Source organism: Acartia tonsa, chromosome 10 (assembly GCF_053477335.1).
Source record: "Acartia tonsa isolate MP-2025a chromosome 10, ASM5347733v1, whole genome shotgun sequence".
NCBI lineage: Eukaryota > Metazoa > Arthropoda > Copepoda > Calanoida > Acartiidae > Acartia > Acartia tonsa.
Genome location: NC_137269.1, coordinates 32318374 through 32390462, shown reverse-complemented (window position 1 = coordinate 32390462; position 72089 = coordinate 32318374). Strand labels below are relative to the sequence as shown.

General features: G+C 32.7%; 4 protein-coding genes across 12 annotated transcripts in view; 1 reads left to right on the top strand and 3 right to left on the bottom strand.

Moving 5' to 3' along the window:
• Positions 1 to 13350, bottom strand: part of LOC145329918 (eukaryotic translation initiation factor 4B-like) — a 15311-nt gene extending 1961 nt beyond the window's left edge. The window contains exons 1-19 of one of the 9 annotated variants that reach the window (XM_080174381.1): positions 13283 to 13350; positions 12593 to 12687; positions 12038 to 12100; positions 11476 to 11625; positions 11019 to 11064; positions 10758 to 10837; positions 10307 to 10371; positions 9936 to 10064; positions 9214 to 9311; positions 8817 to 8923; positions 8103 to 8152; positions 7024 to 7083; positions 6548 to 6655; positions 6021 to 6110; positions 5510 to 5578; positions 5161 to 5253; positions 4564 to 4704; positions 4047 to 4187; positions 3708 to 3768 (exon numbers count right to left, since the gene is read on the bottom strand). In XM_080174381.1, the coding sequence (XP_080030507.1) occupies positions 3708 to 3768; positions 4047 to 4187; positions 4564 to 4704; positions 5161 to 5253; positions 5510 to 5578; positions 6021 to 6110; positions 6548 to 6655; positions 7024 to 7083; positions 8103 to 8152; positions 8817 to 8923; positions 9214 to 9311; positions 9936 to 10064; positions 10307 to 10371; positions 10758 to 10837; positions 11019 to 11064; positions 11476 to 11625; positions 12038 to 12100; positions 12593 to 12687; positions 13283 to 13295 (1659 nt within the window). In that variant the 5' untranslated portion in view covers positions 13296 to 13350. Of the gene's footprint in view, positions 1 to 3707; positions 3769 to 4046; positions 4188 to 4563; positions 4705 to 5160; positions 5254 to 5509; positions 5579 to 6020; positions 6111 to 6547; positions 6656 to 7023; positions 7084 to 8102; positions 8153 to 8816; positions 8924 to 9213; positions 9312 to 9935; positions 10065 to 10306; positions 10375 to 10757; positions 10838 to 11018; positions 11065 to 11475; positions 11626 to 12037; positions 12101 to 12592; positions 12688 to 13282 lie in introns of all 9 variants that reach the window. The other 8 variants (XM_080174380.1, XM_080174384.1, XM_080174383.1 and 5 more) reach the window with 8 other exon arrangements.
• Positions 13351 to 17330: 3980 nt separating this feature from the next.
• On the top strand, positions 17331 to 32211 carry LOC145330702 (galactosylgalactosylxylosylprotein 3-beta-glucuronosyltransferase S-like). Its single transcript, XM_080175367.1, has 14 exons — positions 17331 to 17400; positions 17898 to 17930; positions 18865 to 18932; positions 19232 to 19304; positions 19749 to 19856; positions 22407 to 22452; positions 24558 to 24626; positions 25486 to 25529; positions 26504 to 26597; positions 26950 to 27013; positions 28757 to 28830; positions 29316 to 29383; positions 31122 to 31182; positions 32041 to 32211. The coding sequence occupies exons 1-14, from the start codon at positions 17333 to 17335 to the stop codon at positions 32140 to 32142; spliced, it is 972 nt and encodes a 323-aa protein (XP_080031493.1). The 5' UTR covers positions 17331 to 17332; the 3' UTR covers positions 32143 to 32211.
• A 4823-nt stretch (positions 32212 to 37034) lies between these two features.
• LOC145330700 (solute carrier family 25 member 45-like) lies at positions 37035 to 48819 on the bottom strand. Its single transcript, XM_080175366.1, has 10 exons — positions 48666 to 48819; positions 47144 to 47205; positions 45924 to 46035; positions 45502 to 45641; positions 44753 to 44876; positions 43042 to 43102; positions 42375 to 42435; positions 38385 to 38441; positions 37773 to 37813; positions 37035 to 37205 (listed from the first exon to the last, which is right to left on the bottom strand). The coding sequence occupies exons 1-10, from the start codon at positions 48744 to 48746 to the stop codon at positions 37093 to 37095; spliced, it is 852 nt and encodes a 283-aa protein (XP_080031492.1). The 5' UTR covers positions 48747 to 48819; the 3' UTR covers positions 37035 to 37092.
• A 4050-nt stretch (positions 48820 to 52869) lies between these two features.
• Positions 52870 to 68065, bottom strand: LOC145330699 (tropomyosin-1-like). The gene is made up of 10 exons (XM_080175365.1): positions 67913 to 68065; positions 65477 to 65581; positions 64098 to 64149; positions 62447 to 62542; positions 59528 to 59590; positions 58892 to 59017; positions 58020 to 58096; positions 55641 to 55677; positions 54276 to 54353; positions 52870 to 53734 (listed from the first exon to the last, which is right to left on the bottom strand). The coding sequence occupies exons 1-10, from the start codon at positions 68041 to 68043 to the stop codon at positions 53639 to 53641; spliced, it is 861 nt and encodes a 286-aa protein (XP_080031491.1). The 5' UTR covers positions 68044 to 68065; the 3' UTR covers positions 52870 to 53638.
• Positions 68066 to 72089: the final 4024 nt, after the last annotated feature.

The following is a 72089-nucleotide window of genomic DNA, read 5'->3' as shown; positions in this document are numbered from 1 at the left end:
TTTACAGGAGTGTATATTCAGAGTGACCACTCAAAATTTACAAATATATAGTACATTTATAGTACATAAAAATTTTCATATAGTACCATATAGTACACAAAATTTAAAATAATATAGTACCATATAGTACCAAAATTTTAACTAATTATGTAGTAATACCACATAGTACCAAATATTAAAAAATAGTACCTATATATCTTATTAAATAAAGTAGTAAGGGTTTTATGTCTGAAGCTTAAGATCTCATTAACTACTGAACAATTGGGTTAGCAATTTTAGGTAAGCTTCACTGAGGTCGTATGTAGGTTTTGGGCTATTTAATTTTCAGAATTATGTCCTGGGATGTCCTAGAATCTAGGTACTTAGCTGCTAGTCTATAATACAAAGAAGCTTGATGTCTGTCCGTCTAACGATTAAGAATTTGGTAACTGCTGAACTGAATGGGCACTACTCTCCAGGGAATATACATACTGGCCATATAGTGGTTTTAAGCAATTTTTGTGGGGTTGGTAAATCCTAACCCCCTCAAAAAAAAAAAAAATGATATCCCCCACTAAATTTTTTCTTGTAAGTAAAAAGTAATTGCTGAACCAATTGGGCTCTACTCTTCAGAGAATATTTGTACTGTTCATGTGGTGGTTTTAAGCACAGTGTGGGGCGAAGCCGCAGAGAAAAAAAAAACAAATAACAACCCCCCCCCCAAAAAAAAAAAGAAATTTCACCCAAAAAATGGGATATTCCTAGTAATTTTAAACAAAAATAGTTTTCCTTAAAACTGAGGACTTTTTAAAATGAAATAATAAGGTTTTTGTGAAATGATGAGAGAGCATTAAACATTTTTTTTAATTGGTGGAAGAACCGAACACTAGAAGACTTTTTTCAAATAAGTCCTAAAAATGGACATTTATTGCGTAATTAAAGGGACTGTGAACGAGAAAATTTCTCATCAGATTATCAAAGTATGTCCAAGATTGGGGAAAAATTTCTGGACTATATAAATGTGCGGTTACTTATCTTTTTTTCCTTCTATAGCTAACACTAAACTTTTGACATAGTTCTCTATTTTTCACAACAGTTAAGCTGCCTTTAATACAATCCTTGCTTTAAACCAATGTATAGTTACTTAGAAATTGATAAAATAAGCAATAATTTTTATTGAATACCAAATACAATAACAAAGCTAGAAACAGGTTTTTTTTATTAGTATCCAAGTTTCAACCCTTTGTAGACAGTGAGTGTTAATAGGACGTTTTTGGTTGATCAGTGTAGTGAAATGTGCTTAGAAAATGTTAAGATTTGATAATCAGATGAGAAATTTTTATGTCTACACTCCCTTTAAAGATGTCGCACATAAAGGTATTACTTAAAATTTACAGTGAGGATCTAAAACTATACATTTCACCGACTCAGAATTACCAATTTTTTTTATAATTCAATGGGCGTGCTGTTCCAACCAGTTCCTTTCATGATATAATGACTATTGATACTCAAAAAAGTGTTCTGGTTGCTTTTGTTCAGCAATATGTCAGTTTTGATTTTCATAAAAAAGGGAAGGGTTCCCTCTGGAGGAGAAATTTTTTTCTTCTTTTAAAGTATGGCTTTATTTACCTTCCTGAAGAGTAGATTAAGAATCAAAAAATGGTTTATAAAAATATTGACCCTTGAAAAGTTATCCTTAAATAACTCAAAATCTGCTGATTTTGCTAAAACAAACAAAATTGTCAGTCTTTTGAGGATAGCCCTTTCTATGATCAAAATCTTTAAAAATCGTTTTTTTTAAATTCTTTAATATACTCTTCGAATCTACTGCAGTTCACGGTAAAATATTGCTGGTAAGCATTATTTCCAAAAATCTATAAATTTTAAAGGCTGCTAGCTGCCAAACGGCTCAACGTACAGATCATGCCCGCACACTGTTATAAGCGGCATAAGAAGGCCTACAAACAATCTGGAATAGCCATAAATCAATAATGCATAATTATCTTGCAGTGCTGAGAAATGCGCGAAAAGACCTATTTTACGCGTTTTTTCTTCAGTGAAGCATTCCCTGTGCATAATTGGATCTTGGCTATTCCAGATTATTTGTAGGCCGCTTAAAATTCATAGATTTTTGGAAATATTGCTTACCAGCAATATTTTACCGTGAACTGCAGTAGATCCTACTCTTAAAAGCAAATTCAGGAAGGTGTATAAAGCCATAAAAAAAATTCTTTTTTTTTATGAAAATCAAATTGACATATTGCTGAAAAAAGCTACCAGAACACTTGTTTTGGTGTCAATTTTCATTATATCATAAAAGAAATGGGTTAAAATAGTGCGCCAATTTTTTTTGCATTTTGAGTCGGTCTACTATACATACATACACCTCCAAGGTCCTACCCTAACCCAGCAGGGCATTCTTTACTTAACCTAACTTGGTCATCTAGCAATATACAGGAAAAGCACTCATTAAATATTTAGCATATGTATTTAGCCGCTTCAGCAATCATAAAAATATGAAGAACAAAAAGAGTTTTATATCTTATAAGAAATAATAAAAATCATTGAAGCAAAAAAATATATGATCAAGGTGATTTTAAGAGTCATTGCATATTTCAAAGCTTATAATTTTACTTTACATACCCAAATCACTACTCTCTATATTAGTATGTATTAGAGCTGAAAGTACATTGTAATATTACAAACAATATTATAATACTTTGGTTGGTAATAAGTTTTAAAATAATATTAAAAAAATTTCATATAGTACCAAAATTTTAACTCATATAGTACATATAGTACCTAGTTTGTCATATAGTACCATATAGTACAAAATTTTGACTATATAGTACATAAAGTACATATAGTACACAGTGGTCACCCTGTATATTCTGCACAAGATTTATTTTTTTCCCCGGCGACAAATATTTTTATTCCCCCCCCCCCCCCCTAGTTTTTTCTCACCAAGTAGGGGGAAAATGAAAAAATATTTAAAGAACTCTATTTTATTTATTTTTTTCCTCCTACCACACATTTTTATAGTTTTTTTTCACCAAGGAGGGGGGGAAATGGAAAAAATGTTTTCAGTTTTCTTAATTTTTACATTTTTTTTCCCTCCAACCACTTTTTTTTATCCCCCCCCCCCCTGAGCTGGGGATCCCATGTAGAATACACACCCCTGTATATTTAGTAAAATAACCAATTCTTCCATGTTATCTCATTCGTTGGCTTAAAAACTATCGGCACTTCCATTGAATTTTGATTAGTTAGTTCCAAACAAGTACAGGGTGGCCACAAGGTTTTTAAAAAAAATCCGTACATTTCCGTGCATGCTAAAAAAAAAATCCGTACATTTTTCCGTACATTTCCGTACATTTTTCTACTATGTAGTAAATATATATTATTTAGTAAAATTGGTTTCATACTAGGTACTGATCAAGATCAATTTTTCTATTAAAGTTAGAACAAAACTTATTTAACAAAAGTTGATACTTTATGGATGGTATTAACTAATCTTCTAACACTTTTTAGCACTTTTTAAAAAATCCGTACATTTCCGTACATCCGTACATTGTGGCCACCCTGCAAGTAGTAAAAAATTTTCATCTAATATTTATTTACAGAAGGGGAAATCTTATTTATTATTTTAATCTCTTGTCCATTTACTTATCTCATAAGATCCCTGCCATTTTCTTTTTAAAAAATTCAATAGTATATCTTATGCTTACCGGGGCTTTTGGCTCTTCGAATTTCTTCATTGGCTTTCTAGGACCTCTCTCCTCCCTGAAACTATAAAAATTAAAACGTTTAACGGCGTCCAATCTAGGGTTTATTGGAGAGGAGAAATAAAGGAACTAAAAACAATGTTTTACATACACTTTCTAGCTATTTTACAGATGGATATTCAAATTAAATAAATAGTTAGGTTAAACAAGTACTTTAATGAAAAGTTTTTTATCGATAGGATAATTATATCTTTCTATTACTAAAGATCAGAGCTGTTAGCTACAGACAGGCTGACCCTAAATGTAGAAAGGTTGCTTTTATCACTTAAAGCATATACTAACCCGCTATCCTTATCTCTTTCCTCGCTGCCCCGACCGTTTTCCCGGTCAGCGCTACGTCGGTCATCCTTGCGGTCGGGGTCCCGGTCATCCCTACGGTCAGAATCCCGGTCATCTCTGCTACGATCAACATCTCTATCATCCCTGAAAAAAAAAACATTTATATTGTTTATATTAAATCCATAGAATTTAACATTGAAATGTTCTGTACAATGGCCATTTTGGAACGGGGCGGAACCACAATATTTATTCCTGAGCCAAATTCCAGGGGTGTAGCCAGAGAAAAAATTAATCTTGTGCAGAAAATACACCCCTGATAGAAACTAATCAAAGCAGCTGTTTTAGCTTTCTAATCCTGTTTAAATCTTAAAATACATAACTCTGCGGGATCTATATATTTTCAAATCTTTTCATTCTCCTATTAAAAAAAAAATCGGTAAAATAAAATCTTTCCAGTTTTACATTTGTCTTCTGTAGACAAAATTATTTTAAAAATAACTTTGAAAACTTGCCACCATACCTATACCTTCGGTCATAGTCCCTGTTGTCTCTGCGGTCATAATCCCGGTCATCTCTTCTTCGGTCAGAGTCCCGGTCACTCCTGTTGCGGTCATAACCACCTCGATCATCACGACGGTCATAGCCTCCACGATCATCCCTGGAGTTTTTAAAATATCATTCACTACATAATTTCAATCTTCTTAGAGAATTAAAAGTAGAGAAAAGAAAATAAGGAACAAAGATGACAACATCCATAAGTACCTAAAAAAAATATGACTAAGACTGACGAACAAAGTGTCTTACAAAACTAAAAATTATAAAATGGTTAACACTGCTAAATAAGGGTTAGTTTTAAAAAGGTACCTACTATCTTTCCAGGAATAAGGTATAAACCAAATAAATCTAAATAATATTTGGAGGGGAGAAAAAGGTCGTCAATGTACTGGTGCTACCCCCCCCCCCCCCCCGACGAAAGCTAAAAATAATGTATAGGTTCCGTGATTTTTTCCCGAATTAATTTCGTTGTTGGTGTAAGCTGGGTTAGCACTAATGAATATGGGGTTATTTTAAAAAGGTACTATATTTATACAATCAATCTACAAATGATTTTTTCCTGTATCCACCACCGCCTCCACGACGGTCATAATCTCTATCATCCCGCCGGTCATAGCCTCGGTCATCACGACGGTCATAGCCCCTGTCGTCCCGCCTTTGCCATAAAAATAATAAGTATGGATACATGGAAATATTATGACAGCGTATTTTGAAAGGGGACTTTCTATGGGTGGATCCCTTAGAAAGGTCAAAGAATGGTTCTAAATGTTCCATTTCATAGAAGTATTCTTTTTCAACACACATTATCTAACAACTCGCAAACCAAACGAATCCTACGTTCTCTAAAATAAAGATATGTGGGACAGCTGCCATTGATGTATATAAATATCCATAAATATTATGGTAAATGCCTGTCATAATCTCTACGATCCTCTCGTCTGTGGTACCGGTCATCCCTTCTATCATATCTGTCATCTCTGACAATGAACATAGAAAATAAATATAGAATACATAGAATTACATCAGGTATTACTTTTAATTCTTATGTCAACTGAAACAAATATTAACAAATGCTAGAATGACACTACACGATTCTATAATCAGTGAAAATCTTACTAATGGTTCTGTGAAGGTTTAAGGCTATATTCATTGCTAAAGCGATGTAGGTTTCCTTTTTTTTATTATTGATATGGATTTATATGATGATGGGTTTCTCAAATAACAATAATAAATAGCAGTATTTTTAACACTTATCCATTTTACCAGTGGATGTTTAGAGTGCTAAATTCAAAGAGGATTTGACATACCCTATCTAACCAAAATACACAAAGATTTTCCAAAGGGACAACCAATGCTAAAAGTGAATAGAAATAAGCACATTCTGATATAGTGCTGTTCTATACAAGATTTTCTTATTCCCTGTCATACCGGTTGTCTCGCCTGTCTCTGTCATCTCGCCGCCCGCCTCCAAAACGGTCTCCACCGCCACTTGATCCCCATTTGTCATCTTTCCTAAAAAGGAACAAGACATTAACAAAAACAATCTAGCAAACAAAAGTGATCATGTCTGACAGTGTAGAGCAGATAGTAGTACTTAAGTATATTTTCCATAATTCCCCCCCCCCCCCCCCAACATCCCGGACCACTACTCTATAAAAAATAATTTAAGGGTGCCCTAATGGCTTATCTAGGTATGAATATATGATTAAAAATAGAAGTGGTATTGTGGACTACTTTCACAGAGAGACCAAAAAAGTATTTTTTTCAAAAAAAAATATTTAAGATCTTGAATTTTTTTCATTTACGCCTACCTTTCATTACAAAAAGGCAATATTGATCAATTTAAACACACACACATCACCCTACTACCCTTCCCACAATAAAAAAAAACTTAAGTCAATATACAACAAGATGGAATTATCTCATCTCTTAACAACAATTCAAGATACCTGTCATCACTCCTCTCTCCCCTGGCTCCCGGAGGCCTGTAGACTCCAGGTTTCTCTGGTTCATCCTTCACCTCCATCTTACCCATCTTCTCTTCTATTTCCTTTTCCCTAAAAAACGAAATGATGTACTTTTGCCAAACAAAATAGAAGAAAAAGGATGATCAAGGGAAGGTTGATCATTGTAGAAATCTTATAGATCGAAATAAAAATTTAATTTTGTTAGATTTTAAGTTTGGTAATAAAAAGAAAAAAACATTATTAAAAATAATAACAAATGTAGAGGCTTTAAATAATCAAAAATTATTGTTTCTCGAAGTTTGACAGGCGTCTATTTAATCCCTCATAATAGTGATGTTCTAAAAATTTTCCCGGTAATGGTAATCAATCCCAACCCATTATACAACTGAAAAAAAACGAAATGGGACAAAATAGAATCAAACTAACTTATTATCCTTGAAATATTAAATAAAACTTACTTAGCTGTAGTGTCAACTGGCTTGGCTGATCCAAAAATGCTTGCTCTTGGTTGTTCACTGCTTAAAAAGATATGAGCTATAATCAAAATGCACATTGAAACCATGACGAACGATTTTATCATTTTGTCATATAATATACCACATAGACAAGTTAAAAGGGGGGAGGCGGATGTGCCACTTTTTTAAACCAAAAGTAAAACGTGCATGATCTCAGCCCATAAAAGAGTTATAACTCTAAAATTCGGCACAACAGTTGCTTTAGAGGAGAACAATATGGAACTGTGAAGAAACGGCGGCGAAACCGCCGCTCCCGCCGAAAACCACTGTTTCCCGCCGAAATTTTTTTGCTTTTTTTTTGCCTATTTAGACAGTTCTCAATCATCTGAGATACACTTTTTTCTCATAAAAATTTCCCTTATATTTTTACGTAACAATTGTAATATTTCAAACATGTAAATATTAAAAAAATTGCAAGTGTAAAATCTTACAAGTGTCAAGTGAAAATATAAGCAAAATTTTTATGAAAAAAAAGTTTATCTCAGATGATTGAAAATTGTCTATTATGGCGAGAAAAGGCAAAAAAAAATCGGCTGTTTTCGGCGGGAGCGGCGGTTCCGCCGCCGTTTCTTCACAGTTCCATATTGTTCACAACAATCGAAAAACTCCCCCCCCCCCCCCAATCTCTTCTAATTTGCAATTTATTTCTTAATAAAGAAATTGTTCTTTTCGCTCGAAAAATCGCTTTGGAAGAATTCAGGGTTGTATATTCTACTCAAGATTCATTTTTTCGCCTGCTGCATCTTTTTAAAAAAATTTTTCCCCTCCTGGTTTTTTCCAGCAAAAGGGGAAAAATGAAAAAAATATTTTCAGAATTCTTTACTTTATTCATATTATCCCCACTTCCACACATTATTTAGTTTTTTTTCTCCCCATGTTGTCATTTCTCTTCATTTTTAATTTCTTTATTTTCTTACCCCCCCCCCCCCCCGGGCCCCCCCTTCCATTTGGCGAGGCCAATTTTTCAGAATATACAACCCTGGAAGAATTACAAAAAAAAAAAATAGTACAAGTTGTTCTACCTCTTTTCTACGGGAGGTGGTGCGGGTGCAGAACTTTCCTCTCCTTCCTCCTGCAAACAAAGACTTATAATGTAAACCAGTGTCACAGACCTTTGCCTGGGTGGCAAAAGCTTTAAGAGGGTAATAAAGTCCATCTATATTCTATATATCAATTTCAAAAACTGGGGGGATGTTGATATCCACAGCGTACAACCCTTTGGTGATATATGATTTGAATTTTGATACAACCTTTAATAGTTATTTCTCGCATCGTATTATAAACGGCTTTCCGCGGATAGGGAATGTACAATCATAGATTAGCACCGGCTAAAAAAACTGGTTTTAATCTTATGATTGTACATTTTTATATTTGTAGAAAGCTGGATATAATACGATGCTAGACATAGTTATTTCGTATGGATGAGAACCGGTTCCTATCCACCGGATTCGAATGAATACGAGAAATAATTTTACTAAAATATTATTGCATTTATGTTTAAGAAAAAGGAGGGCGGGGTTTACATAACCACCGCTTTCATTGGAATAATATAGAACTTCCCCTATAGTTGTGGAATCATAAGTCCTAAGAGATCATAGCCGACAAACAAACAATCATTCTAATACTTGTAAATAAGATTTCCTATTATATCTTGTACTTGTCCTGATTTTTCTTTTAACAACAATTGTCTGACAAATCAGCATTATAAACTTTATTTTAGAATTAAATACACTTACCTTCTTGGGAACCCTTGGTTGAAGTACAATCCTGGGTCTTTCTTTTACAGGTTCAGGGCTCCGCCTTCTATAGCTGTCAAATCCACCTCCACCACGCCTATCTCCATCTAAACAAAGGGGTGTAACTTTAAAAAGCCTTGGTATTCAACTAAAGCAGCGCACAACAGACAACCAACCCTTCGTTTGCATATTCTTTAAAACATGAATTATACCTACATTTTCTTAATTTAAACTTTATATAATCTCTTTTGATTCCTCCCCACCCCTCTCCTAAAAACGCATTGTATCTGACTGACTAAAAACTTTTCTGAAGCAATCATTCCAGTAATTTCCGAGATCATATATGACCTACAGCTGAAATACTGGAATGGAGGAAATATTTGAATCTTACACTTACCTCTATCCCCCCTGTCCCTGAAACCACCATATCCACGGTCCCCACGATCACCACGGTCTCCTCTGTCAGAATCATAACGGTCAAATCCACCACGACTCCTGAGAAACACAAGAATTATATTCATAACGTATATAAAACTAAAGCTAAACAAATCAAACATCGTGGCTAATTGCCATAAGAATCACTATTTTTAAAAATTATTGCAATAGGACTAATTAGATTTACATATTACGTAGGTAGAATTTTATATCCTAATATTTTTTAATAGACTTGCTATAGGTATTAAATTTTGCACACAACTGTTTGTTTATGGAACCATGATGTGAAGTTTAAATAGTTATTTCTCGCATCGTAAGACAGCTTTCCGCGCATATAAAATGTACAATTGTTAAGATTAAAACCACTTTTTTTAGCCCCGAGATGCCGAAGACACGGGGTAAAAAACTGGTTTTAATCTTATAAATGTACATTTTAATATTCGTAGAAAACTATACGATGCTAGAAATAATTTTTCAGTATGGCCAAGACCCAGTTATAATCCACCGGATATTAATCGGTTTCGAAGCGATAAGGGAAAAATAATTCTAACATAAATATAGTACCTAAAGCTTTACTTTTTAAAATAGAATAAGATCAAGCAAGAATTGCAATCAGAATTAAATTTTTGTAGGTCTTAAAATTGTTTAGACTCGACAATAGAATAAGATTGCACTTTTAAATACCTGTTGTCCTCTTTCATGGGTGGGGGTGGGGCACTCCTCCAGTCTCCCGCATCTGATCTGCCCGCATCCGGGTCTCTATCACCACCGCGTTCGCCGCCTCTATCGCCAAAATTGCCGCGACGTCCATCCCTGAAGTACAAAAAATAATTGAAGAATATGATATTTCGAAGAGAAGTTTGTTCTTCCTGATAAATAACATTGATCAATACGCTCCTTCATGGTCAGTCAGGAGAGAGAATGAGGTAGCTTCATAGTGGGGGGAAGGGTAACATTATATTAGCCACCCAGGATAAACATTTATCAGGGTATGCGAGAATATCTCAGAATATCCAAGTTTTCTATATCCATTTCTGTTCTATTAACTTCTATACCTGTCTCCAAAGCCACCGCCTCCACGGTCCTTGCCGGCTCCAGTTGCCAGGTCTATCCGCACTTTTCTACACCACAATTTTCATTTTAACACAATATTCTTTCTAGCTAAATAAAAAGTCAAAGACATGGGGGGGGGGGGGGATCTAGTAATACAATTATCTAGGACACTTGAAAAACATTCTAAATAGCTTTCAGAATATGAATTAAAAATCCCATGTAAATCAAATATAATCCAATATAAGTTGCTTATTATTTCTCCCCATAAGGCAAGGAAGGAAAGTGATTATAGACAACATCCCATAAACACCTATATGCTAAATCTAAATTAAATGAAAGCCATCGACAAGGAGCAGAGAAAATCATACAAATATTATCTTGTTTCAATTTATAGATTTTACTACATTATTGTTCCAATGTCAATATTCAACATTTTGTTAAAATGATCATGTCCCTGTTGTTCATTGTGATCTCTTGCATTTGGAGGGCATCAACCAAGGACTCGCGTTCAATAAAGTCGATATAGCCATAACCTACAAATACAAAAATCATTGAAAATATTCTACATAAAGGGATAGCTCCACGAAAGTAATCTAAAGTACAATTCAAGATTGAAAGAACATTAACCAAGAAAAATATTATTATTTATAAGAGGAACTTTTGAGATATTTGTAAGGAAAAAATTAAATAAATAGTTCTTGGCCAAAAATCTACCTTTTAACCGGCCACCTTCATCTTTCATCAGTCTAACAGTTTGGACCTGTAAAAAAGATACCTTTAGTGTTAAAATTTAGAAAAACGGACAAGACTTTAAAGAAGATTAACTTTGATTTAAAGTCTAATACAATCGATTTTTACACTATCTTTAAAAAAAATCGACGAAACAAAATAGCAGTAAGGTCAAATATTTGAAGTATTTAATTTTGAAACCTCGCTCAAAATAGGATACCATTAAAATTTAATTTTTGTCATTGAATCAGGAAAGAAGGGACATCGAACTAAATCATACTAGCACCTGAAGTTTTAAAACATGCTCACAATCTTTCAAATAAATAGATTGAGTCTATGGAAAGGATAATTTTGTTTATCACTCATCATTGGGGGGGGGGGGGGAGGGGGGGAGTGCATATCTATTTATCGAACCTGCATAATAAACACTTTTTTTTGTTACCTTCAGCCTTGCACGTTCAAAGCACTCCTTGACTTGCTGTTCATCAGTATCATAGGACAGGTTGGCAATGCGGGCTGTGAAGGGTGGAGTGTAGGGCACATGGTCATCATTAAATTCCATGGCTGCACGGGGGGCAGTGGGCAGGAAAATCTAAAAGATCAGTTGGTAACCTATTGCAAACTTTAGGAAATAGAAATCTATATTTTTTATATCCTTTATTTACTTCTTGAAGACTATATTTTAAAATTTGAAAACCTTATCTTTCTTTACTTTATCTTATGTTTATTAGGTACCTACTTTCTTTCTCTTTTCTTTCTACTCATAAATATATTAATATTATATATTTTAGGTATATATTGTTGATAAATTAGTAAAGGTTTAATATGTAAGTTTTTATAAAACAAACCACGTTGAAATTGCAAACAAATATACATTTTTAGAGCCCTATGTTTTAAAGGTCCAAGAGACCATACATACAGACATGTAAACTTTTAAATAATAAAAACTATAAAAATATTGTCATTAGGTATAAATACCTATTATCTATTTTCAATTAATTTACCTGTTTAGTTTGACCTCCATCATCGTCATCAAGTTCATCAGCCCAGGATCCTGTTCCACGCACCTAAATAACAAATTATCTTATAGGAATAAATCTTGTTAGGTGATAAAGGTATCTGGATACTTAAGATGCCAAATAATTCTTTAAATGTTTTAGTGAATACTAATGGATTAATTCCAGAAAACAAACTTTTTCCAAGCAGATATAAAAATCATTAGAATATTCAAAGGATCGATCAACTGAACATTTTTTGTCATTTAAACATTTAAAAAGCAGCATAGTTGTTAACAGTGTGATTTCCAGGGATCTACGGGGCCGGTATAAGCTGATAAAACTATCCCCACTGCCCTCTAAATGGAAATCGCCTCTAGAAAAAATTACACACCCCCCCCCCCCCCCCAACCTTCCTCCGCTCAATTTTTATGTTTTCTTTTTTAAAACTTTAAAGCAAAATTGGTCGATTTCCCTATATACCACTCCCACCTCCCTGAAATAACACTGGAGACCTCTAGGTGCGTAGCCGCTAGTTTGTTAATAAAGCTACATAGAACTTACATGGATAGTAGTAGCAACAGTGTTCTGTGGAGCTTGGCCAGTTTTCTGCAGAAACTCCGCCAAATCAACCGTCGTTCCCTTCACCTTCTTCTTGCCTAAACATTCAGAAATTTATTAAATAATTGAAGGTCTTGATACTATGATATATTCAGGGCCGGAAGTGCATTATGACTAGGTGATAAGTATTTATTGAAATAACTCTTGTTGCTAAGTTGAATGTACATGTACGTGTATTTTGTATATCATTAAAAAGAAAAGAAAAATAATGAATGATGTAAAATTTAAAGAAACTATAAATTTTTGTCCCGACTAATTTTTTGACTACTCCCCCTCACAGAATTCATTTAACCAGCACTACCAAGATCGAAAATCAAAATGTTATTCTATACATTAGTAAAAGTAACACATTTGTTTTTACAAAAAAAATAGATCTAGAGGCTTTGGGCGAGGCCGCTAGGATTTAACACATAATAGAAAAAGTTGAATAAGAGAAATTTCATCACAAATATTTTACATGAAAAATTTGTATATAAAAAAAACCGGCTGTTTCACTTCCAATTTTGGGTTAAAATGTACATTTATATCATTAAAATCAATATCAGTTATGCATTTATATTAGAATTGTACAAATATACCTTAAAATACAATTAAAAAGTAAATATAAACAAATAACATAAGAAAAAGACCCACCTTTCGGAGCCATGACGTAAACACTACACGCGCCCCCTGAATCCAAGCACAATTGCCGCGGGATATTTTAGTTTTCATGGTTCCCACATTTTAGTCATTACTTCACATTGAAATATTCCAAAAAAATATTTATTATGAAAATATAGATATAAAAATTATCTTGAAAATATTAAATTTTAGTGAGTACTTATCGTTTTTTCAAACGTAAGTTTCACTTAGACAAAATATTTACGGGAAAAATATTGATTTATTTTTTCGTCTTTCTCTAACATATGGCAACTCTAACTTCCTTACGTGAAAGGACAATTTTTTGACAAGAATCGATAAAAGATGAATGTCCTTTTATGATATCCTTAGGTCAAATGATTATTACATGATACATATTTTTACATCTTGCTCATGAATTATTTACGAATCCGATGTTTTTTGTATGTGTATAATTAGATTTATAATTAAATTCTTGAGGTCAATATTAAATTTACTCTATTTCTTGGTATATGATATCGATATCTGTTATTATTATTTTCGCGCCCTTTCATGAATCACCTGTATAGCTCCGCCCACTTTTAACATACACCGTCTTGTTTATAAGATTAAAAAAGTACAAATATAATCTTAGAAAACTAGCAGCTGCAAACATTCATAGTACTATGTGTATAGAGGAAGGGCAGTAATAGAGAATAAAACCATCCAAGATTTTTTAAAGAAGATTAAAGTTAATTCCATTTAAAGCTTTTCTAAATAGAGAACTGTTCAAGGGAGATTTTTTAACGAACAAAAAAAAAATTTAAATGATAAATTTAAGGCTGCTCCACTATGTCCTTCATCACTCAGTTGGAGATTGGCCTTAAAGCCAAAACATATATAAGGCTTTCCAGAAAAGACCATGGAACCTGTGGGTGGAGGGGAAGGGTGTTAAACTGCACCACAAATTTAATTTTACTCCAAAAAAATATCACATGGGAATTGACCCCACAAACATTTTTTTGGGGATCAAAAATAACTTTTATTAGTTGCACATCCCAACATATGGGGATACAATTTTTAAAAGCGAAGCTTTTCTATAATTAGGGTCGGTCCGTCCGTCCGTACATCCGTCAGTCCGTCCGAGATAGATAGCTTTTATTCGTTAATTTGGGCATGTTATAATTGTCCTATCGATTTTAAACTTTGCATGATGATTCCTGTAGTAGTTAGGTATGATTTAGAAAGCGTAGCAACTCTATAATCATTACGAGAATGTCCGTACGTCCATTTTAAACATGTTGATTTTTCTACTTTTTTAACAACAAATTTTTATGTGATCTAATTATCCGTTTGATCTGATTTTTGGTATATTGATTCCTGGGACAACAAAGAATAATATTTAAGCGAAGCAACTCTATAATCAAGTCCTAAAAATTTAAGTATGTCCATAAACATTATCCTGTATCAAGCAGTTTTTGAACAAATTTACTTACAATTTTGCGTCGACTCTTATACTTTTATATTCTGATTATTCAGTTCAGACACTATACAAGTGTTAATGTCCGTTTGTCCTACCGTTTCAGTGCTGTGCTTTTATGGATGTTGTCATCCTTGTTATCTAGGAGGTAGGATGGAATCTAATATATTTTCAAAGTTGTTTGAAGACATAATTAATATTTCAAAGTTTGTTAAACCAACCAATCAAAGTTTAATAAAAGTTCCGAAAGTGTTTAAGCTAACCAATGAGTGATCGTAATCATAAAACTTTGTTCTCAGTGTATTTCACTGTCCAATGTCCCCTTCTTCCCTGCATTTAACTTTATAAATTGCATACCCCTCAACAAAATGATGTGCACGCCACACAAAATCAAATAGCCACCTGTTCATTTTAACACTAATAAAGAATGCAATGCGTGTTAAAACTGTTGATTTTTGTCACAAATCTAAGTAACACTTTCCACACACAAACATGCAGCTATACCTTTAGTATAATGAATAAATTCAAGACGCTTTGCAACTTTTGGACTCACTTGTAATCGTTCAATACCATTAAAAAAATATTAAAGGTATGACAAAATCAATAATATAAATACAGTCATTTGTTAATTTTAAAATTCTTCCTAGGTTTAAGTAATTTTCTCACTACAGGTGTTAAATATAATAATTATTTTAGCAAGATAAACGCCATCCATAAAAGTGAAGCTCATTAAAGTATTAATTAATATGGCTTTTAATTACGAATAAGTAGTATGACCTTTTGTCCAATTGGATCTATAAAAGTGCGAGATAAAAATATTCTGCAATCTTACAGTTAAGGGTTCTTTGCAGGTTTAAGGCTATTTTGATTGGGGGCTAGTGGGGTGGTTACCTAAGGTACTAGGGATTTAAAGGCTATGTAAGGTAACTTTACAAAGTATCTAAAAAATCTGCCCTGTGACGTCAAAAAAAGAGGGATATGAGTGGAGAAGTGTTAAAGAAAACCACAAAAAAGAGATTGAATAATTCCTCTTTTTTATGACATCACATGCTGATTTTTTTTGACTTTGTAGACACTTTGTAAAGTTACCTTTATGAGCACCAGCGGTACTTAGCCACAAACAATTTTTCAAGAAATATATTCCTTAGGTTGGAAAGTGCGAGTCTTATTGTAAGAATACTATGCTGCTAAAACTCCAGGTGCTATTTAAACATCAGTGTTCTATGTAAATCTTTTCATTAGTTTACAAAATTAGTAAATAATTTGTACATTATTACAATACAGATATTTGATCATTTTAACATTAAATAGTTTGTAACCAAGATATAGTGTAATTTTTGAAGTTGGATTTTTGTGTGCCTGTATAGTTATACTTCCTTTAGGATCTTCTAAACCTCTGGACTTCCCATCAAAGTGTCCAGTCGAGTACAGAACCCACCCTTTACTTTGAAATAAATTAAAAATAAGAGCGGGGGAAGTTTTTCTCGCGTATGTGTTTTTCATCAGATCAAGCTATGGTAGGTTATATTGGCTTTATATAGTAGGGTGGGTTCATATCGGAATTAGACAAAGCGGGGATTTGCAACAGATAAAATTAACCTTAAAAATATTTCTGACCGAAATTTTTTTTAAAAGATTGAGTTTTAGAACACGACCACTTAAAAATATAATTCATTACTTATTAGTATGCAAAGACGACATTTAAAATTTTTTTTGAATCAGAACTATGGCTTCATGGTGCTCCCTGGAAAGGCCTTGAGGAGCTGAATCAGGAACTTTTGTCCGTTTCAAAATATCTCGTTCCTAGCCTTAGAAATCACTAAAAAACCAAAAATTTTTAAGGTTTATTGAGAATTGTCCAATTTGTAGAGGTTTTTTAGATTTTCTCAGGCTAGGAACGAGATTTTTTGAAACGGACAAAAGTTCCTGACTCGGCTCCTCAAGGCATTTCCAGGGAGCACCATGAAGCCATAGTTCTGATTCAATAAATTTTTGACTCCCATTTACAAATAGCTATACAATTGAATGTCTGGTCGTCAGCGGTTTTAAGACTTAGGATAAATTTTAAATCATCCAGAGGTGTATTATATCTATATAAATTGAGTGCAGATCCCCGCTTTGGCCTCAGAAAAAAAATTCCAAAATCGACCCACCCTATTATATAGGTAGCCTAGAAGGTTAATTAGGGGACCCCGCAGGGGTTAGGCATAAATAAAACACCCCTCCCCCCGCATTTTCAATTCATTTAAGAAATAAGGGGTCCCCCACCCCTTAATTCTCCTGTACTCGCAGAAAAACACTGCCCTTTATATTTTCCCCTGTTATAGATTTCGCTATGAATATTCTTACACAAATGCCCATGTAGATTATACTTTGTGAAAATTGTTGTCAATTTAAGTTGCTAACATGGACATCATTTAATGTTTAGTTCGTCCATCCAGTAGGAGGGGAGGGAGTACATGATAATGGTGTAAGTGATAATAAATCCTTTCTTACACAACTTAATAATCTTTTCAATTGATCTGCAAGTTGTGTGGTGTGTGTGTGTGTGGGAGTGCAAAGTCACGTGTATATATATATATATGAATGTGACTTTTCAGAGGAGAATGGTATCGTCGAAAGCATTACATATGATACTGTTTGTACAGTCATTAATTTTACTATTTGCACTCAGGTAAAAAATACTTCTGGTTGGCTCCGAATCCGATTAATATCCGCAGGATTAGAACCGGAATAGCAATAAGATACAATTATGAACACTAAACAACTAAATATGTCATCAATTCATAAACTTCAAATACGACAACTGCATTGTATGTATTCAAGAAACTCTTAATTAATATCAGAACGTCCGTAGATAAATTTAAAACTTGTTCATTTAGAACATTTTTAATTATCCTTTTTTTAGTATAATGATTCCTATGACAACAAAGTAAAATGTTACAAGCGAAGCATCTTTATATTTAAATCCTTAAATAGTATCCTGTATTCCAGCAATTTTGCAACAAATTTAAATGCAAATTTTTTATTTACGTATTTATTTATATTTTGCTTATCAAGTCATGACACTCTAGAATCGTTCGTTTTCTATACCATCTGTTTTTAGAGCTTTGCATTTATGGATTTTGTCATCCTTGTTTACTAAATATTTCACAAATGATTTCCTTTTAGGAGAATGAGATATACTGGAGAGCTTGTACTAAGGTGAAATAAAAATAAGTGTATTAGAAAAAATCACGAAACCTTTCATATATGTGTGTAAATGTTTTAATGTTTATATTTTTGTGGCATGACTAACAGGAATAGAATTAGGAGAGAAGAAGTATAGTAAATCTGACAAAGGAACTCCTCCAGCTGACAAAAAACTTTAAAATTTTTCAAGTATATAATTTCTAGAAAGCAATCTTTATATTAAGAAATTCAACAATTCATAGCTAACTTATTAAAGGATTTGTAATATGCTTTACACTATACTAGAAAATAAATTTTAACACGATATAATTTACGTGAGAAAAGCTTTATCTTAAGAAATGCGACTATTTACAGCTGACTCTTTATATGAACAAAATTTAAAAAATATGCCCTTTCCCTTTCCCATATGTGTACAGTGCAGTGTATACACAACAAGGGATTTTTATTATTTTACAACGATTGCAATAGATGAAGCATATTTATTATTAATGCACAGATAAAACATAGATGTAAAACAACAATATGAAGACAGTACTTCATGTGATGGACTTGATCCGAGTAAAAGTTAAAAGAACAGCTCTAATTAACTCTAATGAAAAAACTAGAAAACTTCAGTTTAATTCAACCAATGAGATTTCATGTATGCTCCGATGCGATTCATTTATTGGCTCAATCAGACATTACCTCTCTTTCTTAGTACCTTTATTCTAACAGGCAAACAGATCAAGTAAATCATATACTTGATGCTCCTTGATATTAGGAATCTTCACAACAATTTTTAGCTGTTTATCTTGTAAAGAAGCCGAGAAAATCATACTTTTCCAAAATCTTTATGTACTAACGGACGGATGGATGAACAGACAGATAAAGGTTAATTCTAGTGTAGCGACGCTTCTAAAAACATGTTTTAAGAATTATGAAAAATTTGATAATACTGAAAGTTAAGGCACGCCCAAGAAATGACAGTGAATCATCCCGGCGAGAAACAACCAGAAATACATCTCAGAAATGAAGGTAAATTATAGCATAGCAGCGCTCCTTTATATTGTTCAAATATTAGTTCGTCCATCGGTCGTCAATACTTCCATGCAGTAAATCATGAGCAAGGCCTGCAAGGCACGAAAAATATTGTTAAGGGGTAAAAAAGGACTTTTTTGGGTGTAGCCGACAAAATAAAAGAGAAACAAGAAAAGAAGAAAATTTGAAGCTTTCCCAATGCAAAGTAATAGAGAAAGACTTAAAAACCAACACGTTTAAAACGCAAGGTAGCTTCGCTACTAATCCAATACATATGTATATTATTTTTTTTTTAGTTTTAACAATGCGTCCAATTTATGTAGTAACCCCCACATATACTCGACCAACTCAAATGGCAGATCTTACCAGGTATCAAATGTAACAAGGATGACAACATCCATAAATAGCTAAGCTAAGACATAAAGAATAGCTGAGACTATAAAATGAACTTAAAAGGTAGAGTAAATGCGCACATGTCAAGGGAATCTTAACAAGTAATACTCCACTTCTCTCATATTCAAATTGGGGAGAAGAGGGGGGGGGGGGGGAAGATGCATTTAACCTTTTCTAATTAATCTTACCTTGCAAAATGTGAAACTTATGACACTATTAAAGTCTCTTATAAATAGAATTTCAATATATCAGTTATAATTAAAGATTCACGTTTTAAAAGTAGATTATACTTTTAAAGCCATGGGCATCATTTGTTTAACAACTTACATATTGTCATAAATTTTCCAATTTCAAATATTTTTTACAGTAAGCTTGAGTTTATTTTAAATTTGATTTTCTAAAAATTTAACTTTTTATTAGATTGTCAAATACTCTAAGACTGGTGCCAAATGTACATTGGATAGTTTCTGAAGACAGGGTACACATATCTAAACCTGTGCAACAATTACTTGAACACTCTGGATTAAGGTAACAAATGTACACTATTCTACACAATCTTGTATGCAAGTTTAAACCTGTACACCAAATACCTGAACACTATGGATTAGGGTAATATGAACACTTATATACATTATTTTGTACACAAATCTAAACCTGTACACCAATTACTTGAACACTCTGGATTAAGGTAACATGTGTACACTATTGTACACAATATTGTATACAAATCTAAACCTGGACACCAATTACTTGAACACTCTGGATTAAGGTAACATGTACACTATTGTACACAATATTGTATACAAATCTAAACCTGTACACCAATTACTTGAACACTCTGGATTAAGGTAACATGTACACTATTGTACACAATATTGTATACAAATCTAAACCTGTACACCAATTACTTGAACACTCTGGATTAAGGTAACATGTACACTATTATACACAATATTGTATACAAATCTAAACCTTTACACCAATTACCTGAACACTATGGTTTAAGGTAATATGTACACCAATGTACATTATTTTGTACACAAATCTAAACCTGTTTACTATTTACTAGAACACTCTGGAATATTAGTACACAATCTTGTTGGATTAAGGTAACATGTACACTATTGTACACAATCTTGTATACAAATCTAAACTTGTAAACCAATTATTTGAACACTCTGGATTAAGGTAACATGTGTACACTATTATACACAATATTATATACAAATCTAAACCTGTACACCAATTACTTGAACACTCTGGATTAAGGTAACATGTACACTATTGTACACAATATTGTATACAAATCTAAACCTGTACACCAATTACTTGAACACTCTGGATTAAGGTAACATGTACACTATTGTACACAATATTGTATACAAATCTAAACCTGTACACCAATTACCTGAACACTATGGTTTAAGGTAATATGTACACCACTGTACATTATTTTGTACACAAATCTAAACCTGTTCACTATTTACTAGAACACTCTGGAATATTAGTACAAAATCTTGTTGGATTATATAACATGTACACTATTGTACACAATCTTGTATACAAATCTAAACCTGTAAACCAATTATTTGAACACTCTGGATTAGGTTAACATGAACACTTATATACATTATTTTGTACACAAATCTAAACCTGTACACCAATTACTTGAACACTCTGGATTATAAGGTAACATGTGTACACTATTGTACACAATATTGTATACAAATCTAAACCTGTACATCAATTACTTGATCACTTTGGATTGAGGTAATATTTTCACTAATGTACATTATTTTGTACAAAAATAGTAACTTGTTCACTAATTATTTCAACATTCTGGTTTATGGTAACATGTACACTATTGTACACAATCTTGTAAACAAATGTAAACCTGCACACCAATTACTTAAACACTCTGGTTTAAGGTAACATGTACACTATTGTACACAATATTGTTTACAAATCTAAACCTGTACACCAATTACTTGATTGAGGTAATATTTTCACTAATGTACATTATTTTTTACAAAAATAGTAACTTGTTCACTAATTACTTTAACATTCTGGTTTATGGTAACAGGTACACTATTGTACACAATCTTGTAAACAAATGTAAACCTGCACACCAATTACTTAAACACTCTGGTTTAAGGTATCATGTACACTATTGTACACAATATTGTTTACAAATCTAAACCTGTACACCAATTACTTGATTGAGGTAATATTTTTACTAATATACATTATTTTTTTACAAAAATAGTAACTTGTTCACTAATTACTTCAACATTCTGGTTTATGGTAACATGTACACTATTGTACACAATATTGTATACAAATCTAAACCTGTACACCAATTACTTGAACACTCTGGATTCAGGTAATATGTCTCTGGTACATTAGTACACACTAGTCCCCACCCTGGATTTAGTGAAAGAATTTTTTTAATCCATTCATAAGTTTTGTGATTTTAAACCTACAAAATTTATATTAATCTTTTTAAAAAAAATTTATTACCTCTCCTGTCTCTATTATCAGACGTATAATCAATAACAACGCTTTCATGAAATTCAAAGTGGAGATTTTTTTCAATATTGGCTGAATTTTCCAAGCCAATTTCTGTGAAAAGTGAGAAAAATGAAAGGAATTCTTAGTGTAGTTTTACTTAATAGACTTACTATAGTACACTATGATTTCCTGTTTTTTTCTTCAGCCACCTGGCTGTTTAAGCCGGCTTAAGGAAAACAAAGTGTACACAATCTTAATACAAATTGTAACCTGTACACTATTTACTTAAACACTCTGGATTAAGGTAAAATATACACTAATGTACCTAAATACCTAACCTAAGAAAACATCATAATACATCTAATTAGACAAATAAACTTGTTTACTTGTAAACTTTTTTTTACAATAAAGGGAAAATATACACAAATCTAAATCTGTACATAACATACTAAAAGTCCATGTAACAAAGAAAATATTTGTCTTTTTTGAAAATTCAAGTAATTTCAGAGTGTATTTTAATTTGTCTTTCAACTTTTCCTGTTATTGTTTATTTATAATCTGTTTTAGTTACACTCAACTGGCAGCACCAAGACCTGCAAGTTTGGTAGGGAAGGTAATCAATCAATATAATTAGCTATATACTTACTTATGTACTTGATTATAACACAGGTAGGGGAGTGACTTTGGACTAAAGATTATACTAAACCAATGGATGTATATAGAATAGAATATACGTAAATATTATGGCAGGGGGAAATTGTCGTCAATTTAGTTTGTTAACATTTATTGTTCAGTTTGTTAATCCAGTAGTATGGGAGGGGATCTGGTGAAAGGGATTGAAGAGAGGAATTGTTATATTAGCCCGCTTTATCAGAAACATAAAAATCTGTAGTAATATCCAAGTAATAATATATCCATTTTAAAACCAAAAGTTTTATAACCTTTTGTTACTTTTAAAAATGACCAAACTTTTCAACCATTAATTGTTATCTACAGAAGGGGTAATTTCAAATATTTCTGTACCAATTAGAAGCTAGGCTTTATAGAACACTGTTGAAATGAATAACGTGGCAGAGACATATGTAGGAAAATAATTTTCACTTGAAAAGCTGAACCAGCGTTTGCAAAAACGTGTATTTATCCAGAATTCTAAAGAGTTCAGGAATAAATGGACCGTGTCATGATAAAAATCCATGCCTACAAACGCTTTTTCTTGAAAATTAAGACTGTTTTTCCTTTAAAAAGCAATATCGTATATTGATATAAATCATTAAATTTACTTGATTTTGTAATATAGATTAATAGAACCATTTGGCATAATGTTATAAGTGAAGCATCTCTATTATCGAGTCTTGCATGCAAGTATGTCCGGCCGCACGGATTTTTTTTTATTTAAACTCCTAGACAATTTTGTATAATGATAGCGATAATACTTTCTATTTGTCTTTGTTCGTTTGTCTATCTGATTTGTTAAGCTTTGTATTTATAAATGTTGCCATCCTTGTTTAACTAGAAACTTTTTTGTAATGATAATTGGGATCTAGGTAACGATTATCTCCAAAAATCTAAGAACTTTAAAGTGTACATGTCATATCGCACACCGTGTTCAGAAGGCCTACAAATTATCTGGAATAACCAAGATCCAATGATGCACAGGGAAAGCTTTCTGAAGAAAAACGCTCAAAATAAGTTTTTTTCGCGCATTTATGTGCACTGCGAGATAACTGAGTAATGAATATTCCAGATTATTTGTAAGTTTTCTTTTGTCGGTTAAAATTTTGAGCCAGCATATTCCTGTTTGCCGTTTGGCCGTTAGCAGCTTTTAAAGTTCATAGATTATTTGGAGATAATCGTTACCAGGAACCTCTACTTTGAACTGCACTACATAGATAAATCTTACTCATTTTCTTATCCCTTTACTTCCAGAAAAGCTGCACTCCTGTCCTTATATAATTGTGGATCAGTATTGAAGAACTGTACAAATACAAAAATATTTTTTTGTCATAAAAGATAATTCTTTAGAAAAAATATAATCTTGTGAACATTTTAGCTGAGTTCATTTAGAAAGTTATTATAGATAATAAATATATGAGGAACAATATTGAGTTACAGAGATAAACCGGGGCAAGATAAATAGATTTTACAGATCTTGTGCATGAGAAAGACTAAACTACATAACTTTTGTGTCACTTTGGAGGAAGACGATTTCCTTTCTCCCATCTCTTTTGAAGAGATTTTCTTCCCCCATTCTCTTTTTCTTTCTGAAATGTATATGACTCCAAAGGAATCGTCTTCCTCAAAAGTGACACAAAAGTTATGTAGTTTAGTCTTTCTCTTGTGCATTATAGGAATGGATATATTTTTACCTGAATCTTACAAAAGATTTTCGATTTTTCTAATAAGAGACACTTTTAACAGGCTAAAATAACAATTCTCCTCAGCCACCCCTTTACCTCATCCCCTTCCTTCCTCCTATTGGATGAACAAACTTACCAATGTACGAGTTAAATGTTAGCAAGCTAAACTTGTGACATTTTTTTCTCTTTCATAATATCCACATATATTCTACATCCATTTGTATATATACAGGCGTCAAATTTTTTATATAGCCTTAGAAGCAAACAAGTTGTCACCTTTTAAATATACTACTGCTTAGCCAAAATTTTTATATTATTTTAAAGTAATCAGATCCATTTTTATAGCTTTTCAATATTGTAGGTTATTGGACGAGGAGTTTTCAACAGGCGAGCAGCTATTGCATGGATCAGAGAAAATGCTAGTGAAGATGTGAGGTTTTTTGACAAGTCAATTTTTCCACAAAGCATTCCCCTTCAATTGTTATCTTATATTCTTATATAAAAGTAACAGGATGTTTGTGTCTGTCTGTTGTGAAGTATGAAGCTTTGCGCTGATCCAATATGGATCTCCTTTACAGCAAAGTTTCTTATGGATCTTATGGAGGTTTAACAGCGATCTTTGTGGATAATATCTCTACCCTCCAAACAGAAATCGTCACTTCAATATACCAGTCCCCAGCAAAAGAAATTTCTCTCAACTTTTATTTTTAAGACTTCAATTAAAAGTGGAGAGTTGACACAAGCCACCCCCCACCCCCCCCCCTCCCCACCCTCTTCCATAAAGAGCCCAAAAGCCCTTAAAAAACTCAGCCGCTTGTGCAAAATAAATTGATATTTTAATATTTCCCTTCAAGGAGCCTAGCCAGTATTTTAGCTTAAAAGCATTTTATTCTGTGAGAAAAAAACAAAACCTTTTTGCCTCCTACTTTACTACCACACACACTATAATTATTAAGATAATTTTAACAATAAATGTTATGTTATTTATCCTTATAATAAAGTAACAGGATGTTTGTTTGTCTGTCTGTACCGAAGGGTCTGGCTAACCGCTGAACCAATATAATTCTGCTTTAAAGGTAGCTTATAGGTCCATGGAAGTTTTATAATTATTTTGGGGGAGGTTACCACCACCTTCCCAAGAGAAATCGCCTCTAGAAAAAAATTACCCCGATAGCGAAAAAGTAAAACAGTAAAAATGTAATTAATTTACATTTTTCAATGATCGAAAAAGCACATTTTCTATATTTGTTTACAGAATTATTTTGTTTGCAATTTATTTTTATTTGCAGGGAGTTATTTACTTTGCCGATGATGATAACAGCTATGATACTAGGAAGGCATTTTAATGTAAACAAGGACTGCCACATACATAGTATTCAAATCCAGCGATTTACAGAGATAAGACAACAGACGATAGACTAATGTATATTCGGGTATAGTCCTTTCCACGACATCCCTCCATAAGGGGCGATTTGTCGTATTTTAAAAATGGCTTTTTATAGGTTATTTTAGGTTAGGTTAGGTTATATTGGGTTAGGTGATTGCCCCACGGGGTTAGGTAATTGTTCCCGCAGGGTTAGAGCCCCCCGCAGGGGCTAGAAATAGGAGAAAATACGAAGAATCGCCCCTTATGGAGGGATGTCGTGGAAAGGACTATACCCGTATATTCTGTAGTTTTAACTATTAACACTCCTAGTTTTTCTCAATAAATCAAGATTTAATAGAAGTTTTTAAACAAACGAATCAGAAATATGTTTAAAGAACTTTGGGCACTAGTACAATTTTAATTCAAATGTCCTCTCCCTCCATGATAAGATTTAATTTGAAGACAGTCGAATTTCATTTAAGCAAGTGTTGCGGAGCCGGAGCCGGGAGCCGTGGAGCCGCCATATTTTGCTGGAGCCGGAGCCATAACTTTTGTTAAAAAACGGCTCCGGCTCCGGACTAGATAAATAAAGAGATTTACTATAAATTATAATTTAGTAACTCTGTTTTGTCATGTGCAAATTCCCCTATTAAGTTTTTCAAGTCCATTTTTATCAAAAATTGAACTTTTAAAACCTTCAAAAGTAAAAAATAGACTTTGAAAAAAAATATGTCGAGTTTTTTCTTGATTTTAGGTCGGAGCCGGAGCTGGAGCCGGAGCCGCCATCATTACAGAAGGCTCCACGGAGCCGGAGCCGCACCAAAATCAAACGGCTCCGCAACGCTGCATTTAAGGGTTCAAAATTGAGAGAAAACACACAATACAAAATCATTCCTTTAAATTTTACAACTAAATCTTAAAATGTTGATAAAAATGTACAGAATATTTGAAGAAATCCGTCAAACAGTTCGGGTATCTGTGTTTCCCGTAGGGCTAGTTCTCAGATATGGGGTTAGCTCACCTATTATAGAGAATGTAAGTTTCCTAATAAGTTTCTTTAGAAGCGAAGATACTCTACAATCGGTCGACTAGTATTGCAAATGTTGTATTATAACAACCTCTTATATTTATCTTTTTAACATCAATCTTTTTTGTAATATAATTATACTATTTTCTGTAGTTTCTAATATACATTTTTAGAACAATTAGGCAAAGTCTTATACGCAAAGCGTCTCTATAATCAACGCTGAAAATTTGAGCATGTTCAAACTTCTTAATAATGTTAAATATTAGCTTCTTTGTTACTTCGCTTAATAGATATTGTCATACTTGCACAATAAAAAATTTCTGCAGTCAAATTATATTTAAATTTTGAATATCATTTTAGGGGAAAGTAGTTGGTTTCTTTGATGCTTTTCAAGCTGGTAGAAAATACGCTATGGATATGGCAGGTTTGACAATATTTTAGAGTTGCTACACTACAACTTGTCTCTTTTTTTGGACTGTCTGTACATTTTAGCGGTTTTCCTCATATTGCATCTGAAATATTACACATACAAACTTTTTATATGCTTATAATATTAGTTATGTTAGGGTAAATAAAGTTCAGGAGAGACCTGCAGGGTTAAAATTCAGGGGCCAGATTTTAGTTTTTTTTTCAAAAATGAAAAACAAGAGTTGGGGGTTAGAGGGTCAATAAATAGGTTTGAGCAAAGCACCAATAATATTTTATTTAATATTATGTTATCAAAGGCGTTGATTATGTCAAAGACTCAAAAAAATGTTTTGTCCTTCTTATTTTATTTGGATGCAGAATAATAGCCGACCGTTAGAAAGCGTATTAATTGGTTGAAAGGAATAGTTGCTATATTAAGAGCAGAGACTTTTCAAATTTATGTCTCATTTTTTACAGAAACAAGGATGACAACATCCATAAAAGCGAAGCTCTGAAACGGTAGAACAAACGAACATATCACCTGTTGAGTGTCAGAACTGAATAATTAGAATTGAAAAGTATAAAAGTCGAAGAAAATTTGTAAGTAAATTTGTTTTAAAACTGCTTAAATACAGGATAATGTTTAAGGACATAATTACATATTTTAGGATTTTATTATAGAGATGCTTCGCTTATAATATTGTACTTTAATGTCCTAGGAATCTGTATTACAAAAATCAGATCAATCGGATTATTATATCACAAAAAAATGTTGTTAAAATAGTTAAAAATCAACATGTTTAAAATGGACATACGGACATTCTGGTATAGAGTTGCTACGCTTTCGAAATGGTACCTAACTACTACAAGAATCACCATACAAAGTTTGAAATCAATAGGACAATTCAAACATGCCTAAATCAACTAATAAGCCATATATTCCAGACGGACGGACGCTTCGCTTTTAAATAGAGAACCAGAGGGGAGGGGAGATCGAACAACAGCTCAACTTTTATATTCAAAGAGAAAAGAAAAAAATGTTTTTTTTAGCGGCAATTTATTTTAGAGGGTTTAGGTAACATCTCCATTTTATATATACACTAGCGGATACGACCCTAGGGACACTTGAGGAGTTGGAAGTTGAATTTGATAACCCAATTTCTTATTTTATATTTTAGAAGTAAAAAAAAAATTGTTTTGAAAGGGGTCCCCCCCCCCATTTTTAATTTCATTTTTAAAAAATTAGGGGGGGAGGAATTTTTTTCTAGGGGTGATTTCTCTTGGGAGGGTTGTGGTACCCTTCCCCTAGAATAGTTATAAACCTTCCCCGGACCAATGAGTAGCTACCCTGTTAAGGAGAACCCGATCGGTTCAGTTCGGTACAGACAGACAAACATCCTTTTACTTTATTACAAGGACTTGCGGCTACATCCCTTGAACCCTCTAGGGACACTTAAAGTGCGGGTAATTTTTTTTGTAGGTGAGATTTCTCTTAGGAGTGTGGAGATACCCTCCCAAAAATAGATATTAACCTTCACTTGACCTATAAGAAGCTTCACTGTAAAAGATAACTATTTAAGTTCATCGGTTAGCAAGATCCTTCGCTATAATAGGATAATAAGAAGCGTATTGCTCAAGCGGATAGCAAGAAGACACACAGATAAACAGACAAACACCCTACCTCTTTATACAAACAGAGAAAATAATTTAATCTTAAAATCACGCAACCTAAAAATAAAATTTTAACAATATACTTTAGGATTTGCAGTGTCAGTAAATCATTTATTATCTAAACCAAATGCAACCTTCCCTGCGAGAGTTTCGTATCTAGAGGTAAACACATTACTCACTTTGTCAGTCCGTCGATCCGTTTGTCCGTAACGCTATGGAAGAAAATTGTATTTAAACGGTCGCAATTTAAGATAGACGTCTAAGTTTTAACCACAAATGTGCATCATCCAGTATTTAACTAATAAGGTCCGTAAGTCTGTCGGTTGTGCTTTAATTTCTTAGGGAAAATGTAAATTGATTGAAATTTGAATGTTACCAACCATAGATATAATCTTTTTTAGCAATTTTGAGGCCTGATGAGACTAGCTACTCTATAACTTACTTGGTTCATGCGGTCTATCTATAATCTGTTTTCTTTTTGTGAAGATTCAAGAAATCAATCGCCATTTGTCTCATATGGATGTATTCATCTTTTTTTATTTTGCAGTTTTAATATTTGTAAAAAAAATTTCCTTAGAATTATAGAGTAGCTATGCATCTAATTATTGCTGACACTTCTTATACATATTATCTTGATTTATTCCTAGGAAGGTTTTGTGAAGTCTCTTGAGGTTCCTGTGACTGAGTTAGAACCGAGAGCTGAAATGTGTACTAGGTAATATACTTTTACTTATTCTATTCATTTTTCAACAAATAGTGTATAGGTTTTTTATACTGTTTTATAATAGGAAAAAAGGTGCTACCCCTCAAAGTGCCTATCGAGCACTTACTCCCCCCCCCCCCCCTCCATTATCTTTGAAATAAATTAAGAAAAGGGGGAAAGGATAGCCAACCCCTAACCCCCGCAGGGCCACCTGCAAAGCTCTAATTCAGCATGGCTGCTTAGTGCCCAAAATAACCTAACCTAACATGACCCCATCCCCTCCTTATTTTCAACTTATTTCAAAGTGGTTGGGTTTCTGTGTTCGACTTGGTACTTTCAAGGAAACTGTCAAGAAAAATATTAAGTAGACAATATATGATTAAATAAGTTATTTTGGGCGGGGATAAGATTTAAGAAGATTATTGCATTATCTATTGAATAAAAGGATTTGATATTTCTTTCAATCTATACAAAATGGCAATGCAATTATTTAGAAGATTTTTTTTCATTGTGATATATTTTTATTCTGTATTTTAACAATATAACAGTAGTTTTAATCAGGAATAAGGTATAACCAACAAGCAAAATAAATCTAAAATAATATTTGGGGGGCAAATGGAGAGGTCGTCAATTTTACGATGTGTTGCCCCCCAACAACAGCTAAAAAACATATATAGGTTTCGTGATTTTCTTCCGAATTAATTTCGTTATTGGTATGAGCTGAGTTTTAATTTAATAATGTTTATTCTCTGAATCGCAAGCTAAAAAATGTTATGATTTATTTTAATCTTGTTGGTTCGAACTAGCATATATAAATACTTCAGCCAATAAAGCCAAGCTACATAAGTTTGTTTGTTTATCATCAATTGGTTATGGGATGCATAGACGTCCAAGGGGGGGGGGGGTAAAGAGGTGATTACCCCCCCCCCCCCAAACGAATTTGGGAGTGCCGTAGGCACCCCCAAAATATTTTTCATTTTACCCCTCCCATTTAAAATTTACCCCTACTTTCGCGCACATTTTTACTACTAAATATTAAAACATTATCAAATTACCCCCAAAAAAATTTACCCTCTGGGGGTAAATTTTAGGGGTGGTAAACAAAATTTACCCCTGCCAATAGATATATTTCACGGAGGGTAATTACCCCCCCAAGCAAATTACCCCCACCTTAAAAAAATGTTACCCCCCCCCACAAATAAAAAGGCTTGGACGCCCCTGATGGGATGTATATCAAATTTATCATTCATTGTCCTTTACCTGATTCCTGAAAATTTGTACTAAATATTATAGAATATTGTATAAAATAATTTAACAATGAATACAAAAGAATAATAATTCAGATACTAATTGGATGTTATATAATTGTAAAACAATTGAAAGATATAGTACATTGTTAGTCAATTCTAAGTATTTGACATACTTTAAAACTAAAATCTTCGGTAAGAACCCCCCTCCCCCCTTTCAGGGAAAAATATTTGTAGTAAAGGACCTCAGGGACACTCAAACGCCAGGTCCAGCAATCCAGAATAACTAAGGGCATCCAAATGTCTTCTTTTCTGTCCAAACACCTGGGGTATTGCCTGTTATAGTAGCAGTAGGAACCATTTTTAACGTCTTTTGTTATGACGTGGTGTTAATCCGAGATTCAAACCTATAACCTCCCCGTCGACAAGCGGATGCGCTACGTGTTAAGACACGGTCGCAGGTATTCCTGATATTTTAATTTCTAATATTTTTTACTAATTAGAGTTTGGGTGTGGCATACACGAACTGAGAAGGCTGCAAAACCATCCCTGGAAAATCTGAAGGTTTAAAATTTGTTTTTGAAAATTTTTTTTTCTGTATGGTTTCAAATTCGAATCCAAACCAAAAAAAATCCTGTTTTTATTTTAATATTTGCAGAAAATTGTCTATAATAAGATGCGATTAATTACTATCCAAGTTGTGTTTCAATCCTAGTTTAGATTTTGACGATATTTTTATTTTTTTTAAAACGATGTTTCTTTATATGACACTAGCGGCTACGCCCCTAGAGGCCTCTAGGGGCACTTGAGGAAGAATTTTAGATTTTAAAAGAAAAAGTAAAAAAAATTTTTGGGGGGTGAAAATTTTTTTGTTTTTGTTTGGGGGGGGCCCCCCCTCCTTTTTTTATTTTAGTTAAAAAAATAGAGATTTTTTTTTTGTAGGGGGGTTGGGGGTGTCCCACCCCCCAAGAAAATAGTTATAAACTTTCCCGGGACCTATGAGAAGCTACCCTGTTAAGGAGAACCCGATCGGTTCAGCGGTTAGCGAGATCCTTCGGTACAAACAAACACACAGACATCCTGTTACTTTAGTATAAGGATAATAAACCTATTATCTGATTTTTGGAATAATAATTCCTAGTACAACAAGGTACAATGTTAGAAACGACACATCTCTATTCTCTATAATAAAGATCTTATATTGTAATAATGTCCTAAAACAAATGGATGTATATGAGCTATTTTGCAACAACATTGCATACAATTTTGTTTAGCTTATAAATTCTTATTCAGTCTATCAAGTTTTGACACTCTTCAAGTATTAATGCAGATTTGCCCTGCACAGTCTGATTTTAGAGCTTCGCGTTTATGGATGTTGTCATTCTGGTTTTCATAATAAAAACATATTTGTTATTGTTTTAGGAGGCAGATTACTTGGCTTACAGTAATACCAATTTAGAAAAACTTCACAAACACCTTCTAGAAGATAGTTCAGCAGACAAACCAACCACAAATATGCCTTAATTAAATAGCAAAAAATATTCTTATTAGCAGATTAGCAGGATCTACTGCAGTTCATGGTAAAATATTGCTGGTAACGAATATTGCCAAAAATCCATGAATTTTAAAGGCTGCTAGCTGCCAAACGGCTGAACGTACAGCTCATGCCCGCACACTGTTTTAAGCGGCATAGGAAGGCCTACAAATAATCTGTAATAGCCATAAATCAATAGTGCATAATTATCTCACAGTGCAGTGCCTTTAAAATTTATAGATTTTTGGCAATCTTCGTTACCAGCAATATTTTACCATGAACTGCAGTAGATCCGATTAGCAATCAGAGGAGAGATGATATATATAATAAATAGCTATAAACTTTCATACAGCTTTGCATGGCTTCTCAGAAAGCAAATAATATATTTTTGTCTGAAGCCAAAGATCACGGTAATAGCTAGTTAAAACTGATCTTTTCTGGAAATATTTTAAATGTCTTAGGGAGGTTTTGGGGCATTTTCATGATCTACCTCACACTCTCCTAAAAGCTAGGGCTGAAGCAACTAGTAGGTAAAATAAAGTGCAAAGGTAAAATAATATTATTTTAATTATTCAACATCCCCCCCCCCTCCCCGTATTTATTTTAATCTTCTAAAGATAGGACTTTCATGGTCTTACCTTTGCATCAAAAATGTAATCTTTTTTTGTTGTTGTAAAACAATACTTTTGCAATTGATTTATTATTACTTAATTGTTACACAAGATTTTCAGGTTCTCTAATAAAGTAAAACTCACAGCGGGCTAAAAAATCATGCCCCCCCCCCCCATCCATTCTCTTTACCCGATCTCCTCGCCTACATGTTAGCAACCTTCATTTGCGACAATTTTTCTCCTGTCAATATCCACGTATATTCTATATCCGTTAGGTACTTTTGCAAAATCTTTTTTTTCTTTATGTTGTCAAAAGACATAATTTTCGCAATACAAATCTATTGCAAACTGTCATAAAAACAACACCATTTATTAATTTCTCATTTTATCTTAGCTATTTCTTTTGCATTTTCTACGCCATCGTTAGAACACCCTCTTACCCATTTTTTAATAATACCCCGTCAAAATAGTTTTCTTTTTTAAAAATGTATGAAACAATTGAAACAAATTTTTATTTTTTATATTTACTGTATTTTTTCACTTTTAAAATTTTATTTATCAAATATAATTTCTGTAATTTGTATAGATTTTTATTTATTATCAGTAAACATTAAACAACTTCCATAAAAAGTTGAACCAAAATTCTAGATTAGTTATTTCTCGTATCGTATTACAAACGGCTTTAGATATAGAATAGAATATAAATATAGAATAGTTTTTTTAGCCCGTGCCTTAGGCACCTCGGGGCTAAAAAACTGGTTTTAATCTTATGATTGTACATTTTTATATTGGTAGAAAGCTGGATATAATACGATGCTAGACATAGTTTTTTCGTATTGATGAGAACCGGTTCCTATCCACCGGATTCGAATGAATACGAGAAATAAATATTTAATCTTCTGCAAAATTGCTTGAATATAAAATGGTAATATGAGGAAATATTATATTGGATATACGTTTTATTTTTCTCGTATTCATTCGAATCCAGTGGATAGGAACCGGTTCTCATCCATACAAAGAAACTATGTCTAGCATCGTATTATATCCGCTGAAAGCGGTTTATAATACGATGAAAGAAATAACTATTAATTGCCATAGGATTTACCATGTCATTAGGTCATCAAGGACGTAAAAATTCAACATTTATTAAATAGACCTACAGGCCCTAATTATAAAAAAAGAACCTCTCACGATAGGTAAGATAAAATAGATTATTCTTACTAAGTTTAACGTAAAAAAAAGATTTCCAATTGATAAACATTAATTAGTATTTAAAGAGAAATGTTGAAAAAAATATCTTATGTAACCTAAGATTATGTATCTATAATTTTACAGCAATTCATGATTCTAAGAGAGGGGTTTTAAAACTAAAAGGTTATAACTTAACCACCCCCTGTCTAAATTCAAAGCACAATGTTCAATTTTGACGATTTCTGCCAGGGATTTTAAGGGGCATGTATACGGGGTGTGTGTCCACCTAAATGATAAAATTTAAGGAGGTGGATCTCCCCCACACCTTTCTTCGCCCCCCTACACCTCCCTAGATTTTGATTAAGAGGGATGTCAATAAAAGTTAGGTTGTTAGCACACCCACCTGTGCACGCCACTGGATAAGAAAATAAATAGATTTGTACCTCCAATTACTATTTAACAAAATTACCCGGCTCTTCGAACATAAGAATGATTGATAGAATAAATTCTAGTTTGTCTAAACAAATCAAGATTTAAATTGAAAATGTTAATAGGATAAATTACTGTTTTGTTGGCTTCCAATTCCCAAAGGCCCAAACCAACAAAATGATTTGTAGTTTGCTGTAAATCTGCTTAAAACCTTACAAATCACTTATAGTAAATGAAACATTTATCTGGCCAAAACAAAAATGGCAGCATACATTAGTAGCAAATCACAAACACAAAACACGCTATTGAAATACTTGAGTAATTTTCACATCTCCCCCAAAATAGCTATCCATAGTCATATGGATGGACGACGGATGTATAGTCAAACGTACAAAAGAGTTATAGAATAGAATAATATTGGTCATTTTGATATTTCGTTGTATGACCGGCGAATCGACCGACCATATGGGTTATAGATTAGTAAGGAGAATCTTCAAAACAAAATCCGCTAGTAATTTTTTTGTGTTCTGATTTTAATAACTTTTACTAAACCGATGGAGTTTTCCATTTTTTGCATTGGTCTCTTCTAGTCTTGTGATGGGTTTTGGCTTTAATTATGGACCCTTCCTTATAATATTACTACTACTACTATTGAGTCATTAGATGCTAGTATAACATTTGTCAGTCTAAAAGTCACGGAATTGCTCATTACCTTTTCTCGATCACGGACGGACATTTGAAACTGCACGGGGAGATTCGCTTTTTAAAAACACTTTTAGAGAAAAGATTATCTCCTTTCAAAACTGTTACATTCATCTCCACGTGAAACAAGTTTTTTTTCGGATCTAGTGCAGTTCATGGTAAAATGATCCTGGTAGCTATTATCTCCAAATATTTATGAATTTTAAAGGCTGCTAGCTGCCAAGCGGCTGAACGTAAATATCGCGCGTACACTGTTTTAAGTGGCATTAAAAGGCATACAACTAATCTGGAAGTTCTAATGATGCACATGTAAACCTTCACTAAAGAAAAAACGCGTAAATGAGTCTTTTTTTGAGTCTGTACATTTCTGAATAATGAATATTCCAGAGGCGGATTCTTAAAAAAATTTGCCCCACTAATCGCTCAGTGGGGCAAAATTGTTTTTGTGAAAAATCCTCCAAAATCACATAAAAAATCTACAAAAATTGAATAAAATCTTATGTTAATAACTCTTCTATGATTTTGTTTAATTTTTGTAGATTATTAATGTGATTTTGGTGGATTTTTCACGAAAACAATTTTGCCCCACTAAGCGATTAATGGGGCAATTTAGTTTTAAGAATCCACCTCAGAACACTTGCAGCATTTTTTTGTTGGATAAATTTTGTGTGAGCTTAATCTATGTGCCACTGCTGTGCCGTTAGAAGCCTTTAAAGTTCATAGATTTTAAGAGATAATCGTTGCCAGGAACATTTTACCATGAAATGAACTTGATCTATTTTTTCTTAGCGCTCAAATTGTGATCAATAAAGTCAAGATTCCCACACTCTTATTATAATATGTTCAAAATTACGCCATGATGTTATGGTCGCGAAGCCTAATAAAAAAATTATTTGGATGGTGGGTGGGCAGAGATAAAGGAATGTGATTCTGACAAATATTTCTAAAGGAAAATTTCCCACAATTTATTAAAATTTGATTGGTTGGTTTATTAAGGTAAATGTTCAAACGTTTCAACCACTAATTTTAATCTACCGATTTGGTAATTTTGTCTGCATCAATTTATCGGCCATTGTCTTATCCCTTATCTCTGAATTGTATTATATTGATCTAAATTCTAATAGTTATTTCTCGCATCGTATTATAAACGGCTTTCCGCGGATATAGACATAGTTTTTTCGTATGGATGAGAACCGGTTCCTATCCACCGGATTCGAATAAATACGAGAAAACATTTATATTTCTCTAATATTGTAGAAAGATCATTCTTGTTTTTTACTCTTTCTCAATAGAATATTTTCCCTATAATCTCAATAGGAAAATATAAACATTCTTAATCGGAACATGTGACAAATAAGTCAGGAATCTAAAGGGATAAGAAAATGGCTGATAGATTGATGTACATTCCCAATGATGGTACACAGAATTACCAGTTCTGTAGATAACAATTAATGGTTAAAACGTTTATAACTTAACTTATTGAACTAAACAATCAAAGTCTCCGATGTTGTTAAGCCAACGAATAAGAAAACGTTATTATAAGACTTTGGGGACTAGTGTAATTTACAACCCAATGTCCCCTCCCTCCCTTAAAAGAAAAGTAGGTAATAAACATGTGATAATAGACTGGATGCTTATTAGTTATAGGAATCTTTACAGAAAATTGTAAACTTTTTTTCTACATTATATTCTATATCCGTCTGAAATAAAATCTAACAAAAGTCAAGAAAGTTAAAATTCAACATGCTAAATGGACATTCCTGTAATGTTTATAAAGTTAATACACTTTCCAAAGCATACCTAAATATTACAGGAATTTCCCAGCAAAGTTTTAAATTGATAGTTTTAACATGCCTAAATTAACTATAAGAGCTATCAGTTTCGGACAGACATACCGACGGACCAACCATAACTATAGAAAAGCTTCTATTGTAAAAACATTAAAAATATAAATCATCAAAACTTTTTTTTGTACTATATAAGTTTTTTTTCAATATAAAACATAAATTAACTGGATAACTTACACTTATTAATTTGATTACAATTTTGTAACAGAAATTCATATACATAGAAGGTTACGGCATTCACTGGGAAGGCTCTCGCTGACATCGCAAACCAACCTAGAAATTGACATTATGGATGTGCAATTTTTTTGTAATCGCATTTCTTTTTAATTATAAAAATTAAAAAGGAAAGGATACCATTTCAGTATTATAACCAGTATATCCCATATTTTTGCTTCAAACAAAAAAGCTTACTACGTTGTATTATAGGACTAGCGGTTTCGCCTCTAGCTTCAAGAAGGAAAGGGTAGAAAAATAGCCTTAAACCAATTTAAGACTTTAATCTGAAATATAAATAGTCTAAAACCATCCCAGGACCTATTTGAAGCTTCCCTAAAATGGAAAGCCCAATCTGTTCATAGAAATCTTAAGCTACAGACAAAAAAAACTTACTCTTTTATATTATAAGACTAGCGAATTCGCCCCTAACCTCTAGTGGCTATGACTTAAGAGGAAATTGAAGAAAAAAAATATAAAATTTAAATCCCTACCTAAAAAAATAGCTTAAAACCAATAGGTTAATTCCCTAAAGAGTATAATTAAATCGGTTCAACGGTTACTGAGATCTTAAGCTTCAGACGGACGGACATCATTCTACTTTGTATTTTAGATAGATAGTTATACCTCTTGTAAATATAGAAAGGCCCCCCTCTCTGTAGGTCAACCTAAATTAGCTCCGGGATAATTTATATAATTTTATTCAATATAGCATTATTATTTTGGAGCGCAGCAATTCCATAACTTGGGCAGGTAGGTATAAAACAAGTAATTATTTCCTTTTTGCATTCTAAAAGTTTAAATTGTTATAACTAAACTTATTCTTTCTCGTATTTATTCGAATCCGGTGGATAGGAACCGGTTCTCATCCATACGAAAAAACTATGTCTAGCATCGTATTATATCCAGCTTTCTACGAATATAGAAATGTACAATCATAAGATTAAAACCAGTTTTTTTAGTCCATGCCTTCGGCACTTCGGGGCTAAAAAAAACTAGTTTTAATCTTATAATTGTACATTCTATATCCGCGGAAAGCGGTTTATAATACGATGAAAGAAATAACTATTATTTCATTCAAAATGATGGTACCCCTATCGACATGCAATTTTTATGCATTTCGACTTAAGAGTATACAAAAAAAATGGTGATGACTTACATAAAGTCGACTATAAGTATATGGCATACAAAAAAGTGGCTGAATTATCTTTTTTTTGTAATATGAATTTATATATTTACCTAAAACAATGTGCCATGTTTCGGTATTTAGGCTTTTCCAGATCATCTGCTTGTAATCTGAAATACAAGAGTATTTAAGAATAGTTGTAGTAGCGGCCGCAGTTATCAGCCGTTACTGAGTTCGGATATTACGGCGGTGGGAACAGACGTGGACAAGCGTTATTATAGAGGAGCTGTGCTTCTCTATGCTTCACCAATAACAGCTAGAATATCAGTTAAGATGTGGATTTATTCAAGGTTCACAAAGTACTAACTATAATACAACAAAATGCTAAATACATGGATTGGAATAATTAATAATCAAAATCAGAGGTTAAATATATCTGTACAACAACAATAATTGGCAAAAGTTATCCCCCCATCCCCGAAAGGGGTGGGGAATGGTAAGATAAATTAGATTAAACACAATTGGGTGGCGAATACCACATAGTCATGAGATTATGAAAAAAGAATAGAGGTGGTAATAGCTATATGCATCTCAATCCAAAGTGCGGGGACCTTTTCCCGATTTTGTAATGGGACTTTGTAATCAGCTAATAGAGCCCTATATATAAACACACCAGAGTCCTTGCAAAAGAAGATAAAGCAATTTGCGAGCAGACAAATCCTCCCATAAAAGTACAACCCATACGGAACAGCAATTTCCGAGATCTTAAGCTGCAGACAAAAATCTTGCTACTTTTATTATAGGATAATCAATTTATTATATAATCTTTGATTTTATAAAATAATTGATTTTTATTTGAAGTAATTGATATTATTGTTGTCACTCACCCTATATATTAATGAAAGCTGTTTATCTATTTAATTTTTAAAAGCGAAGCTTTTCTATAATTAGGGTCGGTCCGTCCGTCCGTCCGTCCGTAACGGATAGCTTTTTTCATTAATTTAGGCATGTTAGAATTGTCCTATCGATTTCAAATTTTGCATGGTGATTCCTTTAGCAGTTAGGTACGATTTAGAAAGCGTAGCAACTCTATAATCATTACCAGAATGCCCGTACGTCCATTTTAAACATGTTGATTTTTCTACTTTTTTTAACAACAAATTTTTATGTGATCTAATTATCCGTTTGATCTGATTTTTGGTCTATTAATTCCTGGGACAACAAAGAACAATAGTATAAGCGAAGCAACTCTATAATCAAGTCCGAACAATGTAAGTATGTCCATAAACATTATCCTGTATCAAGCAGTTTTTTCAACAAAGAAGGTGTATCAACTTTTCTTTTTATAGCTAGCCGGTTCTTTTAGTAAGTAGTAGATGTAAAATTTTTCATAGAATTCAGATATGCAATCGGTTTTTTGTAGACCTCTTATTTTTTAAGTAATTTAAGTTTTTAAAAAAAATAATTAAGTCGGTTTTAAGGTACTAAAACGCAACAAAATAAAAGAAGAAAATGGCCAGTAAGATCAAAAATAGTAAGATCTTTAATTTGACACCTTACTTTTAAAATTCTGTTGAGTAATTATTGAAAAAATCTATTTTTTTAACCTCGGTTTAATAAAAACTTTAGACCTAAATATTTTCTCAAACAGACATAAAAAACATGGGTTCATATATACCTTTAGAATCAGAAAAATATTACGAATTCTATGAAAAATTTTACATCTACTACTTACTAAAAGAACTGGATAGCTATAAAAAAAAGTTGATACACCTTCTTTACTTACAATTTTGCTTCGACTCTTTCGATACTTTTATATTCTGATTATTCAGTTCAGACACTATACAAGTGTCAATGTCCGTTTGCCCTACCGTTTCAGTGCTTCGCTTTTATGGATGTTGTCATCCTTGTTCTAATATATTTAGGGCATCTTCTTACAATTTACTGTTATTTTCATCAACCATTTAAATATAATTTTTGGCCTACATCATTAATATGTTGCTACTTTTTTTCTATTTATAAAGGAAAAAAACTTAAATTTGGAAAGTTTTTTTTATTCATGTTAAAAATTGAGAATCCTTTGTCCTATATATAAAATGTCAAAGAAAAGAGTATTGTTACAACTTAAATCTTTAAAATTTCCATTCAGAAAAGAATTACGTTTCAATAAATCTACTGATTTATTGATTTGTAAAATAAGACTTCATATTAATCAGAGATCTAAAGCGATAAGACAATGGCCGATAAATTGATGTACTCCCCCAAAGATGGTAATTGCTCATTCTGTAGATTAAAATTAGTGGCTGAAACATTTGAACTTTGAAAGTCCCCAAAGTTGTTAAGCCAATGAATAAGAAAACAAAACATAGTTTAAAAACTTTGGGGACTAGTGTAATAAACAGCCCATTGTCCCCTCACTCTCTCTCCAAGGACGTCCAAGGGGGGGGGGTTAAAGTGGGGATTATCCCCCCCCAAACGAATTTCGGGGTGCCGTATTTTTTTCATTTTACCCCCCCCCCCATTTAAAATTTACGCCTACTAGTAATTTGTTGCGACATAGCAGTATTAGTACCAATTTTAACATCTCTTTTACGCCGCAGTGTGGTCCCGACTCGAACCTAACACCTAGCGAATAGCAGGCCGACGTAATATACGTTAGTAATTACACATATACCACGTTATAGCATTCGAAACATCGGGCGGATTTAATTTGAAAATGCATAATGATATATTTGACTTTGCTAAGCTTAACATTGCATTGTGTTGATTTGTTTAAACACTAAAAGATTTACTTTTTACGTCAATTGCAGGAAGAAAGTAAATGGTTTGTAACATTTTAATGAAATGCTTGCATGGGATATTGTGACCAAGAGAGAGAGAGAAAGGGGGAGGAAGATGAACTAATAATGTTTAGGATCATGGAAAGAAAACAAAGTAGCGGGTTTCATCGTATTTTAGTCTTCGCTTTTTATAGGTTTCGTTAGTATATATGAGTTTTATACACTAGAGAATACCGAATATAGAGCAGCATTACAGAAGATAAGAAGGAAGGAAAGAATGACAGACACGAACTCTTTTAGAGTAGCTTCACTATTTTGAGTATATTTTTACATTTTTTGATAATTATTTATCGCATCGTAATTTAGACAGCTTTCCGCGGATATTAAAATGAAAAATATAAGATCAAACCCATTTTTATATACCAGAGGGTCCGAAGGCCAGGTCTAACAAAACTGGTATTATTTTTAAAAAAATATTCTTGGTAAATTGTTTGTGATATGAAGCTATTGAATCATTTCAGAATGGCTAAGAACCGGTTTTAATCCACAGGGAAATTAATATAATTCAGACTTGAAATATTTTTCCATTGGCATATCCGTATGTCCCTGGCCTATTAAAAGATTCATGCTGCTTCTATTATTCTTTTTTAAAAAGGAAAACTTTTCACGTTCTTATCCTCATTTTTGGATGTAAGAATGATTAAGGATGACATCATCCATCAGAAGCAAAGCCCAAGAAAATCATGGTTGGACAAACGGCCAAAGAGAGTTATAAAGCAGATGTTCAGTGGTAATAGATAGGATAGAAAATAAAAAAAGGATTACAAGATAATGAAACCTTTTCATGAATAAAGAAATGTATTTTGTAGAATGAGTGACGGACTGACGGACCAATTAAGTTGTGTTCTGGTAACTAGTTGCTCTTTGGTTAAGGGTATCTTTAAAAAATAAAAAGAAAACTCTATCTATCTTAAGTAGCAGCTAAGAAAAGCACATTTTCCCTATTTCAAAACTTTAATAGAATTTAATTTACATTTAAAGAGTTGTTTTAAAAAGCACTATATCAGTAAACTAAAAAGCATCTTATTGTCATTTAGGAATCTTCAGAAAACTTGCCAGGATGTCAATGACTAACTCTGTCCTCTCAATCATCGATGGTTAACACAATTTTTATAATGCCTGTAACACATCCATTTTTATAATTTAGGGTTACACAATACACATCCCTTGGGCTTAACTTTCGACACTGCGCGTAAATTTTCTCGTTTATTTGCCGCCATATTGTTGTGGGTGTACCTGCCAAGGTCTGTTCTATTAAACTACCTGGATTTAACAACATCAAATGGAAGCACAGACAACCAACAAATTACTCCAGCCAAACCACCTACAAGCACAGTTTTAGGGATATGAAAATGGCAGATAAATTTTGTATTTAAACATAAAAAAAGTATTCAATTAGAATTTACATTATTAATTCTAAAAAATATAGGTAATAAGCATATTGTTGAAAGTGGCATTGTACTGTTTTCTTTCTTTAGTTATTTCTTTATTTTACATCTTTTAATCATCCACCTCCCTCCCAAAAAAAATAGTTATAAGAGGCGCAAAGAAAGGGGTGGATACACTTTTAGGTGTCCATCCATCTACAAAGGGGGTATAAAACCAAAAATTCACACACTCCTTAAAATTTAAGGGGATTATTAAAAAAGACATTTGCTTGCTTCGCAGGTCAATTTAACAATTCAGGGATGCTTGTTTCACTTTTGAGTAGGTGGGTGGAGAACTAAAAGGGTAGACCCCCCCCCCTGACACTAAAAATATACACTTCTTATTATCTGTAGTATATAGTGGGCGTTAGAAATTCTCGGTTTCGCTTCTCGCCTCCCCCCCCCCGCCCCCGGCAAATCCTCTTCACGTAACTAAAATTAATCATGCATTATGAATAAAGCTTAATATAACGAAGGTATAGAATGTGTATTTATAACAATACCTGCTAAAAGTTGACCAGAAGTGGTAGATTTTTCTCTTCCTCCCAATAGGTCCAAACCTAACTTAAATTATTGCCATTATATTTTCAAAAAAAAAAACATTATAATAAAAATATTAGCGACAAAATAGATTTTTTTCAGGTATAACTCTCTCACATATTTATCTTATGTATGTAAATGTTTTGTAACTTTTTTAAAAAAGCAAGGATCGTTACATTCATTTATTTGAAGTCTTACAACAAACATTAAGATTTCACTTTTAAAAAATCTTTAAATAAAAGTAACAGGATATGTACATAAGGATCTCGCTAACCGCTAAACCGATATGGTTATCCTTTACTACAGTGTAGCTTCTCATAGGGCTTGGAAAGGTTTATAACTATTTTGATGGAGAAAGCAAACACCAAAAAAGAAAAGATAAATCGCCTTTAGAAAAAAGACTAGCCCCCCCCCCCCCCTACCAAAAAAAGTGAACAAAGATCCATCCCATCAAGTGCCCCCCTGAGGCCTCTAGGGGCACTAGTGTAGGACGCTTTGCAATATCATACATTTTAAATAATTCATGAGAGATCGATTTATTGCTTTCAAACATTCACCAAAAAAAAAGAAGTATACTTAAAAAAAACAAGATAGTTGTATTGGATATCTATATCGTAAAACACATTTTAAATGAACTTTTGATAAAGTTGTTACACTTTCTAAATATTGCACCTTTTTAATACAAGAATCACAATACAGAGTTAAAACATGTGTGCGATTCTAACATGCATACATTACGGATGTACTATAAATGTAGAACAGAAAGGCTTTTAAAAAGGAATTTTAATATAATTTGTATTTAGTTAGATATGCATTCCTTTCAAGACATTTCAGCTTTTCTTGGAATAGTTTATATAAATTAATTATGCAGCTTTCTTCAACCTAACACACGTCTACCCTCCCCCCCCCCCCCTTCATGTTTAAATAAAATGAAAGGGGGGGGGGTGATTTATTATATGTTTGTATTTTACAGTAGGCTAGGATAGGTTAGGCCAATTAGGTTACACGGTAGACCCGCAGGGTTAGGCCCACCCCACACATATTTTCTCTTTACTTTAAAAATTAAGGGAAGGGTATCTGTGCTCGCCAGGCACTATGAGGGAAAGTACCACTTTCAAATTAGAAAGTTCAACTCTTTTGGTTAAAGTTTTTCTATAAAGCTAATGCTTCTTGTAAATTAATATATTTACAAGTATATCGGTAATCTTGAAAATTTGAATTAACAAGTATCGCTACATTCTTAAAAATTAAAGGGTAAGACAAACAAACATTAGAGTGTCAGGACTTGATAAGCAAAATGCTAATCAAAGAATTAAAACAAAATTGTATAAAAATTTGTTGCAAAATTGCGTAAATACAGGATACTGTTTAAGGATATACTTACATGGCAATGATAACAATATCAATAATCAGCCAAAGGACAACGGAAACATGGATGGACTAACGGGCTTATTGATGTTTTTAAGAACATGCTTATACAAATATGTTTCTTGTAGCATGATCGACAGACCGACGGGCAAAGTAAATTAAAAACTGCCCCTAAAAAAATTACCAGTACAAATCAATATACTTTCAAGTGCATTACGGAGATAAAAAGTAAATTATAGAGTAGCTTTGCTACTAAGAATGTAACAAGTTCTATTAAAAGGTGAAACTGAAAAGAGTATAGCCTACCTCATAAATAAGCATGTATACGCCAAAGCCAGGACCATCCCTCCATGCATGGGGCACCAGACCTCTGTAGAGGCCGCGGATACCCTGACACCTCAGCGTTTCAATGGTGCAGTGCCATGAACTCCTGAACATTGCTCAACTTTAAGTACAAAAAATTGTAATTAGTCTGTCTTGATCATGGAAAGAAAACGAGGTAGCGGGTTTCATCGTATTTTCACAGTAGCTTTTGATAGGTTGCTTAGGTTAGGTAAATATTAATGATTGCCCTGCAGAGTTAGGAAATAGGCCCTGTTGGGTTAGAGCCCCCTAAGGGGCTAGGAATAAGGAGAAAAAAATGTGAAATTACGACGAAACTCGCTACTTCGTTTTCTTTCCATGATCCGTTTGTCAAAGCTAGTAAGATCTCTTTTGACTGATCGATCTACTATTTTCTGAGAAGTTCTCTGTCAGGTTTGTGGCTTTCCATAACATAAAGAATTCATGGAGGGAGTGGATATTAGGCTATTTAATACACTAGTTCCCAAAGTCTTATCATGATATTTCATTATTCGTTGGTTTAACAACCTTGCGTAGTTTTATTGAATTTTTATTGGTTGGTTCACTTAGTTGAGTCCCCAAACGTTTCAACTAATAATTGTAATCAACAGAAGATTAATTTGGGTATGTACATTGGGTATGTACATTGTACATCAATTTATCGGCCATTGTCATATCCCATTATATCCCTGCAAAGAGGTATAATGTCCTACCTGAACCTGTCCTGACCCGCCATCTGTGTCTGCATCTTCACCTTGATGAGCTCAATAGGACAGGCTATACCCAGCTGGGCTACTCCGCCAACACAACCAGCTACAAATATTCCAGAATAGTCGGTTCTTCCAATCCTGTCCTGATATTATATAATGTCAAGTTTTTTGGTGCTTTACCGCATTGGTCTAGCGAGTACTAAAACCAAACCCCAATTAATTTTTTTTAATTATAAATATGGAGGGATTGTTTTTTTATGCCTCACCCCTGCGGGACTTCCCTGTACCCAATATAAACTAACCTAACCAGACCTACAGAAATAAAAAAGACTACTCCCTCCCTCATTTTTAAGTTATGTCAAAATAAGGGGGGATTTAATGTGCTCGATTAGGTACTTTAGGGCTAATACCAATTTTTCTCTCACCTTATATTTACTGAGGGCTACTCCATAAACTCCAAAGAATAAAGAATTTATTGCTCCAGCTGAAATTACTGGATAGAACATTCCCTTGAAGAACCCTCTGCCACCTTCTAACCTAAATTTATCATATAATATTTCAAGAACGGCAGTGTCATTTTTGTATTGTTGGTTTTACGCTATTTTCGGGAGTGAAAAGGGACGTTAGTCAAATAAATTATGTGAATATGTCATATGGGTGAGTTGCACCTGGACTGAACAGTCAACTTGTCAACTCAAGGTTAGACCCTTCATCTCATACCCGTGGTATAGTACATAGCAGACAATCAAGATTTAAAGATCCCAACTGTGCATGATAATAAGCTTTTTATTTTGAGGGGTAAAATTTTGGGTTTCAAAGTTTTAAGGGGTAATATGATATATTTTTTTACAATTTTGCTGGGTAAAATGATAGCTTTCAAAAATTAAGGGGAGTAAAAAACCCCTTAACCCCTCACCCCATTTGGTAGCCTATGGCTGTATATAATAATTCATTGAATGTCTAAATAAGTTAAAATATTTAAGATTTCTAGTTCTTTCTTGATAAAAGTGGAAATAAGTGATAGGTTTTCAATATTTTTTGTATATAATTCCAGATTAGATCAGGCGGATTACTATAAGATTATAGGTAAATATAACTTTATAAAATTTATTAATCAAAACGATTTTTTAAAGAGTCGAAGATACTCTGTATTTTGCTTTGAGTTAAGTGTAAATTTTTAAGTTATTCATGCATATAAGTATTTATCAGGACTCAGCAACGTTAGCCGCAACTAGTCCAAAAATGAAAAATTTTTGAAAAGAGGGATTGCCATATTGAGCCATTTTGCAAAGGGTTGATTTCCCTGAGGCTAACAGGCGGCGGACCAGCGGCTGCTGATTCTTGGTATTTATATGTTTATATTCATCCAACCACATAATTGCAAGACATTTTTTGGATCATTGAAAGCAAACGAAGTAGCGGGTATCGTCGTATTTTCATAATAGTGTTTTTCTTAACCTAACCTAAGATAACCAATGAAAATCTACTGTGAAAATACGACGTAGCCCGCTACTTACTTTTATTTTCATGATCCAATTTGCGTTTGAACCCTTAAAAAAATTCCACAATCTCTTATCTTTTTGTCACAGGAATCGGTCAAAGCATATGTATTTTTAGCGTCTTTTGTGTAATATGAATAGTATACTTGTAAGTTGTTCGTGTAGCATTCCAGAGGTTTCCTATTGCTGAGCTTGACTGCTGGCGCACCTAATAATATTCTAAAGTATCAGAATGTCTGCCTGTCTGTATGACCTAATAAAAATAACACAAAATAAATAAGAGGGTAGTGAAAAAAAATTTTTATGAGATAAACGGTAGATCAATTATCTTTATAATTATTTAGAAAACAAGAATGACGATTTCTATTAAAGGAAGAAAAAAATTAAAAAAGAGAAAGACGGACATTAGAATTAAAGATATTCAGGCTGATAAAAATCACAAAACCTCCATTAAATTATAAATATGTTGCATGACCCATGGATTGACAGACAAAGTAAGTTGTATACTGGATGCTCTATAAAATATGGAGCGTTTAGAAAAAAAATCATCAAACTATCTTTAATTGCAGCAGAGAAAATAAAAAGGCAAAAATCAAACATAAAGCTACTTGTCTTTTCATCTTTGAACACAAACATCCCTTAGAACGACGTGGTATATTATTTTTTTAACAAAAAAATAAAATTGGACCAAAAACACTGAAAATCAGAAAGCTGTTGAACTGCTGTAGCTGTTATCTACTGTAATATTCCCCATAATGATCGGAATATTGCCAACAAAAATCAGCGTTTCATAGCAGCTGAGTAAATCGCATTTTCCTCAGAGCGTTACAGACTAACCGACGGATGGACTTAAAAAGTGTATTATATAGTAGCTTTGCTAATAAAAATTTGTATTTATTAAATCTATTAAAAATTATTACATGATGAAATATCAAAGTTTAAATAAATAAATTGGAAATTTAAAAGCTAATTCCTTTATGGAAAATTTTGAATTTATCAGTTAATAAAGGTTAATTTGATCTATTTTTGTAAATTTATTAATGGATTATTTTTTCGTGGATTCAAGTGGGACCAATGGTCGAATAAATCATTTTGTAAGTGAAATACCCCCCCCCCCCCCTTGAAAAAAAAGAGTAAAATTTACAAGGGGAGCATATATTATTTTTGTAGTGACGTTAAATGACAAAAATTCAATTGATTTGAAGAAAAAAAAATTAGAGTGGGGATTTTAGAGGTTTTCGGTGGCGGTATTGCATGGTTTTCAACATCAAGGTACAAAATTTAGTGAGCTATATTTTTATTGTTATTGTGAGAGAGACAGAGAAGAACACTTTTAGAGTTGCTTTGCTTATGAGTTTTCTTACAACTATAGATGACTCGTAGAATAGCTGCACTTCAAAAAATATAAAAAATGTCCGTAATACCTTCATACTCCTCAATAAATGAAAATATACTTTCTTAAGTGTATCTAAAGGGTGTCCCAAAATAATACCAGCAGAACCAATCATACAGCCAGCTAGGAAATCATACCTTAAGTGTATCTAAAGGATGTCCCACAATAATACCAGTGGAACAACCCACACGACAGCTTTAAGTGTATCTACAGGATGTCCAACAAAAATACCAGCAGAAGTTGAACCACCCACACAGACAGCTAGGAAATCATACCTTAAGTGTATCTAAAGGGTGTCCCACAATAATACCAGCAGAACCACCCACACATCCAGCCAGGAAATCACAATACGACATTTTTAATAATTTTAAAAACTTTTAATTTTAATTTTAATTAAATTAACATTTTTCTAAATTATTTATTTTAGATTTTTAAAAAGGTTCATTTGGCTCATACTTGAATTCGTTCGTCACTTAAGGTTTTAAACAATCTCGCTATTATTTCTATTCATTTAAATTGTAAAGCATCAGTAAATGAAAACTTTTAAATCCTGTATTTATGAAAGAGAAATTGTACATAAATTTAGACCTGAGAAGTTAATCTTTTCATTTTATGATAGCCATTTAGATTTCAAACTTTGATGGTTATGAATATGATACACCTCTCTATAATCATAAGTCTGGTCGTCCAACTTAAACATGTTATTTTTGATCTTCTAAAGCAGTCTTTTTGCGAACACATTTATCATCGAAACTTCCAAAAGTCCAAAAATGTCCAATAACTATATAAGTATAGATGCATAACCCAGACAGCTACCTTTCCAAGTGTTGGAGACCTGTTTCTTCTGTTTACAAATTGTTGTCTGCCCATTTGTTGCGATTTAGCCGTGTTAAAATTTCCGATGCTGTTGGCTAATATTCAAAGACCCAATTGAAAGTATATATGTCCTATAATTGCATCCTGTAGGCAAGCAGTTTTACAATCTACATAAAATACTTGTTCATACTTTTAAATAATGTTCTATAATTGCTCTCACTATACTATTTTTCAAGTACATTGGTCTGAGTGACTCATTTGATGAGCTTCACTTTTATGGAGGTCGATTGTTGACATCCGCCTTTGATTTAAGCAATTAAGATTTGTATATCTTTTATGGTTATGAATGCTATTTTTATCTTAAATTTGAATTTTATGGAATTTAATCAATTTTGATAAAGTTTGAATAAAGAATATACATATATGATTATTTTCAATGATCGTGGCAGATTCTTAGATATTGCGTCTGTTTTATTTTAAATGCGAAACATTTCTTTAACAGGGTCCGTCTGACGGCTTGATATATTTATAGAATACTGGTGGCATTACCCCAAGCTTCTAAAAAGGGGAGATTTGTCTCAAATTAAAAACACTGGACTGGATAATTAAGTACGGGGGTCACATCTCATAGGAGGGGGTTTAACCCCCCCCCCTCACCACCCAACCCTACGATTCCTTAACACATCTCGGGGGATAATTGATAAAGCAAAGCCGGCCCTTTTTTTATGTCCAAGGGCACTACAAAACTTGATAAAATCATACCCAATGGTCTTAGGAATCCATAATTAAAAGAAACAAGTGAATTAGATGATTGTGCTTTACAAAATAATCATCATGTTTAAAAGGAATTATAGAGTTGCTAAGCTTTCTTAATTGTGCTAATTATAGAAAGTTTTCCCTTCCAAAAAAATTTTAAAAAGAAGGCAAGACATACATATTTTTCAGTTTCGTTATATTCTTTTTTTTATGGATGCTTTTATACTTGTTTATTATCTCTAGATTTCTTCAGTTATTTTGATTACATTTGAATAATTTTATTAAAAATACATTTTAATTAATGATTAAATAAAAAATAGAATACTAAAACTATAAGCAACAATCACAAAGATTAAAACCATACTAAATGGTATTATTGGCCTATATTCATTAATATTTCTTGTTTTTTTCCTACTATAGTGTTTATACTTACTTAATGACGCTTTAAAGTCATGTGATTTTTAAAGTGGGACTTAAAACCAACAACATTTAACAAGTTGGCATGGTTAGAAAGGAAATTTCAATTAAAGAAAAAATAACTTGCGTCAATTTTTAAAAATGAAGCTTTTCTATAATTAGGGTCGTTCCGTCCGTATGTCCGTAACGGATAGCTTTTTTCGTTAATTTAGGCATGTTAGAATTGTCCTATCGATTTTAAATTTTGCATGGTGATTTCTTTAATAGTTAGGTACGATTTAGAAAGCATAGCAACTCTATAATCATCACTAAAATGTCCGTACGTCAATTTTAAACATGTTGATTTTTTTTTACTTTTTAAACAAAAATTTTTATTTGATCCAATCATCTGATTGATCTGATTTTTGGTATATTATTGATTCCTGGGACAACAAAGTATAATGTAGTAAGCGAAGCAACTCTATAATCAAGTCCTAAAAATGTAAGCATGTCCATAAACATTATTCTGAATCAAGCAGTTTTTTAAAATAAATTTACTTACAATTTTGCTTTGACTCTTATACATTTATATTATGATTATTCAGTTCTGACGCTATACAAGTGTTAATGTCCGTTTTCCTACCGTTTCAGTGCTTCGCTTTTATGGATGTTGTCAGCCTTCTTTGCCTTCAATTATTTTAACTGAATTTTTCTTTTAAATGAATTGTATCTTTAATTTAAGCCTAAAAGTATGGACGTGTGGGGGGGGGGTCCACCCCCACCTCCTTTTCTTTAAACTTAATCATAATCATTAGTTACGTGTCTGAATCATACTGCGTCATACTAGAGAAATTAAAAATGGCACTGCAACTATGTCAGGCGTGTAATAGTATGTAAAATGCATTGGCCCTTAAACAGATGCAATTCATTACCAGGCACAGTTTGGATTTCAGACAAAGGTTGTGCCATTAAATAATTAATTATCAGTTGGATATTACTTAAGCTAATAATATCCCAGATGTTTAGACATAAAAGGGTGAGTTGTGTTCTCTTGGCTATCCTTAGTTTCAGGCCAAATTAATTACGCAGCTCAGTTAGAAATGTTAGACAAATGTCGTCCAATCAAAATGTTGCTTGTCTGTTGGATGTTACTTAACCTAATAATATCCCAGGTGTTAAGACAGAAAAGTTATTCTTGGTTGTTACAGTATCATATTGGTTAATTGACAAGTAAAAAAACGATAATCCTCAATTTTAGCATTATTGTATTAACACCCAAAACTGAATAAAACCAAACGAAAAAGAACTTGTTAGAAAAGTAGCAAAAAAAGGTTGATAAAAAGTACTTAGGGTGGGGACAAGGGAAAAATATTTGTTTTGAAAGAATACTCGAAGATTTTTTATTATAAAATTTAAATAAAAACCAGCCATGGAAACATACATACACAGTTAATAATTATTTTTAAAAACCAAGCTTTTCTATATTTAAGGTAGTTCCGTCCGTGCGTCCGTCCTTAATGGATAGCATAATGATTTCTATAACAATTAGGTACGATTAGGAAGCGTTGCAACTCTATAATCGTTACCAGAAAGCAAGTACGTAAAGTTTTTCGTTCAATTCTAAGTTCATAACTCACCAATGAAATGTTCTGTAAAGTCTTTTAATGGCACTTGAGAAAAAGGAGGTGGTAATAGTTGTACACCTTTCCTGGACCTATAAGAAGCTTCACTGTAAAGGAGAACCATATCGGTCCTGTGGATTTCGAAATAGAAAGACACAGAGATATGTTACTTTTAAATACAGGCGCAACTCATAAACATGTATAATATTCAAGAGTATTTTAAACAAATGACATATAAACTTGACTTGATCTGAATTAGACAATACATACCATTGTTATAAAGTGACTGCGCTACTAAGAAATAGTTAGATACATATTTTATATAAAAGATATATTTTGTACAAGATTCAGGTGTAATAAATTCTAAAATTTATCTACAATTTTACTATACAATACATGTACATAAATTTAGCTAAATACTCGGGGATCTAAAGGGATAAGATAATTGCTAATATAATGGTGTAAATCTCCACGATGATGCACAAAGTTACCCCTTCTGTAGATAACAAATAATAATTGAAACGTTTAGGCACTAAATATTAAGAAACCAACAAATCAAAATCGAATTAAAAGTCCACAAAGTTAATGATCCAGCGAATAAGAAAACGTTATTATAAAACTTTGGTTAATAGTCCAAAAAACAATTTCACATCTGTCCTTGCTAAATACTACTCTTTATTTTTTTGTTTCGAAATATTTTTATATTAGAAGGGGAGCTGAAAACCCCTCCAAAAATAAGAGATGTGCAATCATTCCCCCTAGACCAACATCACTATACATCCTGGCTAGGACGTGTAAGCTTTTCATTTTTTCAGGGGGTGGGGGTGCTGGGGTAATATTTAATATATATTTTTTTAAATCATTTATCTTTAAAACGTAAAAGGGCTAATTAAATCAAATATTACTGCTTCTAAAAGTTGAAACAATCTTTGGTTAAAAAGTCGCTATGTTATGTGCATTTTAGTTAATAACCCTATTTAATATTTGTTCTTATAGTAATTATTCAACAGTGATGTTGGTGGAAACTTTACAATTAACTTATAATAAATAGGTTTTAACTTTTAAGCATGAATGGTCTAATTTTTCATTCAAAGTTGGAATGGTTCAAACTTTATAAAGAAAAGGTAAAAATAACATTTTCTTAGAAGTAAACATAAAAAGGAGGATTCAAAACATCCGGGCAAATTCAAGAATTCTTGAAACATATACGATTTATAAACAAAATTATCTATTGATTTTCCTACTTGAATAATTATTTTCTTTATACGCCCTTTAGAATTTAGAAACTCCTCCCTCTTATTTAAAAAAATCAAAACAAAATTAGGGGAGGGGGTTGTAGTTTTCCGTTTGTTTGTTAATAACTTTAGGTCAGGCTAGGTTAGGTTTTATTTGATACCCCACAGGGTTAGGTATAGGCTAACAGACTTATGGATTACGGTTTGGGCATAGTAAAAAAACTAACCTTAATAATTTCAATTTATTTAATCAAAAGGGGGGGGGGGGGCTTCATTGCTAACTAAGCAACGTCAAATCAACGAGTAATAGTTATTTCTTTCATCGTATCATAAACGGCTTTCCGCGGATATAGAATGTACAATTATAAGATTAAACCGGTTCCTATCCACCGGATTCGAATGAATACGAGAAATAAATTGAATCTAATCGCACATGTTAAGCATATCATCAAAAGTTTGATTAACTTCGTCGCTGACTCTCTTTATCTTCAGCTTCTCTGCCAACAAATCTTCCTCAACCTAGAATTATACAAGTATTAAGACATTCATAAGCGCAGATTATTTTGCTCCAAATAAAGCGTAATTTTGTCGGTTGCCCTCAAATTGCCTAGTCGAGCAAATAAACCTTCTAATTTCGGAATAGAGTTCTTAAAAGATTTGGGAAGGCGGTGGTTTTTCGTGTGTTTGGGTTTTACTTTAGGTCAGGTAAGTAAAATTATATTGAGTACAGGGCCGGTAAGGGCAAAACGGGTAGAGGCCGCGCAGAGGTTAGGCATGAAGAAAACAACTTAACCCCACGCAAATTTTCAATTTTAATCTAAAATAAGAATAAGAGGGTTTTCTTTGCTCACTAGGTACTTTTAGGGAAAGAACCATAATTTTAGATGACTATTTTGAATTTTTCAGCTAAATATTTCTAAACTTAAGTTTTCTTTCTTGGATGATAACTTGAGTATATGTTCTACAACTAACTTTAGCCGTTTGTCTGTTCACTGTCTTCTACTGTGCTTTGTTTCTTGTGGATGTTGTCATTCTTGTTTTGATAATAAAAATTAAATACCTGGTCAATTCTAACATTCATTCTTTGTATGTTCATAGTTGCTTGTTCATCTCTGTATTCAGCTGCTTTCAATTTTCCCTTAATATTGATATTACATCTGCATAAAAATATTTCACGTTGACATTTTCCAATAAGATTGTAAAAGAGTCTTATTGTTTATAAATATGCCCAGCTTTAGCCAAAAAATGAATTAATTCGAAAATAATACATATATTTGGTGATTTCATCCGATTTTTTCGTTATTATGGGGGGCAACGCTTCGTAGTAAAGACGACCTTTTCATCTGTCCCCTAAATATCATTTAAATTCATATGGCTTGATGGCTATACCTTTTCCTGAAACATGCCCCAAATATACAAAACAAGTTTACATGACTAATTAATGTAACAAGAAGAGAAATTATAAAAAAAATATTTTAAATATCAAAGAGGATTAAAAGCAGTCTTGGAGCAGTTAGCTGCCAACTTTATAAAATACTCAACTATTCTCTATGGTTAGGAGGATATAGACCAGAAAAATCAGTCCTCTATCTTTCATAGCTGCGGGAAGAATCTATTTTTAGTTGACATATTTTTACAGAATAACAGAAACACGGACAGACTCTAGTTACAGAGGAGCTGGGTGCTAAAAAAAACAGGAAATTTGTTTTTAAAATTAGTAAACACAATAAATAGTGGCGTGTACAGGGTTTTGCCAGGGGATGAGGCAATCCAGGTGAAAATAAGAAGAAGTTAGGCTCCCAAAATACATTTTTAAGGGACGTATTGACATAAAGGGGGTTGTGGAGGGTTGTTTTCATCTCAAACTCTGAAATTCCTTGTTTATCCTACTTAAAATTTTAAAAATACAAAGATCGTGGGTAGATTATCCCCCCTCAAAAAAGCTTGGACGTCCTTGATTAACACCCCCATCAAGTTACGCTAATGCTTTTAATTAATCTATTGTTAAGACACAATTAAGATGTAATAGAGACTGGTATATATGAAATAAATTGGGATAAAGATTAAGGTATTTTGTTTAATAGGTTAAGGTGGAACAAGGCCGTAAAATATTGAAATTATATTTTTCAATATTAGCTATTTTAGGCCCAGCGGGGGGCCTAAACCCTACTGCCAATTACCTAAAACTGCGAGGCAATCATTAAAATTTACCTAACCTAACCCAATCTAACATAACATAACCTATCAAAGTCTCATGTAAAAATACGACGAAACCCACTATTTCGTTTTCTTTCGATGATCCCAATATATTAATTCTTACAATCATAATTTAGATCATAATTATAAAAAAAATAATTATTTGTATAATATTTTCTCTGTCCCTGATAATTATTAATTTCCGTGACTAAAATAGAAATATCCTCACCTGTAGTTCCATTATTTGATTCTGAAGCTTTTCCTCTCTACAATAAGAATATACAGTGTGTTTTTTTTATGAGAACTGTTTTTGAAAGCAATTTTACCCCACTTATAGTTATAAGAATTTAATGATTAATGGCTTATTTTCTTTGTTTTTTAATGCAATTAATAGAACACCAAAAAAATATTTCAGTTTTTATTTAAAAAGTACAGTAAAATCTAAAATTTAAGACTTAGATGTCAACATCTAAAAATGGTTATAGCGCATTTTTCTTATGCTTAAATATTAAACCTTTTGCAAGAATCGCTGAAACACTTCAAAGTTGAGATATAGAGCTAAAAATGTATACAGATACTATTAGGGACATTTACTAGAACATATTAAAGTTTAAAGGTCATATCTCAACCACACTGTGTTCCAGAAATCCCGAAAAATGACAAAAAATCATAGAAAGTGTATATTTGAACATTTTGATGAAATTTTATTTAAAAAGCAATAAGTATACATGTATCTTTTAAAATAATGGTGAAAAATACTTATAATAGGGGTTTTACACAAAGGGCGTCAAGGGGGGGGGGTGTAAAGATAGTCTAATAAACACATATCAGAAGCTGTAACTTCCTTTGCTTTTGAGCTACATTGACGGGAATTATATCAAAAGATATTGCACAACCCAATAATCAATGTTAGGTAACCCTTTTCTGGGATCTTGCTGTGTCAAGTATCAACTTTGAGGAATACCAAAGGATGACTCCATGCAAAATTTGAGCCGGATCCGGCCAAAACCGGCCGTGATTTTTATGAAAAACCGGTTTTTTCAAGAAAATTGTTTATCTTACAAGAAACGGGTATGTCTAGAAAAGTACCTACAATTACAACAAAAAATGAAGATTTGACTTCTTTTAAAGGCTAAACGTATAAATTATTATATACTGATTCCAAAAATATATAATACTCAAAAATAGCTTAAAAAATAAAGGGTCCACACTGATTTGAAATGTAGTTTAGTTGACTGAAAAAATAGTTGTTTACTATAATGAAAAGGAACTTAATTCCAAACCTCTGGTGTAATAACACATCAAATTCTTATTTTTCATAGTAAAGAGTTAATTCTTTCGGTTTTATTTCCAAAAACTTGTGTATATTACTAAACAATTGTTTAAAAGTGTATTTTCCAAAATGTAAAAATCGATTTTTTGTCACTGTCAGGAACATAGTGAACCAGGGAGGGAGTACTGGCCCCCAAAAGTCGACTACAGAAAATCCAATTTTTTCTTGCAAAGGGTAGAAGATTTAGGCATAAGAAAAATGCGCTAAAAACATTTTTAGATGTTGACACCTAAGTTTTGAATTTTAGATTTTACTGTACTTTTTAAATAAAAACTGAAATATTTTTTTGATGTTCCAATAATTGCATTAAAAAACAAAGAAAATAAGCCATTAATCATTAAATTATGATAACTACAAGTGGGGTAAAATTGGTTTTAAAAAAGTTCTCATGAAAAAAACACACTGTATATGGTGATTTCCCTCAAAGTGCCTAGTCGATCACAGAACCCACAGCCCTTTTTATCTCTTTAGTTTTTCGTTTGTTTGTTTACTAATATTTATTAAGGTCAGGTTAAGAATAGGTTAGGTTATAGCGGGTAATGGGTAGCCCCGCAATGTTAGGGCAACGTAGGTATAATACCCGCTGGGTTATAGCTTCCTGAGCGTTTAGGCAATGTAAAAAAACTTCCTTCCCCCACCTTATTTTTAATTAATTTTGAAAATAAGGAGGAGGGGGGAGAGGGGCTGGTGCTCGATAGCCACTTTCAAGGAAATAATTAAATATATTTCAATGAAAGAAAACCTTACAAAAAAACTTATATTTTTGTGAAGATTAATTAAGGTATGTAAGAATTGTATTTTAGAGTTCAAACCTTCCTGATAATTTTGTAACAGCAAATCTTAACCAGTTTTTAGGATAATTATTTCTAATGTGATTTGGCCTAAAGTTTGTGCGAAGCATCTCTATAGATATATTTGTCTGGCAGATTCTTTAAGGTTGTTGTCATACTGGTTTAGGGCGTTGCTACAAAAGACCTAATTACAAAAGACCTAAATTACATAGGAACATAAGACCTAATCCTATACATAAAAAATAATATAAGGATTACAACATCCATAAAGTCTAACCTAATCTAGGCTAACCATTGCAGAGGCTACTACTCAATATTACCTAACCTAACCTTACATAACATAACAAAACATAATAAGCAGAATATTAATATAATTATAGATACAGTTATCTTTTTCAGGACATACTTACATTCTGATTTAATTAAAAAGATAGTTTTGTAATTGAAGTCTTTTATAACAACTTCTTATTTATGTTGAAGATACCTTAATCTACTCTTTTCTTCTCCTACTTCTAAAGTTTGAAGATTATTACCAACCACTCGCAATTCCTCTTCCAGTGCCTAAATGTGTGTATTTTATTACCCGTATACAGTAAGTACCAAGCTAGAAAAAATATATATCAAAATCGACGGATTAATATAATGACTTAAAAGCAGTGTTTCGGAGCCTGAGCCGGGAGCCGTTGAGTCGCCATATTTTGCTGGAGCCGGAGCCGTAATTTTCGTTAAAAAACGGCTCCGGCTCCGGACTAGATAAATAAAGAGATTTTTAAAAAATTATAATTTGGTAACTCTGTTTTGTCATGTGCAAATGCCCTTTTTAAGTTTTTCAAGTCCATTTTTATCCAAAATTGAACTTTTAAAACCTTCAAAAGTCAAAATAAAAACTATGTTTTAAGGGGAAAAAAATGTCGAGTTTTTCTTGATTTTAGGTCGGAGCCGGAGCTGGAGCCGGAGCCGCCATCATCACGACGGCTACGCGGAGCCGGAGCCGCACCAAAATCAAACGGCTCCGAAACGCTGCTTAAAAGGGCTAGCTTCAATTAATAAATCCAGAACTATTGTTATCTGTTTAATTTCAAAGCATAGGAGACCTCTACAGCTTTGCTCTATAAATAGCTTTAGTATTGGTAATTTGACCTCTCACATCACTACTACACCGCTGTACATTGCTTCCCTAGATTTGCTCGCCGCGCATCTTTTTATACTCATCCATATGTTCAGTTAAGCGATCATAAATTGGATGTTTAAATAATTGGTTGAAATATTGAGAGGATGACACTATTTTACAAGAAAGCTTTGGATTTTTCGATAGGAATAAAAGAGGTTCTGAAACAGACAAAAGTATATAATTACCGCAATCTTAGACTCGGCGCCATCGGCGCGCTCATTGCCGCGTTGCGCATCCGCTTCTATGGTCGCCATCTTGCGGGAGATATCCTCGTATTTCCTCTCAGATTCCGTATGCAAGAAAACAGCATCCTAATGTAAAATTATGTTGCATTGTTGGGGGGTCAAACCATAAATATAGATGTATAACCAGACAATTACCTGGATCCCCCTTTTAAGGACCCTTTTTGTCTGCATGTTGCTCTTTTGTAGCAACTTGGCTGTCAATGGGTTGAGGATATACAGTTATTTAACCTCTTCTGTCTCTATTGATTTACTTTAAATTGGAGGTCAGTAGTTTGAAGCCTTTTAAATCCCAGGAAGGAAAATATAAATTTATCTCAGGATATTTTTTTGAACGAACCAATTGAGGCTTAATATGCCCACTTTTTTAAAACAACGAATGAGTCACTGTCCCGTCTCTCCTTGGATAGGGTAAAGTATGTATAATGTAGCAGGTATCGAACCTTTCCTTAACTCCAAAAACTGTATAGTGCTGATTCGAAATGGCGGGTTGGTTACCACCCCAAAATTTCGAAACTGAAAGTAATTTATTTTTATTTTATACATGGTGTTCTTTTCTAAATAAATCTAAATTTTAACCTTTAATTGTTTTTCCACAGAATCAATACCTTCTTCATTAGAGCTGTTTCCATTTTCAAGTTCCTTAAAAAGTAAATGATGTTATTAGACAACAGATGAGTTTAGGTAATGGGATTTTAATTTCAATGAAAAGCTTATGTGCTAATGTCGTATGGGTGAGTTGCACCTGGACTGAACAGTCAACTTGTCAACTCAAGGCCAGACTCATGGTCCTTCACCTCATACCCGTGGTACAGTACATTACAGACAACCAACTCTCTGTGATGCACGACCTTTGTCTGAGAAGTCCTAACTGTGCATGTTAACGAGTTGCGCATGTTTTGGGCCAAGGCATTCCCCCCACTCTAACTATAAACGTCGCGCATCTGACATAGTAGCAGTGGGAACCATTTTTAACGTCTTTAGTTATGACGCGGTGTCGGACCGAGATTCGAACCTAACACCTTCCCGACGATGAGCGGATGCGATACGTGTTGAGCCACGGTCGCGGGTAATGAAAAATATATTTCAAAAATCTTTTAATTAATCTTGTTCTTCTAAAATAAAGCAGTTATGTTTTTTGTATGCCACGATCTTGTTAACCACTGAAACAATTGAGTCTTTTTTTTTTGGAAAGGTAACCTTTTTTATTCAATTTTAACTCTCGTGATGGTGTTATGCTATTTTTCTACATTTACCTATCCCACAGAATAAGAAGCTCTGTATGATAGAAGCCTCGTGTTTACAACATAACAAGGATGACAACATCCATAAAAGCAAAGCTATGAAACGGTAGGACAAACGAACATTAACACTTGTAGAGTGTCAGAACTGAATGATCAGAATATGAATGTAAAACAGTCGAAGCAAAATTATAAGTATATTTGTTGAAAAACTGCTTAAATACCGGATATTGTTTAAGGACATACTTACATATTTAGTACTTGAATATAGAGTTGCTTCGCTTATAACATTGTACCTTGTTGTCCTATGAATCAGTATTACAAAAATCAGTTCAATCGGATAATTATATCACATAGAAAAATTGTTTAAAATGGACGTATGGACATCATGGTAACGATTATAGAGTTGATACGCTTTCTAAATCGTACCTAACTTCTACAGGATTCACCATGCAAAATTTGAAATCGATAGGACAATTCTAAAAGCTATCCGTTTCGGACGAAAGGACGTACGGACGGACCGGCCTTAATTATAGAAATTATGATTTATCATTTATTAAGAAAGCTAAATCTGACTTTTAATATGACTCAACCTATTAAAATCATTAAAGTCAAATGTACATGCATATTGATAGGTAAAGATAAGATGTGAGTTCATGCATAGATAAAATAGATTCAGTTACTCACCTTGGGCGTCATGGATTTTATGTACATGCAAAGCTACACTATATAATTCAAATATCTGTCTGTATTTCCATCATGTCTGTCTAAAATGTTTTTGATAAATGATAATTACTCGGATATTTTTTATGACAATGACACTTACCTGTCTTTTCTTAACACATGTATCTATATTCCTGCAGACCCCAGCTAGCTTACCTGTCTTTTCTTAACATATGTATCTATATTCCTGTAGGCTCCAGATATCTTACCTGTCTTTTCTTAACACATGTATCTATATTCCTGCAGACTCCAGCTAGCTTACTTGTCTTTTCTTAACACATGTATCTATATATCTGTAGGCTCCAGATATCTTACCTGTCTTTTCTTAACACATGTATCTATATTCCTGCAGACTCCAGCTAGCTTACTTGTCTTTTCTTAACACATGTATCTATATTCCTGCAGACTCCAGCTAGCTTACCTGTCTTTTCTTAACACATGTATCTATATTCCTGTAGGCTCCAGCTAGCTTACCTGTCTTTTCTTAACACACGTATCTATATTCCTGTATGCTCCAGCTAGCTTACCTATCTTTTCTTAGCAAATGTATCCATATTCCTACACACTGCAGATAGCTTACCTGTCTTTTCTTAACACATGTATCTATATTCCTGTAGGCTCCAGATATCTTACCTGTCTTTTCTTAACACATGTATCTATATTCCTGCAGACTCCAGCTAGCTTACTTGTCTTTTCTTAACACATGTATCTATATATCTGTAGGCTCCAGATATCTTACCTGTCTTTTCTTAACACATGTATCTATATTCCTGCAGACTCCAGCTAGCTTACTTGTCTTTTCTTAACACATGTATCTATATTCCTGCAGACTCCAGCTAGCTTACCTGTCTTTTCTTAACACATGTATCTATATTCCTGTAGGCTCCAGCTAGCTTACCTGTCTTTTCTTAACACACGTATCTATATTCCTGTATGCTCCAGCTAGCTTACCTATCTTTTCTTAGCAAATGTATCCATATTCCTACAGACTGCAGCTAGCTTACCTGTCTTTTCTTAACACATGTATCTATATTCCTGTAGGCTCCAGATATCTTACCTGTCTTTTCTTAACACATGTATCTATATTCCTGCAGACTCCAGCTAGCTTACTTGTCTTTTCTTAACACATGTATCTATATTCCTGTATGCTCCAGATATCTTACCTGTCTTTTCTTAACACATGTATCTATATTCCTGCAGACTCCAGCTAGCTTACTTGTCTTTTCTTAACACATGTATCTATATTCCTGCAGACTCCAGCTAGCTTACCTGTCTTTTCTTAACACATGTATCTATATTCCTGTAGGCTCCAGCTAGCTTACCTGTCTTTTCTTAACACACGTATCTATATTCCTGTATGCTCCAGCTAGCTTACCTGTCTTTTCTTAGCAAATGTATCCATATTCCTACAGACTGCAGCTAGCTGACCTGTCTTTTCTTAACACATGTATCTATATTCCTGCAGACTCCAGGTAGCTTACCTGTCTTTTCTTAACACATGTATATATATTCCTCTAGGCTGCAGCTAGCTTACCTGTCTTTTCTTAACACATGTATCAGCATTCCTGCATGCTCCAGCCAGTTCCAGAGTTGCTTTGGCCAACCTTTCCTCTTGTCTTTCTACATTCTCCTAAATTTTAAATTTATGGATTACTTTCTAGCAAAGGATCATGAAAGTTATGTTTGTTAATATTTTTTTACTTAATTTGTCAGTTTTAACTTCCATTTTTTTTATTTTATGCATAGACGTCCATGGGGGGAGGGAGGTGGGGTTAGAGAGGTGTTTAACCATTCCCCCTCCCATTTTGAAACCCTATTTTCCCAACTCAAAATTAAAAAAAAATACATTAGATTACTCCCAAAACCTTCGAATTCCTCATTCTACCCCCTTTAAACGTCCTTGAGCATCCTTTTCTGTTGTACTACTTTTGTAAAATAAGGATGACAACATCTTATTAATAGTTATTTCTCGCATCGTATTATAAACAGCTTTCCTGTTATATATATTACGATGCTAGACATATTTTTTTCGTATGGACGAGAACCGGTTCTTATCCACCGGATTCGAATAAATACGAGAAAAACTTATTCAGTTCATTTTAAGATGAGTCGGTAGATTTATCTATTTTCCATTGACCTATCCTGAAAACCACGAAAAAATACATCGTATTGTAGGCAGCTTTCTTTAGATAGTAAGTTAAAAATTAAAGCACTAATTAAAGTTCTGTTGGTCCCAACGGTGGAGAATGTCCGGGCTAACAAAACTGGTATTAATATTATATTCTTTATTTGATTATTTGTAAAAAAAATGTCTATAAAACGATAACATACATGATTTTTAGTATGGTTCAGAACCAGTTCTAATCCATCAGATATTGATTGGTTTCGTAGCCATACTGGAAACTAAATATTCTGGTACTTGAAAGTACACAGCCAATTTTCTTTATGTCAATAACAAAGGAGAGGAAAATTTGCTTTTTCATTATGCTTTTACCTTTTTTATACCAAAGGTTTTTATTGGTTAAAGATATTCATTAAAAAATAAACAAGAATGATATCATCCATCAATACAATCTTTTAGGGAAAGCTAATAGGGTTGCTTCAATCTTAAACCATGGATCTAAAGGGATAAGACAATAGCCTATGAATTGATGTACCAAAAGTTACTTCTTTTTTAGATTACAATTAGTGGTTGAAACGTTTGGACACTCAATGAACCGAAAAATTAAAATTTAATAAAAGTCTCCAAAGTTGTTAAGCCAACGAGAATAAGGAAAATTTGGTTACTTCAGCTAAATATCCCCTTTCTCCCTTATCTTAAACAATTATATTTGTAAAATCTGTTATATTTTGTAAAGACACACCAAAATAGACTTTTTGTTTAAGTAGTAAAATTATGCAGAAGCAAATAATCAGCAATTGCCAAAAATTTAACTTTTAATATTTTTTAAATAAATTTCAAATAGGGGGGGGGGGATATATATTTACCCCTGCAAACATACCTAATTCTGCGGGACTAACCAGCACCCAAATTAGCCTAACTTAACCTGACCAAAAAAAAAATTAAAAAAGCAACAAAAACTACCACCTCTACTTTAAATTAATGGGGGAGCATTATTTAAAAGAATAAAAATTAATCCTTCTCTAGACGTAGACCTCTCACTGTATCGCTGAAATTGTATAACCTGTAAAAGAATGAGCCTTGATCTGAGACCAGAAACTTCGCCCTCAGCATTACTGAAAACGACACACAGTATAAAAAGTATAATCAAGAATATTTTTACACATTTTAGTAGGAAAATTACTCTTTAATTTGTATTGTCCGTTTTTCTGTCTGTCTGACATTCTGCCTCTGTAAGAAACGGAATTGCAGAAAGATGGATTTCTTTGCATTTGTTTAATTTAGCTAAAGTTTTGTGTGCAGTAAGATATATAAGTTTTCCGGAATTTTAAAGTTAGAGGGAGATTTGAAATCTGCATCAAATTTTGAGGATTTTTTATAAAATTCGTTTTTTCTATAATTCTTTATCTAAAAGCGGAAATGCAATTTGAATGAATTAATTTTGGCTCTGAATGGATGGCGTACATCATTCAACCAATTAGAGCGCAGTTAGTTTAAAATCCACCTATCCTATTGGTCAAAATTAATTAACTTAAAATGCATTTCCGCTTTTAGATAAAGAATTATACAAAAAACGAATTTTATAAAAAATCCTTAAAATTTGATGCAGATTTCAAATCTCCCCCTAACATCAAAATTCTGGAAAACTTAAATATCTTAGAATGCAGAGTATCTTAATTAATTAGTATTCAGAATATAATTTACTTGGTCTGTCGGTCTCTCTGTCATGACACACAGAAAACTGTCCCGAATTTGTATTAATTTTGAGGAACAAGACTCCAGTGACGTTATATTTTTCTTTCCCGAAAAAGGGAAGGGGGGAAGAAAATCTCTTCAAAAGAGAAGGGGAAAACCCCTTTTTCTCCCATCTCTTTTTTCTTCCCCCCTTCCCTTTTTTTCTTTCCCCCTTCCCTTTTTTCGGGAAAGAAAAATATGACGTAACTGGAGTCTTGTTCCTCAAAATTAATACAAATTCGGGACAGTTTTCTGTGTGTCCTCAGTCATGCTACAGAGATTTATGCATATTTGATGTAAAAATGTTTCGTTTATTTATTTTTTACTTGCTGGGTAATTATTAGGATTTTTTGACCCAGATCATAAGCTCTATAACTTACTTTGACGGTTTGTCAATCACAATAAAAGTAAAAATAAAAAGAATTGTATAGTATAATTCCCACCTATAAACCACGGATCAATTAAATATACGTTACGGTTTAAATTTGCCCGTAGATTAAAATTAGTGGTAGAAAATTTATTAAACTAAATGAAACAAGTTGTTCATAATATCAATATAATTTTTTAGTCCTATGTCTACGATACATTAATATAACATAATATAATATCTTATAAGATTATAAGATTTTTAGCTATACGTTGTTACTTAAAAAATACATTTTTAAAAGAGTAGCTTTGCTACTACAATATTTTAGAGAGACTACCTACCTTAATTTTTTCTCAAGTTCCTCTAGCTTTATAGTTTGGTTAAATAAATCCTCAGAACATGCATCATACTGACCCTCCATACTCTGGATTTTCTTCTGAACATTTCTAGATAGATAGATAGATAGATAGATAGATAGATAGATAGATAGATAGATAGATAGATAGATAGATAGATAGATAGATAGATAGATAGATATATAGATAGATAAATAGACAGATAGAAAGATATTTAGATATATAGATATTTAGATCAGGGAGTAAGGGAGGGGACAATGGGCAATTAATTCAATATAAGAGATATCAAAGAAAGGCCATGAAATCTAGATTAATCCAATAAATTTGGAAGAAATTATAAAGGGATTGTTAATTAAACAAGGATGACAACATCCATAAGTAGCGAAGCACAAATATAAAATCATGGATGGTAATATGTACAAGTAGATTTGAAGTGTATTTATTAATTGATTTATTAGAGAAAATAAACACAAAACCCTGTTTTATTTTGTATAATGATGACGGTCAAATTAAATTACATAAAAGATGCTCATAACAATGGGAAAAATTATTTTGATACTGATATCCCAAAAAAGTTTTAAAATTGGACCAAAAACACCAAAGATATGGGGGAAAATGTAACAAATATAAAAATAGCCAAAAACCTGCAAAAAGGAAGTCTGACCGTCATGGTTGTTTTCTATCAACAACAGGAAATTTAATTTTGATATGTATAACTGAAAAAATTTTGGAAATCGTACCATAAACACCAAAGATATGGAGAAAAATGTGAAAAATACAAAAAAAACCTAAAACCTACTGAAAGGCAGTCTGTTGTTTTCTTTAAAGGACAGAAAATTTTATTTTGATATCTAAAACTAAAAAAAATTTGAAAATCGGACCATAAACACTGAAGATATGGAGAAAAATGTGAAAAATACAAAAATAGCCAAAAACCTGACAAAAAGCGGTCCTACCGCCATGGATGTTTTAAATTTAATTGTGCTCCTTAATAATGGAAATGTTGTCAAAAAATTTCAGCATTCTATCTTTTATAGGAGCTGAGTAAATTCTATTTCCCCCATAGCGTTACGGACTGACGGACTGACGGACGGACAAAGTGAATTATAGAGTAGCTTCGCTACTAATAATAGATTTCCATAGCGTCATGTAAAGTGAAATCACAACTTGTTTTTGATGAAATATATTGAGGTTTTATGGTGTGGTGATTTCTAAATTGAATATTCGATCCATTGTCCTCTCCCTTACTACCTGTATTTAGATAGAAAGATATTTAGATTAGACAGAAATATATTTAGATAGAAAGATTAAAACGTTAGCATGCATTTTGCATAATTTAAATCCTAGATTTATTTCCTTTTAGAATTTAAATGTCAAGAAAAAGATTTTTTAATCTTGAAAAAGAAAATTGTTCTTTCTTTTATTTTTTCATAATCTACTTCAAATATATATCACTTTTTAAGTTCTTATATCAAGGTTTTCTACGATTATGGTCACTACTTCTGATCCATAATTTAGTCGTGTTAGAATTTAGTCAAATAGATTAAATTACAATTTAGAACTTTATGATCAACTAGCGGATACGCTCTAGCATATAAGGGTTCTGTATTTGAAGGGGGAAAGAAAGTAGATGGAAACCATCCCAAGTATTGAATCTTAAAATATAATAGCTTAAAACCATCGTATGACCTATGTGACGCTTACATTAAAAAGAGAACCCATTCCGTAGAAAAGTTATTAAGATCTTAAGCTTCAGACTCTTAGTACTTGATGTAGTTGGATAATCATTACCAGATAGTCCATATTTTCATTCTAAAAAATAAGATTTTTTTCTGTTTTGGCAATATTTTTTAATGCTTTAATTATCCTATTAATTATTCTTTTTGTGTCCATATTAAGCTCCAGGCTTTATTAAAGTAATTTTGTTACAAATTAACATAAAATTACTAATTTTCGTCGTCAAGGCTTTGCTAACAATTTGATGTAATCATTCTTATTTTTTTTTTATTTCTTTCCTTACTACTTTTAAATCTAAAAAGAAATAAATTTTGAAGGGAAAGAATTATTGTTAATCTCCTTGGTATGAATAAGATATTAAGATATAAGACAAACAAGGTTGACAACATTCATAAAGGCAAAGCTCAACAATCAGACTGACAACGTAGGATTACTATATATTTGATATGTACAGTACAGTGTGTTTTTTTATTAGAAGGGGGAGGTGTAATCTGCTGAAAGACCTTTTTTACTCTATCAAGGCTTTACAACCCCACGGTGAATCGCTGTGGACGTGCTAACTGTTTTAGACTCAATAATAGAGATGCTTCGCTTGCAGTGTCTATTCTTCCTAGGATTCGCCATTTTGTAAGGTACCCAGAAAATATAATCGGTCAAAATTTCTCATAGAAAAAAATAGAATACCTCAACTGCTCCTCAAACTTTTCTGCTTCGAGTTCGTTTTTAAGTTTAATTTCCTCGTATTGTGAAATCCTTTGTTCTGCCATTTGTGTCTCTGTGGACAACTTTTCCATCTTCTTCTTGATACTGTCCATTTTGATTTGTTTCTAATCTAATCAAGAATGATCTGATCATGTCTTAAAGTTTATGAGTAATAATAATAAGAGTTGAATAAATGGATGGGACAATGAAAGTAAAGTCACCTTACCGAAATTAGATCAGCCAAGCCCCCTTTGAAACCTAAAAAGGGTCCTGTACACCCGTAGGGCCTCTGAGAGCCGACCTGTTTTTGGCTTAAGAGGAACCATAAAAATTGAACATATGTAACTGTCCAGCAGCTGCAGACTATTATATATATTTGCAATTATCAATAGATATATTTATCGCAAATTCGTTGTACCGACACCAGTGGCGAGTTAGCAATCCCTAACTTAGAGTATTGTGATCTTTATGATCTTTTCTATTATCATAAAAATATGCTAAGGTCATTCATATCTGTATGTATGTTGGACGTTGGTGCAAATGATTAAGTATGCCTGCAAGCAATCTTCAATCTTATTTAAAGAGTATTCAATTCATAACCAGATGTTTTGGCCTGTATTTATAACTTTTATTCACTTCAATAACAGTCACAAATAAATATTATTATCAATTAAATAAGTATTAACATTAAAAATGTTTGCTTGTTCTATTCAAATTTAGAATGAGCGAAGAGTGTAACACAGTTTCAGCCGTTATGTTTGTGTTTGCCGAAGGTTTTAGCTTAAAAAAATTACCTCTTAAAAATGTTTTCTTTTAAATTTTATTTAAAAGTGGAGGGTCGCCCCTTCCTTTCCTTCAAGAGCCCCTAGAGGCCTCTAGGGGCGTAAACGTTTGTGTTAGATAAATTGATATTCATTTAAACAATCGACAATGATAATACTTTCATGCAGGGAATTTACTTTTTCAATAGTAAATATATTAATAACAAGGATGACAACATCCATACATAAGTAGCGAAGCCCAAAAAATTTGGATGGAAATACGTACAAGTAGATGTAAAGTGTATTTATTAAATCAAGAATAGATTTATTGGAGAAATAAACACGAAACCTTGTTTTATTTTGTATGATGAAGACGGTTAAAGTAAATTACATACGGTAATGGGAAAAAATATTTTGTAACTGTTAATGCAAAAGTTTTAAAATTGGACCAAAAATACCAAAGATATGGGGAAATATGCCAAACATATGAAAATAGCCAAAAACCTGTTAAAAGGCAGTCTGACCGCCATTGTTGTTTTCTTCAAACGACAAGAAATTTAATTTTGATATCTTTAACTGAAAAAATTTCGAAAATCGGACCATATAAACAGCAAAGATATGGAGAAAAATGTAAAAAATATAAAAATAGCCAAAAAAAACTGCAAAAAGGCAGTCTGACCGTCATCGTTGTTTTCTTCAAACGACGGGAAATTTAATTTTGATATCTTTCACTGAAAAAAATTTGAAAATCGGACCATAAACACCAAAGATATGGGGAAAATTTGAAAAATATAAAAATAGCCTAAAACCGACCGCCATTGATGTCTTATAGTTAATTGTACTCCTTAATGATGAGAATGTTGTCAAAAAGTTTCAGCTTTCTACACGTTTCACGTTTCCCCCAATTCTTTTATTACGGACGGACAGACGGACGGACGGACAGTGTGAATTATAGAGTAGCTTCGCTACTAATAAAGGGGTAGATTAATTTAAACACAATGTCCCCTCCATAATAGTAATATCGTCCTTTTATGCAATGATAAGTTTTGAAAAAACTGAATATCAAAATGAAATTAATAGGCTAAACGTAATATTTGAACTGAAGTTATTAAATTTAAATGAAAGTATATGAAAGTGTGTTTAATAAACTTGATTGATATGTATAGAACAGGCAAATAATCGAATAAATGTATTTCCAGCATCAAGATCCGATAGATTAGAACCGGTTATCAGCCATACTGGAAAAATTTTCTACATATAATAAAATAAAAATCCTAAAATTTATAACCAGTATTAGTCCTATAGTTTTTCATTTTAACATCCATGGTAAGCTGTATCAGTTTATGTAATACGATGCCATAAATTAGCTACTCATGTATTTTGTTTATAAAGTTTGAGTTTCATTGAACACACTGAAAATTTAGAGGAAAGAAGTGTCTGAATTAAGGGGAGGGAGAAGGAAAATTGTAAGAAAGGAAAGAAACAGGGAAAATCGGTGAGGGGGATTTAAAAAAGAAACAGGGGGGAGTAAGGGGAGGGGAAATTAGCAAAAACAAGGAAAGAAAGATTTAGCGGGGAAAGGTGTGAACTGTCCTTAAGATGTTCAAAATTTTGCTGACTTCTAATCAATTTAAAGATATCATTAGGCAATGTCGATTTTGAATTATTGAGAATGATTTTTTATAGAAAGCTTAAATCGATCTTAATTGCTAATAATATTACTTCTTAGAATCATAGATGTAATTTAGTTTGGACAATGCTATTAAGTACAACTAGAGACTTCACCCCTACCATGTAGAAGCCATGTTTAGTGTTTACTACAATTAAGAAGCCTAAAACCATCCAAGGACCTATATTAAGATTCCCTGGAAAGGAGAATATGTTTTCAAAGCTAAACAATGAGAGAACGTGAAATCTAGAACTAGAAAAATATTTCCCTGTGTTGGTCCGTCAGTCCGTACCGCTATGGGTAAAAAGTCATTTTCTAGGCATTAAAAATAATAGACTGAAACTTTGAGTCGTACGTCGTACAATTAAATGTTTTAGGACCAAGGTATTCCTCATAATATTATTATCATTGTACTGCGCCTGACCAATAGACAGTATTTGCCTTTTAACGTCTTTAGTTTGACCCAGTGCGGTCCAGATTCAAACCTGACACTTTCTATTGCCGCGGAATACATTTTACTCTGAGGCCACAGTAGTAAATTCCAAGACGTAAAGCAAATATATTTTCACAAATCGATTGCTGATAATTTGTATTTCTAATTGAATGTTTGTTACTAAAACATGAAAACTACTTTATATGATAACATTTGTATATGGCAAGGACATTAAAAGGAGGGGACCATTGGAGGTAAAATATCACCCCATTTTTGGAAAGAAATATATATGATTTACCTTCTTTCCCTTAACAATTAAAAATCCTAAAATATTAGATCAACCTTCATAAAAATTATAAGGTATTTTAAAGAGAGAGGGGACAATGGGCTGTTTATTACACAATTCCAAGTTTTATGATAACACTTTCATATTCGTTAGCTTAAAAACTTTGGGGACTTTTAATAATTTTTTGATTGGTTGTTTTATTAAATTGAGTGACCAAACGTTTCAACCACTAATTGTAATCTACAGGTTATTTTTTTGTATTAACATAGGTGATGTACATCATTTAGTCGGTCATTGTCTTATCACTGAATCCATATTCCACAACATTAGTTGTTCTACCCTCAAAATTTTTAGAGGGAGCGTTAAGTCCCCCATCCCAATTAATTAATCTTACCGTTGGGGCGGGTAATGGTATAGATTTTGAGAGTGCCAAAAAGTTTTGATAGGACTAAAATATTTCTATTCGAATTTAAATAAAACGCAGCAAAGTTTTACATAAAATCAATAGCAAACATTTATCTTTAAAGCAACAGACATTTCATTTTATTACAAACATAAAACAAGGATGATAACATCAATGGTAGAGAAGCTCAACAAATCATCGAAATTCGGTCAAACGAACTTAAATGATCATTAGTATCGACACTTAAAATATTTAAGAAACAATATAGTTTATTGTCCAAATTCATAATGTGCTGTTAATTTTATATTAGAGATGAAAAATATTTTTTTTAAATTATGTCATTTTTTAAAATTTGATTACAATAAAAAAAATTGTAGATTCAAGATTCAGAATCTTACAACTAATTGTAAGTTTGACTTTAGCAACGCGTTTATTTATACATTCTAAAATTCTTTCCATATTAAATATCACCCTAAACTTAAGATTCAAATAGAAAAAAGTAGTAACATATTTTTGAAAGCATGTTACTTTTTCTTTATTGGCGATTTCACTTGAAAGAGATATTAACGTTCAGTAATCTTTTTTGGGGACAGACAAGAAACTTACC

What these genes read in the sequence shown, in the direction of transcription:
- LOC145330702 (XM_080175367.1), top strand. Translation starts at nt 17,333, where the DNA reads ATGGTATCGTCGAAAGCATTACATATGATACTGTTTGTACAGTCATTA. An exon ending in AATACATCTCAGAAATGAAG is followed by an intron (nt 18,933 to 19,231) that starts GTAAATTATAGC and finishes TTTTTTTTTTAG; the next exon opens with TTTTAACAATGCGTCCAATT. An exon ending in CATCCCTGGAAAATCTGAAG is followed by an intron (nt 31,183 to 32,040) that starts GTTTAAAATTTG and finishes TTATTGTTTTAG; the next exon opens with GAGGCAGATTACTTGGCTTA.
- LOC145330700 (XM_080175366.1), bottom strand. Translation starts at nt 48,746, where the DNA reads ATGTCGTATTGTGATTTCCTGGCTGGATGTGTGGGTGGTTCTGCTGGT. An exon ending in TAGCCCTCAGTAAATATAAG is followed by an intron (nt 45,642 to 45,923) that starts GTGAGAGAAAAA and finishes ATATAATATCAG; the next exon opens with GACAGGATTGGAAGAACCGA. An exon ending in TTCTGGTCAACTTTTAGCAG is followed by an intron (nt 42,436 to 43,041) that starts GTATTGTTATAA and finishes CTGTGCTTGTAG; the next exon opens with GTGGTTTGGCTGGAGTAATT.
- LOC145330699 (XM_080175365.1), bottom strand. Translation starts at nt 68,043, where the DNA reads ATGGACAGTATCAAGAAGAAGATGGAAAAGTTGTCCACAGAGACACAA. An exon ending in GAACTTGAGAAAAAATTAAG is followed by an intron (nt 64,150 to 65,476) that starts GTAGGTAGTCTC and finishes TGTCGTTTTCAG; the next exon opens with TAATGCTGAGGGCGAAGTTT. An exon ending in CAAGGCTCATTCTTTTACAG is followed by an intron (nt 62,543 to 64,097) that starts GTTATACAATTT and finishes TTTAAAATTTAG; the next exon opens with GAGAATGTAGAAAGACAAGA.